At 38.4% G+C, this 57,397-nt stretch overlaps 1 pseudogene; it reads left to right on the plus strand.

Moving 5' to 3' along the window:
- Positions 1-21,422: 21,422 nt before the first annotated feature.
- Positions 21,423-37,227, plus strand: LOC149139523 (glutamate receptor 2.7-like; annotated as a pseudogene).
- The last annotated feature ends 20,170 nt before the right edge of the window (positions 37,228-57,397 follow it).

Here is a 57,397-nt window from a genome sequence, read left to right on the forward strand (position 1 = left end):
TTTTCAAGTTCCTTAATTGTAGCAAAATTTACTATTTTTAGCAGTTTTTCGTGTCCTAAACTTTCGGAGCCGTTTTGAGGCCCTAAACAATGTTTTTTGGGAAAACTAGGACCAACATGGGGCCATCAACCAATGTTGCTCTTCCCAAATTTGTAGTCATCGGATAGATCTTTCTAACGAGTTATGGTGCGTGTCAAATGGAGATTGTATGCCAAAGTTACGACCTCGGGAAGTTGATGTACCAATTTACCCAAAACGGGCCCATAGTGTGGCGCTTCATCTCCTATGGTTAGGTTTTTGGATTTTTAGGGTTTTCAATTGTTTCTCAAAAATAAATAGGCCTTCGAGCCTCATTGTGAGACAGTTCAGAGGCATGAAGCCACCACATCTCTTCTCAGAGATACGCTGCCATCGCCCTAGCTGGTTTATTTCCATTTCTGTTTGTAAGCATATTTCAGTATTTTACAGTAATGAAATGAAGTATTATTTATGTTGCATCTCTGTGTGTATGGTTATATCTGTAATTTGTTGCGTTCCTGTTTAAATCTGGATCAATATGGCTAAATATTCCCTCATGTATTATAGTTTCTTTTTTTTGTTTAATTTCTATCTGCAAGGTCTTGTTGGGAAGAACTTTTTGTTATGCTTTTCTAGCATATGTATATGTTTTTATTTTTTAGCCATTCTTGGATCTGGGCACATCCAGGTGAATGCACGTGTGCATGTATGAAAAATGTGTTTTCAGGTGTGTATATGCAAAATTTGTTTTCTTTCAAATATGAATAGAAATACAATTTTTTTCCTTAGGAAAAAAATAATATAAAAAAAAAAAATTAATATATTATGTTCTCAACTCTTTATCCTATCTATCAATATGTTCATTATGTTGATAGGTTTGTCTATTTTGGAATATGGCTTCCATAATTTTAATTTAATTATTAGGTGGACGGTAGAGATTTAACCTCATCATATCTATCAATATGTTCATTATGTTGATAGGTTTGTCTATTTTGGAATATGGCATCCATAATTTTAAGTTAATTATTAGGTGGATGGTAGAGATTTAACCTCCACTAAATATTCTAGAACATTCTTAGTAATATTCACAAATAAAAGGTTGAAATGTATTTCCAAAGTAGTTGTGCATTTTTTTTTCCTTTTAATTAAATTAAAAATGTCCTATGAACAAGTGTAATATTGGTTTTTTTTAGCATGGTATTAATAAGTTATGGTATTGATTCATGATACTGTAACAAATTTTATTTATAATTATCGAACAACTATGATCAGCACTCTCTTAGCTAAGTTATATGGTAGTATTTTGGAAAAGAAGTTGAGCATATGGCTTGAAAGTGAAGGTAAGCATGCTAAAGGCCAAGCGGGTTTTAGAAGGCATCACTCAACAACAAACCACCTCGTTACGCTTAGGATCATTGTGGAGGAATGTCGTAATGATAAATCCAGTCTCTTTTTTTGCTTTGTGGAATTTAGAAAGGCTTTCGATACGGTTCCTAGAAACAACCTTTGGAATAGATTAGAAGAGCTAAAGGTTCCTTTCGAGTTTAGCGTTGCCACTATTAGGTTATACAAGAATGTAATTGCCAAGCTAAAGAGCAATGAGGGGTGGTCAAAAGATATTAAGTGTAATATCAGAGTTAAACAAGGTTGCCCCCTCTCCCCTACCCTTTTTTGCATTTACATCGACAAGCTCGAAGGTTATCTAGAGGAAGCAGGTTGTGTTGGCACGATCTTAGCTGGGATAGTCGTCATCCCTCTTCTCTATGCTGATGATATTGTTCTCCTCGCAAGGTGTCCATCTGATCTTGATAAGCAACTTAGGCTTCTTAAGGATTTCTACTCTACCATGGGTATGATTGTTAACACTGACAAAACAAAAGTTATGATTATCAAATCCAAGAAGGACACGTATGCTAATTTTATGTATGACAATAATAACTTGGAGGAAGTGTATTCTTATAAGTACCTAGGAATTGATATTCATCACAAGCTCAACTGGAACTGTAGCATTGAGAAAAGGATTAATGTGGGGTGAAAATCTTAGTTTGGTCTTGAAAATAATTGTAAAACAGCAAACCTCGTAATGTGGGATAAAAAAAAGTTCCTCTTTGAAACTTTAGTCACTCTTGTTATCTTATATGGATGTGAGGTTTCGGGTTGCAGCATCTCTAGAGAATCCTAGAGAAATATTGAGAAAATCTAGAAGCGCTTTATAACGTATAACCTGAAAATTAAAAGCAATACACCCTACCCTATTTTCCTTATAGAAGTAGGTCTTTCCCCTATCGAGAGCCTAGCTATGACTAGGCTTTTGTTGTACAAGCAGAAGCTCAATAACATAGGAGATCATAGACTTCCTAAGCTAGCTTTAAATTCTAGCCAAAACCACCGAAGGCTCAAGCAAGTGTGGTATAAAGACACGAGGGCCTGGTTAAACCATTGGGAGATCAATGAGAATGATGCATTGCAAAACATTAATAACATTAAAAATATTGTTACTTCTAAGTTCAAAGAAAAGATGTGGTGTGAGAAAGATTTAGCAGCTAAAAGAAAATTAAGTTATTATAAGAAGGTCATCAATCCCACCCTAGAAGATCAAAATTATCTCTCTGTTTTATCTAGCTCAAAGAATAAAATTAATATAGCGAAGATTAGAACGAACTCTCATGAGCTCCATAGTGAAACAGGTCGCTGGGCAGTTCCTAAAACACCATGGATGAAAAGGATCTGCCATCTCTGTGAGAATAGGAACATTGAGGATGAAAACCACTTCCTCTTAGAGTGCCCCACGTACAACCACATTAGATCTCAGTTTCATAATCTTTGTCGCAATACTGACCTTCCTAGCCTTTTACGATGTCATAATTATAGTGAGCTTGGGAGGCTACTCTCCAAGCTTTTTGAGCATAGGAATAAAATCTTAAATCAAACTAAATAATTTGTTTCTTTAGGTCCGATTGGTTCAGTGGACGTTAACCATCATCATCATCATATAATAAAAAAATTCATGATAAAATAAGGACGAATCTTAATAGTTAAAAATCTTGAAAAAATTCATGATAAAATAAGGACAAATCTTAATAGTTAAAAATCTTGTATATATATATATATATATATATATATACTAATTAATGTATATATAAAACTAATTAATGTATATATAACAATTATACACTACGATTTAATGTAATGACACTCCTCGCCCACACATTGTTTGAATGAATTATCTTTTACTCTCAACAATGTCGAAAACAACTATACACTGTTTAGTGTAGTGACACCCCTAGCCCACACATGGTTTGAGTAAATTGATTTTGGATTTTTTTTTTCTTAAATTAATATATTTTTGGCTTTTGACTTCTATTTAGAGTAAAGTGAACACAATCATTCATCATTTCTAGGGTTATTGTGTTGGAAATATAATAGTGCCCACTCCCTGTGTTCTACTTCCTCGAAATGTTGACAAACCAAACCTTGCCCCCACACGATTCCCTACTTTCGCTTTCTGGCACTATAGTAGAATACAACAACGGAGATTACATGAAAACCAAAATGAAATTGTTGAATTGAGGCTTCTGTGATCCATAGCATTTATTAAGTAGAGTTTCGGCGTAAATCACATGAAGAAAACCTTTGTCGACGCATTTCGAACCAACTAGTGTGATTCATCGTCAGGACAAGTTGAATGAACCGATCTCACTTTTCATCTTAAATAGATAGTAGAACATTCTAGACCAGGTAACGGCTATAATGACAACGGCTAGAATTGACCAGGAAACGGCTAGTTGACTTAGATAAGGGTTAAAAACTTTATTAAATAAGTTAATATTCTCATTAAAATACGAAATGGATCATTTTATAATTATAAATATATATTAGAAAAAGTAAATTTGAATAAGTAAAAAATAAATTAATCTAAAATTGTTAGTTATCACAGTTATTATAAATATTAGTTAGTTATAGAGTAATCTATAAATAGTTAAATTATATTTTTAATTAAAATATAAATTAAAAAGACATATATTTATAAATATATATTGAAATAAATTAATTTTAAATTAGTATATATTAAAATAAATTAATTAAAAATTAAAATATTTTTTAAATTAATTAATCTAGAATGATTAGTTATAAAGTTATAAATATTAGTTAGTTAAATATAATCTATAAATATTTTAATTATATTTTAATTAGAATATAAGTTAAAAGATCTATATTTATAAATATATATTGAAATAAATTAATTTTAAATTAATAAATATTAAATTAAAAATAAAACAATTTTAAATAAATTAATCTAAAATGGTTAGTTATAAACTTATAATATATAAAAATTAGTTAATTATAAAAGAAACATAAAAATAGTTAAATATATTTTGATAAATTATAAATTAAAATAACATATAAATATATATTAACATAAATAAATCAATTTTCACTTAATACTCAAAAAAATTTTAATATTAGAAAATTCGAGAATTAAAAAAATTAATAATTTTAAATAGTTAATAAATTTTTTTAACTTAGTTAATAATTAATAAAATGAAATGGTCAGCCCGAGCCTTTCGGAGCTTGGCTCAATCAGAATTATGAGATTGCCTTCGCTGGCCTCCAGAGTTGAATGATTCTTCTCGGGAAACGAATATTTGAGTTTTAAATAAATTAAATCCCTGACCCCCTGATGACAAAGAAATTCAAGTTTTAAATATATTAAACTCCCCATCTCACGGCGATCATTGACCTTTCTAACCGCACTCAAAACTCATCGATCGATACTCAAAAACTATCAGCGAGAAATCCAAAGTATACGTTGGACAAGCCTAGTTTAATTTATAAATTTGATATAATTTCGTTAAAAAATTAAATTTTAAAAATTTGAGTTTAAGTTATTTAATTTATAAAATTAAAAAAATATTAAATCAATTTACATATTCAAAAATATATTTTAAATAAAAAAAAACATTTTTTTAAATATTATTTTATCAGATTTTAATAAAAAAAACTTATTTTATCTATAAATTAAACTACACGCATATCCAAAACCCAAAAACTACTGCTCACTCTACGTTACTCTTCAATTACTGACGTGCCAAAGTCGTTACTAAACAGTGGACTTTGTCCTAAGTTTCTTTATAATCAAAGCCACGCTTCCATAAGAACCTCACATACCCTTAATGACTACGATTTATACGTGGATAGGCTTTTTAAGGCTAATATCTTGGTTAATCTAAATTTTGATCTTACTTTGAAGTGCCTTTGTAATTTTATTTTCAGAATTCAAAGACACGAGCATATTATCCTCTTCTAATTTACATTAATGATGGAGTTTTCAACAATAAATTATTTTATTTGTAGCTATAAAATCATGATTGTATCTTTGTTTTATTTAATTGGTTTATAAACTTGTTATATCAAATTAATCGAATATATAGTTATTTTTCTCTCTTCGTTGTCTTGGTAAAGCATCGATAGTTTATCATGTTTTATTTTTAATTTTTATTTTTTTGGTGTTGATATATATTCTCCAATTTAATATAGAAGATATCAGGTAGCACAAGGGGATGGATTTTCATTAATCTCAAAGGAATAATTGAAAATAAATTTGTTTTGGGTTTGGGTCAAAAGACAAATAATCAAACAAAGGCCTATGGAATGTATATCAGTTTCACATTAGCTCGATTGTTAGAGATTTCAGCAAAATCACATAGAGAATCATTTGTTGACGCGTTTCGAACCAACTAGTCAAAAAAGAATCATGGATATGAATATCTTTCTGATCATAAAACATATGAACCAACCACAACTCTCCAACTCAAAACAATAAACTAAATCAAATTATCAAGAGAGCCCAGGAATTGTTTTCTTTCTTTGGGAAGCTAAAGTTTTTTCACATCCTAAGACATCAAAATAACGAAGTTGATATGCAAGCTAACAGGCATGTCAAATGAAAGAAGAACGCAGCAAGGTAAATGAAATAGAGAGGCACTTTCTTATCACCTAAATGCTTTGATGAATATCCTAAACTTGAAAGCTAACCTAGACTCCTGTATAAAAGATCGAAATCATCAGTAAAAAAACATGGTTCTTTTGGGGTTTCCTATCCCTTTTTCCCCTCTCCATTTTGGTTTCGTACTCTCCTTCATTGTCCCCTCCCCCTGCCCCCCCTCTCACTCCCCCGCCACATCTCCCTCAACCTCGCCCTCCCCTCTCCCTCCTCCCTCGCCACATCACCCTCACCCTATCCCCCCTCTCCTAGCCTCCATCTCTACTCACCCCCCTTCACCTTTCTTCATGTCCTCCCCGTCCCAAACACATTCGTCCTCTCTTGTACCTCCCCTTCCCCTTGCTTCGTGACTGCTTTCCTCAGCGTAACACCCTCCTTCATTTGCCCCCTGCCTACATCCCTTAGCATATGGAAACACTTGGCGTTGACTTATGCTTAAGTGTGGGAACTCTGTATTTTGCACCTCAAAGACGAACCTGTAACAGGGGCATTGAAGGAGAAAACATGCGAAATCTCTCTGAATGAGAACCGCATTTACTCTCGCGTGCCTAGATTAGACGGTTCACGCGAGGGAAGGTGAAATTGGACAAAGTGGAAGTCATTTTAGCAAGCAAGATCATCATGGTGGTTCATTGGGATCCAAGAGGTAAGCCCATTGTCCCACACTTCTTCATTTGGTTAAGGCTCAGAAAAATCTATAAATGGATGCATAACGGTTTAATCTCCTGCAAAAAGAGAAGGTTTGTCTCTCTTCTTGTTATTTTTGGTGTTAGGACCCCCTAGCAGGGCCTGTGTAGCCAAGGAATTTAGGGGAATTTTCTAGCTGTGGAGACTGAGGGAAGACTGGGGGAGTGTGAGCTTTCAATTAGAAAGTGGGTCAATTCTAATTTAGCATACTAGGGAAAGGCAATTGAAGGGGAGTGGGACCAGTTCGGCTTCTGTGTGGCCATTATTGAGATTCTTATTGTAGTGTGTACAACCTCTGATTCAATTGAGGCAATGAGTCATTCATATGATGAATTTTCGATTTCTGGATCCTTGGGCCGATGCCTTCCTCTCTCGGACAGGATGGCGAGACGTGCAGACAAGAGGCGGGTGATGAGCCCTCCTCAACCAGAATTCACTCCACCTGACTATGAGATTTGTAACAGGATGGCAGAGCGTGTAGATAAGAGACAGGTGATGAGACCTCAGATGGAATTCATACCTCATGACTATGAGATTTGTGACAAGGAACACTTTGAGCTAAGAGAGGGATTGGCGGTTATACAAAGGTGTCTTCAGCAGCAGCAACATGAGTCTTATGAGATGCAGGAGAGGCAGATCGAAAAGAATTTAAAGATCCGCCAGTTAGAAGATGAAATTGATGCTCTGAGAAATCAAATTGAGGACCTTCAAATCAAACTGGAATGAAAGAACTCCCAGTCTGCAGATGAAACAACAGGAATAGACCTCAATCTTCTAGCCGCCATGGAGAACTAGCCTACTTCTTGTGTCTATGTTTTGATGATGAAATATAAATGTATTTTTCTTTTAAATGAGTTATGTCGAGTATATAGCAGTAGTCAAGAAAAAACTATGTGCTTTTTTGTCATTTTGGAAGGGAATTGGGTCTCGATGAATTGTATGCAAACTATGATGCCCAAGGTCGGCAATGTACTCAAATCTCCCAGTTTTTGGCCGCGAACAGGCACAGATTAATATAATCCTTTTACTCTTTAGTGTTAAAAAAATACATAATATAAAAGAGATGTTGTAAGATTATGTTATGTTATGTAAACATTTTGACTTGGTCAAATTACATAACTATAAAAATAAAAATAAAATACAATTAAAAACATAAATAAAATATAAAAATATAATTATTAATTAAAACATGTTAGCTGGGTCAAATTACGTAAAAATAAAAACAAAATAAAAATAATTAATAATTGTAATATCAATTATTCATACTAGCCTAGATATATCTTAACTCTTCATATTATTTATGATCATTTATTTATTTTATTATTTTGCACCAACACACACTCTCTAACTCAAAAGAGATGTTGTAAGGTTATGTTATGTAAACATTTTGACTCATCAAATTACATAACCATACAATTAAAAACATAAATAAAATATAAAAATAATTATTAATTAAAACATTTTAGTTGGGTAAAATTACATAAAAATAAAATAATTAATAATTAACAATGTAAACTTTGAAACGGGAACTATAACCTCAAAACGGGAACTCTGGCCAAAAAACCCCGAAAAAACATCAAAAACAGTGCTAAAAACGAAAAGTGTGTATACTGGAACGATGATTTTATTTTTTAGGGGTCAATTTTGAATATGTTTTAGAAATGGCAGTGACTACGAAATTTACTACAAAATTTTCGTGCAAAATATAGCTTCAAAACAAAAAAGTGATGATACTAGAACGATAATTTTTTTTTTTAGGATCAATTTTCAAACTTTTAAAAAAATGCTAGTAAAACCAAATTTTTATTTGCCAAACAAAGTTGTTTATGAGGAAAAAACACATTAATGTTTTTGGTAGAATATCATTTTTCTTTCCTAAGTATAAATTCAACATGTTCTCAACCATAACATCAACATCAATGGTGCTATGTTTTTTTTTTTTTTTTTTTCAATCCCACCATCTACTTCATGAGTAACATATTTCAATCTCTTCATGTCAAACACCATCCATTGAATTAATGGTCGGATCAATAATCCAAATCTATTGCACGTGACAAGCTCCTACAATCTCTTATATAGAATCTACTTTATATATCAATGTTGTGTCCTGAGCTTTCAATTTGGCTATTCATTTCACATTTACTGGTCTCTAAGTGAATTTACCAATTATTAACAAGTACTCCAACGACATGCAGTGTTCCACACCTGGTAACTCTACTATCTCATCGGATCCACTAACCTCTAGTATTTGAAGCTTTCTAAGCTGAGCCAATCCCTGTATGATCTTGAGTTTCCTACACCCTCTAACTCTGACCTCCCTCAAAGATCTCAAGGTTTCAAGACTTTCGAGATCCTCTACTTTTACACAGGATTGGATGCGGAAAATAACAAGTTTGGACAGACCACAAAGCCCTCGTATTTGCCTTAATTCCTCACAGCCATTAATGTACAGAAGACCAAGGTTTGGGCAAACACCTTCGGCAAAGGCTACCTCGGATATTTTTGTGCCCTTAAGGGACAACCGCCAAAGCCCAAGCATGCATTTGTCCTTGGCGCAGTCCAGTTTATTCCAAGATCTTCGACCTCCTGCTTCTCCGTCAACAGTTCTAAATGGAAGTTCCTCCAACGGACAATTCCGTACTGTTAAACCTCTGAGATTGTTCAACTTCAAAAGTCCTCGCGGTAAGTATACTATCCCACATCCCTCTAACATCAACTCTGTCAGCTGAGTCAACAGTCCAATGGAATCGGGCAGGCATTTCAATTTGGGCGAATGGCGCACTGATAAATCCTTCAGACTCTCGAGGTAACAGACCGAAGGTGGCAGTACTTCCAGCGAATCGTTACCTATATGCAGCAATTCCAAATTGCACAGGTTTCCAATACCGCATGGCAATTCTTTTAAGCATGTGCATTCCATGAATAGTGTTTTCAAAGACGGTTGATGTGCGATTTGGGGGAGGCAATTCTTTCACATTGCTACAGCACTGTAGATTTAAATATTCCAGTGTTGTAATGTTTCCAAGTGTTCCATTTGAGATGGTCAAACTGGAGCACCGTGCCAAAGATAGATGTTTGAGTCGATTTAAATCCCCAAAGGACTTTGGAAGCATCTGCAAACTGGAAGTACCTTCCAAATCAATGTGCTTCAGATTTGTTAATTTTCCGAAGGAATCAGGCAGCGACATCATTCTTGAGAACCCTTTTAACACTAAGTATTTCAAAGAGCGCGGATGACCAAATTCTTGGGGCAAAGCTTCGACTGTGGATAAGAATAAACCTCTATCATTTATGGCAATCCATTCGAGGTGCCCCAGCTGCCCTATAGACTTTGGAAACTCCGAGAGGGGAGCCTCGAGATTTAACTCTCTCAACTGAATAGGCCCCTGCAATGTCGAAGTTTCATCTATAAGACATAATCTATTTATGCAATGATTGTACTCTTGAAACTGAAATTAAACGAAAAAAGAATAAACGCATACATACTTGAGATTGTTGTGGCCATAGAAAGTTCAATCTACTGCCTTGCACTTCTAAAACTCTTAAACTCTCCATCGGGATCCAGTCAGGCAAGGAAAAGCAGGAACATCCATACCAGCGGAGCCATATGAGATGTGGGGACTGAACCCTCTTCAATATGCGTTCTAAACCATCTTCGTGGGTTGCAACAAGTTGCAAATTCCTCATATTACGAAATGGGAAACTACTGATTAGCACCATTTCTGAATTCGTGTATATATTACTGAGTCGAATGTTTTTTCTGTTCATGTCTACGCAAGGCTTCAGCGTATGCTCCATCTTTGTCTGTCCACCAGAGCTCGTAAGGCTCCACTTTGTAGAACACAGGAAGAATGGTAGCCTTCGACTTCAGCATTGTTTGGGGCGATTCTGAGAATCGCCCCACCACCCGGCGATTCTCAGAATCGCCCCAAACAATGCTGAAGTCGAAGGCTACCATTCTTCCTGTGTTCTACAAAGTGGAGCCTTACGAGCTCTGGTGTCATCAGGACTCTCAATTTTGATATTTCTACGTTTAAGTCTTCAATGAGCGTAGCCTGCAAATAATTTACAGACATTCTCTCTGACTTCTCTTTAACATCAAATAAAAAGGAGGATTCATTGTAAGCGGATCTCTTACGGTTGAAGAATGCTTTGGCCAGTGTAGTTTTTCCAGCACCGCCACAACCTACAATCCCCACAACCTTGGCATTCACCAGTTGTTCCTGCTCCTTCAACACTGTCATTTCAAAATCTTGTAATTTGTCCTCCACTCCAGTTGGGTATTTAGCGACATACAACAGTGGTTTTGAAACATTTTTTAACACTCAAGAGCTCCTCGTTACTGATCATTATTCAAAGAGGAAAATAAAGAAACAGCGTGAAATGACTATGTAAGGATTTACTGATCAATCCAACAAATTGAAAACTAACACGGAATTGGAAAAGATTGTGGGAGATGCGCACCCCTCCAGCGTGAAACCGCTTATCTCTGCAGAATGAGAAAGAGCCATTCTCCAACTTCGAATAGTGTTGGAATCGTAGCGCGGCTTTTCTTCACCAGTTTGAGAGTCGAATGTTTTTTCTGTTCATGTCTACGCAAGGCTTCAGCGTATGCTCCATCTTTGTCTGTCCACCGGAGCTCGTAAGGCTCCACTTTGTAGAACACAGGAAGAATGGTAGCCTTCGACTTCAGCATTGTTTGGGGCGATTCTGAGAATCGCCGGGTGGTGGGGCGATTCTCAGAATCGCCCCGCCACCATTTGTGGTGGTGGGGCGATGGCGGGGTGATTCTCAGAATCGCCCCACCACCCGGCGATTCTCAGAATCGCCCCAAACAGTGCTACGAATCGCCCCAAACAGCGCAGAATGTGACTTCACACATGACTTTAAAATGTTTTCTTCCCCATCAATGGAAATTTATTTCAACCATTCGAAAGCGTCACAACAAACTCTTTGAACATCAAAGTCTCACCCTGGAGCATTCTTAATTAGTTGCATAAGAAGAGTGAAATAAGTTGGTATTATGCTTCATTCCAACGACACCATTTAAAAATAGTGATTTTGAGTCTCTTGCGGAGAGGAAATTGTCAAAATACAAATCGAATTCATCATAATTGAGTCATTTGTACGGCGTTTTTGCAAAAATCGAGATTGAAAGAACCTGCGAAATCTCTGAAACCATTCGTAATTTCCATAAAATTGCCATGTTAAATGTCCATCGACTTACGCTTTGGAATGGCTGGGGGTTATTTAATCTCCGATCTATCTCAGGATGTTAGCAGATATAGAGTTCTCCCTTCTACCTGTAAGGTGTCATGTGACGGTATCATGGGTTGTCTCGATGTTAGCAGATATATCAAGTTCTCTCGTGTAGCTTATAGCTGTTATATACTCATATCATGGATTATAATGTAATATTTAACTTTTTAATAGCAATTTTATCGTAATGGTTTCTCATACTATGTTTTGACTTTTTAATAATGGTTTTCGATGGAATATGATTATATACATATTTTATGTTTAAAATAGAATAGTCCGTTCATATTGTATTTAATCATCAATCTAAGAATAAGATCGCTCTATTTCTTCACTGTCTCTGATTAAAAGTATTTTTTCGTATTATTTAGGCTGATCGCGACTCTTACAGATTTTATTTGCATCATTTTGCGACTCCACTTCCCGTGTACCCGACAAATGGCTAACTATTCTATTTTAAACATAAAATATGTATATAATCATATTCCATCGAAAACCATTATTAAAAAGTCAAAACATAGTATGAGAAACCATTACGATAAAATTGCTATTAAAAAGTTAAATATTACATTAGAATCCATGATATGAGTATATAACAGCTATAAGCTGCACGGGAGAACTTGATATTTCTGCTAACATCGAGACAACCCATGATACCATCACATGACACCTTATAGGTAGAAGGGAGAACTCTATATCTGCTAACATCCTGAGATAGATCGGAGATTAAATAACCCCCAGCCATTCCAAAGCGTAAGTCGATGGACATTTAAAAAACCATGGTCAAAGCCAAATTAGGAGGCCAGAGCAAAAACAAAATTTATAAATTATCGTTGCTAACAGTATGGGTCCTTCTGAAAAACCCCATATCGCGGATTTTTAAAAAAATTCTCCGTTTTACTGCAATAACCAACTGAAATATGATTCTTGGGGCCACCTGCGAAAATTAGTTTTCAAAGAGTTTGTTGTGACGCTTTCGAATGGTTGAAATAAATTTCCATTGATGGGGAAGAAAACATTTTAAAGTCATGTGTGAAGTCACATTCTGCGCTGTTTGAGGCGATGCGTAGCAGATGGGGCGATTCTGAGAATCGTCAGGTGGTGGGGCGATTCTCGGTCGGTCCTCTATCAATCATTCTCCTTTCAATGCCCTTCTCCGGGTGACTTGAGCTCTTAAGTGAGTGCCGGGAAACCACAGTTGTTAATTAGTTTCTCCCTCCGTATTGGCGGAAAGAAAGCATAACACTTACTTAATAAGGCAGAGCTATGCTTTACTTACACTCACCGGGTGCCAAGGATATAAGTCAACAGGTATGGCGGGGCCCCTTCGAAGGGTTCAAGTGGCGATACAGCGCATTCAAAGGGCCTTTGTAGCGGTTTATAACTCACCCGTATTCATTCAGTCTACCCAAGCACTGAAGGAACTGTTTAGGTCATTGTATTGGTACGTAGCTCGGTACGTAGCTCTCTCTTGAACCATTGCGGGACGGAAAAGCTGGTACGAGACGGGAAGGAAGGGCACTCAACCAATGGACCAGCGGTAAGGCGGTAAGGGATGGGCGGAGGAGCCACCATTCATAGGTACGTTTGCGGTATGGAAGGAAGGCACGGAACTACAGAAGCCAGCAAGGAGACGCGAAGCGGGAAGGGAAGCTCTAATGGATGCTCATCGCAGCCATACATTCTCATATAGGTGCAGTTGGTTCCATAGAACGAGCGAGCTGCCATAGTTCTCGAGTGGCCCTTTGGCCTTTTAGGATAGGTGGGTGCGACATGAGATGAGCGGATTGGCTGGCCCTTGTTCCAAATCCTTTCCATATTCACCTAATTGAAACTGCAGCTCCTTGACACGAGATAAAGAATCTTCAATTCTCTCAAAAGAGAGAGGATCTAGAAAGAGAAACTCTTTCTCAATCTACATAACTTGACTTTCGTCGATCTTAGGCAACTCTGAAGGAAAAACATCCTTGCCCCCGGAGGGACAAGCGGCTTCGCACCTTATGAAATAATGGTAGGCGGGAAAGGGGGGAGAGGGGGCCTACCCGAGAATCACTATTCAGCAAGCATAAGAAACCTTCCAATACGGACACAACTGGAGACCTGGGATATTATTGATTGATACCCGTCGATTGAGAGAAGGAGAGAGATTTATGACTGATCATTATATATGTCATTTCATACAGGTTTCTTACAAGAAAAGCTTTTATTTTCCGAGTGATACGGATGGTACCTATTCCCATAAATACCTTGACTATTTTGGACCGTTGATATATAAAGTCCAAGAAGCATATCCTGAGTCGCCCGTGAAGTAAATCCTCGCACCTGCGATACTATCCAATCAACTAATTGGAAGAGAATCAATAGATTCTTTTTCAAGAGCGATTCATCCTTCCCGAACGCAGCATACAAGTTTTTTTTTCAATAAACTTGCCTATCGATAAAATGGAGTCCCTTCAGAAATTAAATATTGCAACTAAAACAACTCTAAAGCGATTTACGGAATCTCTATTTGTGATCCATCAGCCCAGTTCCGATAAAAAATACTTTATGGACTCAAATTATACAAAATGTTTCATACTTGATAATTTTAATAATTTTGATACCTGCGACCCGATAAAGGCTCTAACCACTGAGCTATATGTCCCGACCTTCATGGACTTGTTGTCTGGGGTGTTACTTCCTTGTTGGTTGCTTACTGGATAATAATCTAAAGGGTGGTTTAGATACCTTTGTACTTTTTTGTCTGAATCGCCCCACCACCCGGCGATTCTCAGAATCACCCCATCTGCTACGCATCACCCCAAACAGCGCAGAATGTGACTTCACACATGACTTTAAAATGTTTTCTTCCCCATCAATGGAAATTTATTTCAACCATTCGAAAGCGTCACAACAAACTCTTTGAACATCAAAGTCTCACCCTGGAGCATTCTTAATTAGTTGCATAAGAAGAGTGAAATAAGTTGGTATTATGCTTCATTCACCAAGAATTCAACGACACCATTTAAAAATAGTGATTTTGTGGTGGCGGGGCGATTCTCAGAATCGCCCCACTCTGCTACGCATCGCCCCAAACAGCGCAGAATGTGACTTCACACATGACTTTAAAATGTTTTCTTCCCCATCAATGGAAATTTATTTCAACCATTCGAAAGCGTCACAACAAACTCTTTGAACATCAAAGTCTCACCCTGGAGCATTCTTAATTAGTTGCATAAGAAGAGTGAAATAAGTTGGTATTATGCTTCATTCGCCAAGAATTCAACGACACCATTTAAAAATAGTGATTTTGAGTCTCTTGCGGAGAGGAAATTGTCAAAATACAAATCGAATTCATCATAATTGAGTCATTTGTACGGCGTTTTTGCAAAAATCGAGATTGAAAGAACCTGCGAAATCTCTGAAACCATTCATAATTTCCATAAAATTGCCATGTGGAAGTCAATTTGGGTCCTTCTGAAAAACCCCATATCACGGATTTTTAAAAAATTTCTCCGTTTTACTGCAATAACCAACTGTAATATGATGCCTGGGGTCACCTGCGAAAATTAGTTTTCACAGTGAGTGATTTACATTTCAACATTTTCTCTAGGTATCAAATCCAAAAAGTATTCAAGAACCTTTTCGCGTGTATTGAATTCTTCAAAAGACTATTCAGAACATTATGGAGGCCCTTAGTGTTGAGAAGCTCCATAAATTGCTCACAGAGTCATAGCGAGACTCAAACTTCTTTCTTCCGCTACAACATTTAACATTGTGTTATTTGTATCACATACAATTCATGTAGCCAAAAGCAGACACCTTTTTGCATGCTTCTCCTATTCCAAAACGTTGAAAAAGAAAGAAAAAGTCCTCGAGTAACATTTTTGGTTTATTGGAATCCAACAATCTTTGCAATATATTTATAAGTCAATTAAATTCAGCTTCCATCAGAGCCATCATATTACAAAAAGACTTTTACTTCCTTGGTTGGAGTGTTGAAAAATCTGTCTCAAAAAACCACTTCAACGACTAATCAAATTTGGATTTTCCATAAGGAATAATAATATCCCAAAATATATATTTCAACTTCCTTGCTTTAGTGACACCTTAAAATCTATGCTTTCCTTTAAAGATGGTTTTGCATCCTGTTTAATATTTTCTAATAGAATCTGCAGTTGATCAAATGAATTTCACAAAGATAATGTTTCAATGGTTTTTAGGATAGAGAAGTAAAAACTATATTTGAGATCTCTCTTTTACAAATTTGCAATGGAAATTCTTGATTAATGTCCCGAAAAAGTCATACATATGCGTGTACCAATATAAATATGTTAGAAAAGAAAAAACTATTGTAATTAAATAAATAAATTTAACAATATCATATATAAACATTAAATAAACATGGATAGAACAGGCCAACTAAGTACAAAAATCGAGACATGGATAAAACAGACTAACTACGTACAAAAATCGAGATAATGAATCTCGATAATACAATATATGTCATCAAGTGACTAACTACGAACAAAAATCGAGACAATGAATCTTGATAATACAATATATATCATCAAGTTCGTCGCAAATAGATAGTACATTCATTTGTGAATAATCATGTTCCTCTTAAAATAGATATACTATTTAGTTTCTTAAGATAGATATACTATTTACTTTCTATTTGTACCTATATAGTTTCTTTCTTGCATAGAGATACACATAATTATATGAAGACACAAAAAGAGAGATAGATATTTACGTTGTTACAATAGATAAAAAAAATAAGACAAATTACATTAGCCCTGTGATGTGAACTTTTTATGAAAATAAGGCACAACACATTCATATTATCATTGCAAGAAATTGAAGAGGTTGAAAAACAAATCTAAAATAGCATCTATGCTCAACAATATGTCGGTTGAGCCCTATGATGTGAACTGCTTGTTTGTTGTCAATGCCCTGTAAAAGAGATGGATTAAAGATGTTTTAGAACTTCATTTCCAAAAAGGCAAAAATTTTATTGTAATTTTTTACTTCATTAAATAGATCGTATTTTGTCAACATTAAATGGATTGGATTTTGTCAACATTCTTAGCAAAATGTAAGCCATGAAATCAAATGAAAAATGTGCCAATCGATGTACAGTTGTACAATATGAAAAACTGATCTCAATAAGCCATTTATGTGAAAAATGATTTTATTCGTTTTGATTAGGTGTATTGAATCAAATTGGTTTTCAATATGTTTGTTTTGAGTATGTGAGGTTTCTATTGTCTTATTAATTCAAGTGGAAGAGATATTTCTTACATATCATTAGATTATGAAGTGACATTGGACATAATTAAGCTTTGGGCCATACCCTTTTAGAAACAACAACCCAAACTAAATGATTACTTATAAAGAATTAGAAATTTCACAAATATAGTAAACCAATATTAAGTGTGATTTATGGCTTTAAATGAGTTTTGGAAAGTAAACTTTGAAATGCCATAGAATTGAAATTTGAGGTCAATAGAGTGTGTGAGGTCCAATTATTGGATAGAGTTCTTGAGAAAATGCTCCTATAACATTAGAGTTAAACATGAGGCATCTCAGATCAAGTGCCTAATGGTTAAGAACATGTGTTTTCTCCTAAGAGGTCATAGGTTCAAAAACCAGAAGGGGTTAGAGTAGGTATGCCTTCGTAGACAATAATCAAATTGTTGCGTGGAGGTGGGTCTCTTATCCCACAAACAAGGGGGTTTCATACACCAATTTGGTGCCTGGCTTGGCTATGACCTTAAAATTGGATAATAATAATAATTAGGATATAGATTGTTAGAAATTCATAATCTATAAGGGTGAAAGCATGGAGTTGGGTTACACTTTTTGGCAAGAGATGGCACATTTGGGTGGAAAAAATGATTGCTCAATTGAGCCCTTTTTAAGCGCTCAATCGAGCTGTTTGAGCACTTAAACAATGTAACCCAATGTTATTTAGGAGCTCGATTTAGCGATGTCTTTGTGACAGTCAAATGAAGGAGATTGGGTTTTGGATTTATTTTTTGGCTCAGGTAAGTTTTGTTATATGGAATTGAATTTCAATATGTTCTTTTTTTAATTAATATGTCATTGTACTAATTTACTTCATTATTTCTTTTGTTCTTGATAATTAGGTACAACACTAGCATGCTGCCTTCAAAAAGGAAGAAATTGCATTGCAATTGAGAAAGATCCATTACAGTGCAATTTCATTCAGCAAAGAATTAATGCTCTTCAATTTCTTCCAGATGCAATGCAAGAAATTGGGCTGAAAAAAGGGGACTTTAGTGAATCACATGTGGAAAAAAAGGCAAAGGAACCCCAACCACCATTACATGGAATGTTTGGAAAGACATACATTGGGAGATTCGCAGACATCAAAGACCAATTAGAAGAGGAAAATGAGCAAAAGGAAACTGAAAATATTGTGGAAGAAGACAATGATGAAACTCTAGAGGACGAAGAGTTTGGATTACGTGACATTGTTGATTAAATTTAAGTTATGCTTGTAAATCAAGCTTTGCAATGTTTTGACTTTGACATTTTATGAAAAGAATAAACACTCAATTAGGGTTGTTATACGTTCAATATTTGTAATATGTGATTTTCGCATTGATTTTTAAGTTAATCATTATTTTTTGAAAAAAAAAGTGATTATTATTATTTTTTTGACATGGAATTCATAAAAAAAGCTATTATTTAACCATTTTTAGTTAAAATTATCATATAAAAATTGTGATTTTGACATGTCAATTCTAGCAAAAAATTATCAAAACGTGTAGTTTTTAGTTATATTTATGTTAAAAATGGTTATTTTTATGTCCATTGCTAAAAATATTGTTTTCTAGAAACAATTATTTCATGTGGATTGAAAAATTAATTAAGGATGTATAAATATGTAGAATATCGAAAATTCTAAATATCGACCTCCTAATTTAAAAATGCAAAACAATAAAAACCTCACTAACAAAAAAGTTAAAATTAAAATAAAAAACAAGAAAATGTGAAGAAAACGACCACTTCAAAAATGATCAAATTTACAAAATAATTATTTACATTTTATACATTAGAAAATTTAAAGCCAAAAAACAGGTCTTTTAAAAAAAGGGGGTGATGCAAAATACTCACTTTTTAAAATCAGCATGAAAATCACTACCATTCTAAAACGCAATGTACATAAAACTATCCTTCCCATGACATTTTTTCCAAAAACTATGCTCTAAAAAAAACATGTTCGTTCTACATCACCCCTTTTCAAAATCAGGTCACTTTTTTGCTATCTCTACGAAACGGGTAACAGTATCAGTTCCCGTTTCAAAGTTTACATTGTTAATTATCAATTATTAATAATTAAACCAACCTAGATCCATCTTAACTCTGAATCCACCAAAGGCAGAGATAGATCGAATCTTTTGAAGTGCAAACCTCTTTTAAAGTGAAAAGAAATTTGATCCCTCTAGAAGCTTGGTAGATCCAAAGTTATTTGATCCCTCTCAGAGCTTGGTAGATCTAGAGTTATTTGATCCCTCTAATAGCTTGGTAGATCCAAAGTTAAGATGGATCTAGGTTACAACAATTTGTGATTAACTTATACAACACCCAACACCCATCAACATTAAATCTAATTTTTTTTTGTAAGCTTAATAGGACTACATCTTCATCATGTCCAATATATCACCCCGATGGGGACTGGGAATTGAACCGGTGAATTCACATCAAGGAGTGCCTTAACAGAGTAGACCCCGTGGACTTTTTAAATCTAAATTTTGATTTTATTGTTAAAAAATAAAATAAAAAATAGAAATATAATATATTTTTGTCTTTTTTTCTATATCAATAAGTTTTCAATAATAAATTACTTACATCTTTAAATTCATAATAATATTTTCACAAATGTGCTTATAAATGAATTTAAGTATCAGTCTAGAGCCATCTTAACTTCGGATCTACCAAGGGCCAAGAGGGATCAAATATATTTTCACTCTAAAAAGGTTTGCATCTCAAGAGATTTGATCTCTCTAGGCACTTGGAGTTAAGATGGATCTAGGATGACTTAATTTCTTCCTTTAAATAGGCTAGATTCCACATGAATGTCATGGTTTCTCATAAAACTAGAGTTCATGATCTCTATGGGCCCTTGGTGGCTCCGCAGTTAAGATGGATCTAGGTTGGTTTAATTTCTCCCTTTAAATAGGATATACTCCACATGAATACACAGGGTTCTCATAAAACTGGAGCTCAAAAATCACTAGTAACTTGACCAAGACAAGTTAACTATGAAATAAAAATTAATAAAAATAATAATATTAAGGTAGAATTTTTATTTTTATTACTTTAGTCTAAATTTATTTTTATTATTTTCGTTGAAAGTTACTTTTATTTTTACGTAGAGTTATTTTTATTTTATTTTGACTTAATAAAAAATGTTTACAGGGCATTACATTACAACATCTCTACTATACTGGGTTGGATAGAGTTATTAGGTGGATGGTAAGATTTTAACCTCCAAGAAATATTCTATAATATTCTTTATAGTATACACAAATGGAAAAAATATATATATATATATATATATATATTCTCAAAGTAGTTATGTCCTTTTAATCAAATTGATTAATTAAAAACAATGTCATATGAGCAAGTGCCATATAAAATAAGGTATGTTTTTTTGAGAATGTAATATTGATAGCCTATGTTATTGTAACAAAAACTTTATTTAGAGATTAAGAATCTCCTTAATAAAGTAGAAGTAAATATTGATTATAAATTTTTTTAATTCTAATAATGTATTATAAATTTAAGTAAATGTTATTGATGTTTATTAATATTTACTAATCATTTAATTTATATAACAACTTAATAATAGTATTAAATTAATAAAAATAAAATATTTATCGTATTTATCGTATTTTAAATAAAATATTTATCGTATTTTATTTAAATAAAATATCTTCATCTATTTAATTTGATGTTGGCCATGTAGTTGGCCCTGTTATTCCGTTCTTGCAGCCATATGAACATAAACTTTATGCTTCTTAAATTTGCATGATTTCCTCGCTCAATGGATTGATGACCATTGGCTACCAATGAAGAATTGTTTTTCATCCCACATCAAGGTGATTGGATTTGCACCAATGAAAACCATAAATTTCATCCCCGGATCTTTACTTAGATGATATATCTTTACTTGATTACCGCGGGAAAATTCTTTCCGTTGTAAGAATTTCCCAGTCTATTTCAGTTTCTGAGTCAAACGAGTTTGTTTCATTTTCTGATCCAAACGAGTCGCAAAAAACTAGAAATAATTAGTAATTCACCATTTTGTTAATTTTATATTTCAAAATATTCTTAGAATCTACTATCCACCTCACACAAGCCTGGGTCACCAGCAACGTATATATTATATAGAACATCCATTTGCAAGACGAGAAAAGCAGACAGCGAAGCTGTGCAAATTTAGATGGAGGGCCAAACTCTGGGAAAGTTTATGATTTTTTGCGTTTTAATCTGCCATATTGGGACCTTTCATTGTAATACAAACCAGAACGACAGTGTGGTAAATATAGGCGTTGTCTTGAACAACAATTCATGGGTTGGAAAAGTGGCCAAAACCGCCATTGAAATATCAGTGGAAGACGTTAACAGATACACCCGGTTGCTCAACGGCTCTCGCTTGGTTCTTCACTTTCGTGACTCGGGAGGTGATGTGATTTGGGCGCCTCAGCCGGTAAGTTAAATCTTTTCTGTTTTTATTCCTTGCCATAGATGAAAACCCATTACAAATTCACAGAAGAAATCAATCTGCGGTATCTTTATTTTATTCTTTATTCAATATCAGTTTCTCCATCTTGCTTACGAGTTTGATGCTTAGTTTTTATGGGTAAATTCAGCGCTTGATCTCTTGGAAAGAGAAGTGGTAGCAATAATTGGACCACAGAAATCTGATGCTGCAGAATTCGTATCAAATCTCGGAGATGCAGCCCAAGTACCAGTTGTTTCCTTCTCTGCTACGGATCCCTTGTTCTCCAACCACAGATATTTGTATTTTGTTCGCATGGCACATAGCGATGCCATACAGATGCAGGCGATTGCAGCACTGGTTCAGGCTTATGGTTGGAGAAGAGTTACTGCTATTTACGAGGATCATGAATACGGTTCGGGTGCAATCGCTTCATTGAGTGAAGCGCTCAGAGATGTTGGGTCGAAATTAGAATATAGATAAGCAATATCGTCAACTGCAGACAGGGACACCATAAGAACGGAACTGTAAGTTCCTTGGGCATGAACACGTTTGGAGCGCCGAGCGAGTCACCGTGCACGACGGGCGTGCGGGTGAATAACGGGCACGCGGGCGGGCGCGCGGGCGCACAAAGTGGGCGAGGTCTGCACGACGGGCGGGCAAGGGCTGCATGAAGTGGGTGAGGTCTGCACGACGGGCGGGCGAGGTGACACGGGAATGCGACGAAAGGGAAAACAGAAATGCGACGAAAGGTGGTAACTATGAAATGGTGAACGAAGGTTTATACCAATGCTTGGGAATGGCTTGCGATGGGCAAGGCCGACGTATATGAAGGGCATTGGGGGTGTGTATGCCATGGTTTTGGGGGTCGGCTAGAGTGCCACCACCCATAATGGCCCCACACTAAAATGCATATAAGTAAACATGCGTTGATGTCATTTTGGCATCGAATTCTCTCAACACATCTTCGCATAAGCTTAAGGGGAGAAAGGCAAGTGCGCAGTTTTGAGTAGGAGTGCGCATAGCTCATGCGCAATACTTGAAGGCACAGACTTGGTATTGTCTTAAGCCAGTAAAGGTGTGGGCAAGGTGTGCCCGGGGTTCGGTGAAGGTGCAGATTTTGTGTAGGACTTGGCAAGGGTGTTAGGTGGCTCGGGTGAGCACCGCCCTTCGTGCAAGAGGTGCACAAGATTGTAAAAAGCAGGGTTGCCTCTCATTGTAAATTTGACTAAGTATGAGACTTGGTTCGGCCAAGACATACTTGTACATGTAAATTGATACTCTTAATATATTGTCGGGCAGACTCACATTACGAGGAGTTGCCCCTCCCCTTTATACTGTTGCAATTGTTGTTGTCCTTGTTATAATTGCTATGGATAATGAATGAGTATGGGCTTCATTAGTATACAGGATAATTGTATGTTTACTCGGTTGCGAAACACAAGCTAAGTAATGTTAAAGTGAAAGTAGGCGTAGTCCATGAATGTTAGTATTGGTGAAAAGAAAGAATTCGGTGGTGCTGCACCTTGCTACAAGTGGTTGGAAGACTACCGCAAGTGTAGGGGCGTGACAGGTGGTATCAGAGCTTCGGTTTGAAGTCGGTGAGCAGGGTTGCTCGTGACATTGGAAAGGGTACTTGTAGGTGAAGGAAGCCGTTGCACACAAGTGGAACAAGGGTTGGTTCAGGTTGCAGGTGACTCGGTGAAGTTGTTGGATGGTCGAAACTAGATTGCAGAAGAAGAAGAAGCTGTTGGAGATGGCAGCCGAATCTCAGGCTGGGTCTAGTCATGGACAAGATGCTACTATAGCACTTATGGAGAAGATGCTGTTGAGGATGGAGGTTATGGAAAATTCCTGGGAAAAGAAGATGGACTTGCTCACTAAGGAGCAAGAGGCCAACTCGAAGATGAAGGAAGATTTTGATGAACTCCGGACACAGCATGAGTACACTGATCTTATGTGTACACAACTTGAAATAAGGGTCAAGGAGGTTGAAGAAGCAAGGGATCAGGGTCTTGCAGAGATCGTGAACTTGAAGAAATCTCTTGACGAAGCCAACAAATTTCTTGATGAAGCCAGGGATGAGATCGCGGTGTTGAAGAAGGCCGTGAGGCATAACTCAGGTGGAGGAGTGCCTCATGTGAAGGTCAAGGAACCAGAATCTTATGATGGCACAAGGAATGCAAAGACTCTTGGCAACTTTCTATGGGACATGGAGCAATACTTGGAACGGTTGGGTCTATCTGATGAGGAGACAAAGGTCAAGGTAGCTGCTCAGTTCTTAAACAAGGATGCTAAGATGTGGTGGCGAAGGAGGATGGACCAGATTGCCAATGGCAGTGCTGCTGACATCACTTCGTGGGATGACATGAAGAAGGCTTTGCAGACCCATTTCAGTCCTCAGGATGAAACATGGGAAGCAAGGACGAAGATTAAGTACATAAAGCAGACCGGGAGCCTACAAGCATACCAGCGAGAGTTTGCAAGTGCGGTTCTGGAACTTCCTGACATGGCAGAGAGGGACAAGGTGTTCAACTTCATTATTGGGTTGAAGCCTTGGGCACGTAATGAAGTGAAGAGGCAGAAGATTAGGACACTTGAAGAAGCTTTTGTTGTTGTTGATAGGTTGGTGGAGCATTATGATGAGACTTCTGATGAGAAAAAGAAGTCCGATAAGCCGAAAGAAAAGAAGAAGGATGATGCTTCGAAATCGGATGATGGTTCGAAGACGAAGAAAGCCTTGAAGTGTTGGATTTGTGCAGGACCACACATGGTGAAGAATTGTCCTTCTAAACCGAAGGTGTCTTCTATTGCATAGTCTGATGCGAAGAATGAAGATACTTCTGTGTGGATGATGCAGATACTTGGTGCTTCTGCTACTACGGACGTGGCCTCTAGGAGGGATCCTGAGAGAAACAAGTTGGAGTATGTTCGAATGAAGGTTGGAGGTGCTGATGTGCTCACTATGGTGGATAGTGGGGCTTCTCACAACTTCATGGGTGAGGATACTGCGAGAAGAATTGGGATGAAATTTGTACCGGCAAAGGCACAAATGAAGACAGTGAATTCTCCTCCTATTGAGATTCATGGTATAGCTGAGAGGGTGGACACTACACTTGGTGAATGGACCGGGAAGGTGGACTTCACTATAGTGCGGATTGATGACTATGAATCTGTATTGGGGATGGAATTCATGAAACAATTTGATGCTATGATTGTTCCACATTTGAAGAAGCTCTACATTTATGATGGAAGGGAAGATGTACCCATTGGCGTGCCAACCATTGGTGTGACAAGGCCTGATTGTAAATTAGAAGTGATGCAAATGGAGGACAAGGAGAAGGTGAAAAAGCGGTTGTCTATTGTTGAGACAAAGCTTGCCGAGCAGTCATTGGTCATTAGATCACTTTCAGATAGCATCTTGGATTTGACAAGAAGGCTAGAGTTGGTGGAGGATGATGATGATGATGATGAGGTATATGTGAGGCCGGATGTCCAAAAGGAAGACCGGGTTGCTTATCTACAAAGGATGGAGATTGAGGATCCTGATAGGTGGATCGAATTGATTAGTGAGGGAGAGCCTTCAGGCTCTACTCCCTCTACATCTTCTTATATGGATGAGAAGATGGGGCTCATTGCTAGCTGCTCATGGTAGTGAGTCCTTAAACATGTTTGAGCAGGTATGACTGATGGTGCAGGGATGGCTTGGCATCAAGCATCATGACATGTTGCAGATGAGATGAATGGAGTTTCCATGGACCTGAGCATGGATTATGGAGATAGATTCTTGATGAGTCAAGAATGTGGCAGGATGTTTTGAGGAACAACCGATGATGGCATGAGGATGTTCACTCTCATGGTTTGAGCGTGACAGTTGGATTATCTACCCAACTAGTTCAAGCATGGGGATGCGTAGTGTACAAAGATATGTTGACATTTTGTTGGAGTATCATGACAGAGGTTCACATGGGGACACATGATGGGGTCGACACGAGATGTTGCAGTGGAGATTGTGGCAGAGGGGTCGATGATCATGGATCGAGATGCTATCTGATGGAGGACATACCGTTGAGGTGTATACCTTGGTATGGTTATCTTGGTAGCAGTTGGTCACTAAGATGAGACATGATGGAGATGGAGTTCTACATATGTTGCAGGGATGTTTGCCTTATGTGGAGGAGTTGACATCATGGATAGTGATGATCTTGGTAGATGGCTACCGGGATGATATGTTGTCGAGGACGACAACGATTTCAGGTGGAGGAGGATGTAAGGTCCTTGGGCGTGAACGCGTTTGGAGCGCAGGACGAGTCACCGTGCACGACGGGCGCGCGGGTGGGCGCGCGAGCGTGCAGGCGCACGAAGTGGGCGAGGTCTGTACAACGGGTGGGCGAGGTCGACATGACGGGCGGGCGAGGGCTGCACGAAGTGGGCGAGGTCTACACGACGGGCGGGCGAGGCAACACGGGAATGCGACGAAAGGGAAAACAGAAATGCGACGAAAGGTGGTAACTATGAAATGGTGAACGGAGGTTTATACCAACGCTTGGGAATGGCTTGCGATGGTCAAGGCCGACGTATATGAAGGGCGTTGGGGGTGTGTATGCCATGGTTTTGGGGGTCGACTGGAGTGCCACCACCCATAATGGCCCCAAAATAAAACGCATATAAGTAAACATGCGTTGATGTCATTTTGGCATTGAATTCTCTCAACACATCTTCGCATAAGCTTAAGGGGAAAAAGGCAAGTGCGCAGTTTTGAGTAGGAGTGCGCATAGCTCATGCGCAATACTTGAAGGCACAGACTTGGTATTGTCTTAAGCTGGTAAAGGTGTGGGCAAGGTGTGCCCGAGGTTCGGTGAAGGTGTAGATTTTGTGTAGGACTTGGCAAGGGTGTTAGGTGGCTCGGGTGAGCACCGCCCTTCGTGCAAGAGGTGCACAAGATTGTAAAAGGCAGGGTTGCCTCTCATTGTAAATTTGACTAAGTATGAGACTTGGTTCGGCCAAGACATACTTGTACATGTAAATTGATACTCTTAATATATTGCCGGGCAGACTCACATTACGAGGAGTTGCCCCTCCCCTTTATACTGTTGCAATTGTTGTTGTTCTTGTTATAATTGCTATGGATAATGAATGAGTATGGGCTTCATTAGTATAAAGGATAATTGTATGTTTACTTGGTTGCGAAACACAAGCTAAGTAATGTTAAAGTGAAAGTAGGCATAGTCCATGAATGTTAGTATTGGTGAAAAGAAAGAATTCAGTGGTGCCGCACCTTGCTACAAGCGGTTGGAAGACTACCGCAAGTGTAGGGGCGTGATACAAACTATACAAATTAATGTGGATGAAATCCAGAGTTTTTGTTGCCCATGTGGGCCCTTCTCTCGGTTCGCGAATTTTCATGGCGGCCCATGAAATAGGAATGATGGATGTTGGTTATGTTTGGATAATTACAGAGGAATATACCAGTCTTTGGGATGTAATGTTGAATGATTCTATAACTAACTCTATGCAAGGTCTCCTAGGAGTCAAAACTTATATTCAGAATTCCAGCAATCTTGAAGATTTCATAGAAGGTGTAAAAGCAAATTTAGAGTTGAAAACCCAGGTGAAGAAAAGGTTGAGCTCAATATCTACGGTTTTTTCGCATACAAGGCCGTGTGGATGATAGCTCGAGCAATTGGGAATTTGGGAACTGCTGGTTTTAATTCCTGGAACCCCATAAATCCTCCACCATTCGCTGTTGGAAATACAACAGGTTCGACAGAACTTGGGGTGTTTCAGGAAGGACCACAGTTATTGAGCGAGCTCCTCAAGACAAATTTTAGAGGTTTAAGTGGGGTCGTACCGTCGTTCAGATGCACGATGGGGAAATTGTGGGTTCTACTTATGAGATTGTGAATATGGTGGGTAACGGCTATCAGGTCGTTGGGTATTGGAATAATAATACTATTGCCAATCTTGGACCAGTGATTTGGCCTGGAGAATCCACATCAGTGCCTCAAGGTTGGGTACAGCCAACTAGTGGTAAGAGGATGAGAATTGGGGTTCCCATAAAAGATGGGTTCACTGAATTCGTCAGAGTAAAATCGATGGAAGTTGCAACGAAAGCCATGGCACTGGTTTCTATATAGATGTTTTTGATGCTGTTTTGAGTCGACTTGACTATGCACTGCCATATGATCTCATTCCTTATGCTGAAGAGGGCCAAAACCGAACATAGTCCTATAATGATCTTGTCCTTCAAGTCTACCTTAAGGTCTGTTCTTTGATTTTTAGTTGTTTTTAGTTGAACTGCAATTTCAAAATTGATTCTTGGTTGAATTGTAATTTCAATTCTTGTTAAGTCGAGCTTAAATGTCATTCTATAACCATCTTGTCCATCAAGTCTACTGTTTCTTGATTGAATTGTAGTTTCAATTCTTGTTTTTCTAATGTGGTTCACTGTATCAATCTGGTTTTTCCGATCTTGTCTATCAAATCTACCTCAAATATCACAACATAGATTCTAATCCATATAGATTTATAAATTTAAACGTCACATCACCTCATTTAAAGTTTAAACCTTATTACATAGATAAACATGTCACAACACATTTAAATCCAAATGGAAAAAAAAAAAACATACCCACCACACTACCTTGACAGATTTAAGATTCAATTCTTTGCTATTTCACTCTTATCGTTGCTGATTTCGAATTTTCATGACAGGAATTTGATGCAGTAGTGGGCGACACCGCAATCTTAGCAAATAGGAGTAGGTTTGTTGATCTCACACAACCGTATACAGATTCGGGTTTTGGGATGGTTGTACAAACCAAAACAAAGGCAGTGAGTCACACTTGGGCATTTATGTTGCCTTTCAGTCGAGACCTGTGGTGCACAATAGGCGTATTCTTTGTATGCACAGGAATTGTGATATGGCTGCTTGAGCATAGAATAAATCCCGAGTTTAGAGGAAAGCCCAAAGAGCAAGTGGTGACTCTGCTCTGGTATTTTACTCTGTATTCTTACATATGTAAACTGTTTTATTTCTATGTTGTAGTTAGGGGGTGTGGCATTCACGGTTTGTTTGTCATAATAATGCTTGAACCTTTTGGAGATTGAACTAGTTTTTTAAAAAGTGGTGACTCTGTTCTGGTATTTTACTCTGTATTCTTATATATGTAAACTGTTTTATTTCTATGGTGTAGTTGGGGGTGTCGCATTCACAGTTTGTTTGTCATAATAATTCTTGAACTTTTTGGAGATTGAACTAGTTTTTTAAAAAGTTTACCGGTGGACATTTTGAACATATGATTATTTCTTTTAGAAAGGTTTGAATTATGGAATATGTTGGAAATCATCTCAATTACTACATTTAATGTTGATAAACACTTCATTTCTGGAGTACAAACAAATTTCTCGGGTACAAACAAATCCAGTGGTAGATTTTCTGTTTAACCTGAAGCAACCTGAAAGTAAATGAAAATTTTTTACCATACTCTGTTTATCTTCCATAGATATGCAGTCACATTTGTAAATCAAAACCATAAAAAATATGAATGCCCAATAAAAATGGTTGAACTTTCCAATGTGCGTTTGCACTGCTCTCAAATAATATATATTATTATTATATAGATTTACAGCTTGAGTGGGCCTAATGGTGAAGAGCATGTGTTTCTTCCTAAGAATTCACAGCTTCAAAACCAGAGCAGGTAGAGTATGTAAGTCTAGCTAAACTTAGCAGTCAAATAGAATATGTTTGAGTATGTATGTCTTGCTAGACTTAGCAGTCAAATAGAGTATGTATGTCTTCATAAACTTAGCAGTCAAATAGCTACACGGAGGTATGTATGTCTGGCTATACACCAATTTGGTGTCTGGCTTGGCAGTGACTTTAAAATTAGATAATAATAATAATAATATTTTCCATCTTAGTAATATATAAAAATATCAAAAGTTGTGTAAATAATATTTTACTAATTGAGAAAAACATAGTATTCACTGTGTGAAACAGAGAGTCACAGTAGAATTTTGTAGATCTTGTTTGTACTCCTCTGTAGATTTTGTTTTACTGTGGCTAAAAAGAATAGCAGCCTCTGTTTTTCTCGTAAATGTATTTTCGCTTCTGAAAATCAAAATCCAAACATATTTTGATGCGCGCTTTGTTATGAGTTTCAGTTTCTGATTGACATTTGCACCATACTCTGTTTTTGTCGGTATTTTGTTCCTCTTTTAACTTCTTCATTCGTCCCATTGTTCCAGGGTTTCGTTGTCGATGTTGTATTTCACACACTATAAGTTATTCTCCTTCGAACTAAAATGCCTTGTCACCATTTAGAATGATCCATTTGAATGTTTTCGACCTTACTGGTATACTGTACTGCAGGGAGAAGCTACTGAGCCATTTGTCCCGAATTGTGATTATAATCTGGCTATTTGTAGTTCTAATTTTGAAATCCAGCTATATGGCCAGTTTGACATCTATGCTCACAGTTTCACAAATGGAACCTACTTTTCAAGATGTGGCGTCTCTCAGTGCCAGTGGAGTAGCAGTAGGGTATCAGGAAGGGTCTTTCGTAGGTGACCTCCTGCAGGATCCGACGTTTGGCATCGCCAAAGAAAATCTCCGACCATATTCGACACTAGAGGAAGCAGGAGATGCTCTTGCAAAGGGCCCAAAGAATGGGGTGGCTGCAATTTTCGACGAGATTCCTTACGTTCGCTTTTTTCTAGCTTCTCACTGCGAGTATACAACGGTTGGACCGATCCACAGAACTGAAGGCTTTGCCTTTGTAAGTTCCTTCAAACCATTTTTCTAAACTACAGTGCATTTCGCTTCTTCCATGCCCAATATCTGACCAGATCCTCTGCACAGGTATTTCCCAAGGGTTCTCGCCTTGTCTCTAACATTTCCAGGGCTGTTCTATCTTTCGCAGAGGATAAAGAAATACGGGAAATTGAAGACAAGTGGTTTAGTAGCACTGTCTGCACGGATTCTGGAAGAAATGCAAATTCTGATTCGTTGGGCATTCAGATTTTCTGGGGTCTTTACGCAATCACAGGAGGGGCATCATTCATAGCTCTAATTATCTGCATTTTCTGTTGGAAATTTTCTAGTAAATTCAAAAACAAAATAATGAACAGAGAACAATGCTTTGTTTATGCACAGGGAAGCCAAAAAAAAATTGTTTGCTAGAGAACAGAGTTTCACCACACACATAAAAGATTTCTATTCATTAATAAAATTGTTGATACAAAAGGATCTTCCTCTCTCAGAGGGATTACAACCATAGACTGCTTCAAATGCAGTTCCAAAACAAACATAAAAAATTTACTCTGTCTTCTCCTGAAAATTTACTCTGTTTCAACTGCAAATTTTTTAACACACTATTGTGTAAAGAATTTCTTATATACATTGTTGCATGCTCCTTTTTACTTCGCACTGTTGTGCGTATTTTTCACTTCCATTACATACTCAGAAAACCATAAAAAAATGACATAACATATTGTTTTTACTTATGCCCTAAGACAAAACTCTCGTGAAATAAAAACTATAAAATTAAAATCTTTACCAAAACTTACCAACCCACAGTAAATTACATTTACTGTTTTACTGACATTTACTGTTTTACTGACAAAATTGGCGGTCAAAATGAAACTTTTACTTCACGTAAATTGCTGCAAGTCTGTACATCATGCGATTTGCAATTTGCGATTTGATCGCATCGCGCAATCGCATTCGGCAGAAGAATAAAACTGGAGCACAAACACATGGGTGTGATCTGTGATATGCGATCGGATCGCATCGCAACATCGCAATCGCAAAAATCAAGTGAACAGACAGAGATAGGTGCATGCATGTGATCTGCGATTAGATCGCATTGCAAGAAAAGAATGCATTTTTCTGAAATGATAACGCGGCAGTTTGAAATTAGATTTCAACACTCCCCTTTAATTTCAACTGTTGGGTTATCAGTTATACCCAAACACTTCCTCAAAAATTCGAAGCTTTTCTGTTCCAATGGCTTGGTCAAAATGTCTGCAACCTGCTCCTGAGTCCTGCAATGTTTTAAAACAATTTCTCCATTGCCTACCAATTCCTTGATGTAATGAAACCTTGTGTTAATGTGTTTCGTTCTCTTATGAAACACAAAATTCTTGGACAAGGCAATCGCTGAGCTATTGTCACAAAAGATCATTGTTCCTTTTGCTTGCTCTTGGCATAAGCTTCTTAGCATTCTTCTCATCCAAACTGCTTGACATGCTGCTGCTGTAGCTGCCACATATTCAGCCTCTGCTGTAGACAACGCTACAATAGGCTGCCTTTTAGAAGCCCATGAAATGGCTCCTGAACCCATGTGAAAAACATAACCGGATGTGCTTTTCTGATCATCTACACTTCCAGCGCAATCACTATCAGTGTATCCAACTAAATCTGAACATTCTGAAACAGTACACAAAATACCAAATCTCTTAGTACCTTTAACATACCTCAAAATCCTTTTTGCTACTTGCCAATGTGCTTCTTTTGGCCTCTCCATAAATCTGGAAATTAAACTAACAGCATGCATAATATCCGGCCTAGTTGCAATCAAATACATGAGGCTGCCAACTATGCTCTTGTACAAACTAGGATCAAAATCCTTGCTGCTGTCTTCTTTGCTGAGTTTTAATCCCATCACTGTGGAAGTGATTGCTACCTTGTTGTCCTGCATATTAAATCTTTCCAATACTTCATTTACATATTTTGCTTGTGAGATAAAAATTCCATTTTCATTTTGATCTACTTCTATTCCTAAGAAGTATCTCAGCAAACCCATGTCAGTCATTTCAAATTCTTCTTTCATGACTGTTTTGAAATTTTCAATAAGGCAATCATCATTACCTGTGGAAATAACATCATCAACGTATAACACAACAATTAAAATTTTACCATCCTTTTCTTTGATGTAGAGGGTGGGTTCTCCCTCACACCTTTTAAAACCATTTTCCAGTAGATAGGAATCTATCCTACTGTACCATGCTCTTGGTGCTTGCTTCAGCCCATAAAAAGCTTTCTTCAATCTGCACACTTTGTGCTCTTGGCCTTTCTTTTCATAGCCTGGAGGTTGTTCAATGTAAACCTCTTCCATTAACACTCCATTTAGGAATGTTGACTTCACGTCCATCTGGTAAACTTTCCACTTGTTTTGTGCTGCTATGGACAGCACTGCTCTCACTGTTTCCATTCTTGCAACTGGTGCGAAAGTTTCCTCATAGTCTCTCCCATACTGCTGCTTATATCCTTTGACAACAAGTCTTGCCTTGTGTCTTTCTATTTTGCCTTCAGCATTACTTTTGGTCTTGTAGACCCATTTAACTCCAATGACTTCTTTTCCTTTTGGTAGTTCAACCAAATCCCATGTCTTGTTACTTTCAATGGCATTGACCTCCTCATCTATAGCTTCTATCCATTTCCTATCCTTAATTGCATCTTCGAAATGAATAGGGTCATCAACATGACAATATAAAGCAAACAAGGAATTCATACCTTCATCATAAATGTCACTTAAATTTCTGAATTTCTTGCCTCTTTCATTTGGTGTACAAGTGCTTGAATACGCACTTGAATTTCCTCCTTGTGGTGTGCTTGGAGAAGCACTTTCATTTCTCCTCAAGGGTGTCTCTTGCAGTCCTTGTGTTAGCACTGCTGTTTGGGGATGTATTTCAGCCATCTCCTCATCATTTTCATCATGAGACAAACAGTTTTTAACATTCACTGTTTTCTCTATGCTTCTATCCCAAGCTTCCTCCTTAATGAATTGAACATCTCTGCTCACAAAAAACTTCTTGGTAGATGGGATATACACTCTGTAAGATTTGAATTCCTTACTATAACCAATGAAAATACATTTCTCCCCTTTGTTGTCCAACTTCTTCCTTAGCTGATCTAGAATGTGTGCATAAGCCACACAACCAAAAACTTTCATGTGGTTGACTCCTTGCTTTCTCCCACTCCATGCTTCTTCCGGCACTCTGTTCATGACTGTTTTTGTAGGACACCTATTCAAAATGTATACTGCACAGTGTACAGCTTCAGCCCAATAATGATTTGGCAAATGCTTTTCCTTTAGCATGCTCCTCGCCATATCCATGATTGTCCTGTTCTTCCTTTCAGCAACTCCATTTTGCTGCGAGGTGTACCTAGCTGTAAACTGCTTATGAATTCCATTTTCTCTACAAAACTGTAGAAATTCTTTGGAGATATACTCACCTCCTTTGTCAGTTCTTAGAACTTTGATATGCAGCCCGCTTTGGTTTTCTACAAGTGCTTTGAAATTCCGAAATTTTTCAAACACTTCACTTTTGTTCTTCAAGAAATAAACCCAAGTCTTTCTGGTGAAATCATCAATGAATGTTAGAAAACATTGGTTGCCTGCTAATGATGGAGTTTGCATCGGTCCACATAAATCTGAGTGGACAATTTCTAAGGGTGCTTTTGCCCTTATGCTTTCCCAGATGGAAAACTTTCTCTGTGTTGTTTCCCTAAGATGCAACCTTCACAAAGGCTGTCCGGTTTCTCTATCAATGGTAATCCTCTTACCATTCCTTTTCTACTCAACAAGTTAAGACCTCCAAAGTTGAGATGTCCAAATCTCAAGTGCCACAACCAATTTTCATCCTTTCGTTCGCTTTGGAAAGCCTCTTGGGTAACTGCTGCAATTACTTCTTTGTTTTTCAAATCTGCCTTTATTTTGAGAGGGAACACCCTGTTCCTCGTCATCTTCACTTCAGCAATGCATCGTTTGCTAGGTGCTCTATCCATGATGGTGCATACATCATTCACAAAGAAAACATTGTACCCCTTTTGAACAAGCTGTCCAATACTTAAGAGGTTACATTTCATTCCAGGAACATAATAGACATCTACTATGGTTTTCTTTTCACCTTTCTTTGTAAATATTTTTACTTCTCCTTTTCCAATAACAGAAACTATACTATCAGTCCCAAGTGTGACTTGTGACTTCACACTTTGATCTAAAGCAAAAAATAGGGCTATATTTCCTGTCATATGGTTGCTACAACCAGAGTCTAGAAACCATATATCATCACTGTTTGTTTCAGCCATATTACAAGCTAATAGCACATTATCTTGGCTGATATTTTCTCTGGTGATATTTGCACTTGATCTATTACTCATATCATGCTGCTTCTTCCTACATTCATTTTCATAATGCCCATGTTTTTTACAATAATAACATTGGACATTGGATTTTTCATACCTTTGTTCTTGAGCATGATGTTGTCCACTTTGTTGGTTGCTGCCTTGGCCTTGGTTCTGATTTGGATTACTGCCTCTTCCTTGAGCATTTGTTGGACTGTTCCTTCCACCTCTGTTTTGGCTTCTGCCTCTTCCTTTCTTGCTTCCTCTGCCTTGACCTCTTCCTCTTCCAAAGGACATCTGGGTCTTGAAGGCTTGCTCTAGAGATGAGTTTTCATTTCTACTCAACCTCTGCTCATGTGTTATCAGTGATGCATGAAGTTCATCAACTGAAAAGTTTGTGAGATCCTTTGTCTCTTCTATGGTGGTAACAATCACATCGAACTTTGAGGGTAAGATCCTCAATAGTTTCTCGACTATCCTTTTTCTTCAAGAACTTCTCCATGAGTCCTTATCTGTGTGACCAGACCAATTACTTTTGTGAAAAATGAGTCAATATTATCTGACTCCTTCATACAGAGATTTTCAAAATCTTTCCTCAGCAATTGTAGTTTTGTTGTCTTCACTTTCTCCATGACTTGATAGGTTGTTTTAAGAGTTTGCCATGCTTCTTTGGATGTCTTGGATGCTGCTATCCTTGGAAACGCATTCTCATGCACTGCTTGATACAAAAATATGAGGCCTTTTGAGTCCTTCTTCTTATTGCTCTTCAACAGATCTTTCTCTGCCTGAGTTAATCTATTAAACTCATCTTCATCTCCTGGTTCTTCAAACCCATATTCAACAAGTTCCCATAAATCTTGTGAGGCAAACAGGGCTCTCATGGTTATTGCCCAATAGTCATAGTTTTTCCCATTAAACTGTGGGAGCTGAGTATTAAAAATACTCATGCTAGTGCTGGTGCTGGAGCCAGCCATTCCTTGCACTCTCAGCTGTGCTTCAAATATTTGACTGTGTATTTAAAAATAACTGAGAAATACCATGGATTCTTTCTTGACTAAGTCTTTACTCTGCTGGAGAAGCTACTTCAACAAGAAATCTTTCCTTCAGCTTCTTTGACACCTTCAAAGAGCCTGGACAAGCTCTGATACCACTGTTGGAAATTTTGTGGTAAATTCCAAAACAAAATAATGAACAAAGAACAATGCTCTGTTTATGCACAGGGAAGGCAAAAAAAAATTGTTTGCTGGAGAACAGAGTTTCACCAAAGACATAAAAGATTTCTATTCATTAATAAAACTGCTGATACAAAAGGATCTTCCTCTCTCAGAGGGATTACAACCATAGACTGCTTCAAACGCAATTCCAAAACAAAAAAAAAAAATTACTCTGTCTTCTCCTGAAAATTTAGTTTGTTTCAATTGCAAATTTTTTAACACACTGCTATGTAAAGAATTTCTTATATACGTTACTGCATGCTCTTTTTTACTTCGCACTGCTGTGAGTATTTTTCACTTCCATTACATACTCAAAACAACATAAAAAAAAATGATATAACATATTGTTTTTACTTATGCCCTAAGACAAAACTCCCCTGAAATAAAAAACTATAAAATTAAAATCTTTACCAAAACTTACCAACCCACAGTAAATTACATTTACTGTTTTACTGACATTCACTGTAATTGGCGGTCAAAATGAAACTTTTACTTCACGTAAATTGTTGCAAGCCTGTATATCATGTGATTTGCGATTTGATCGCATCGCGCAATTGCATTCTGTGGAAGAATAAAACTGGAGCACAAACATATGGGTGCGATCTGCGATATGCGATCGCATCGCAACATCGCAATCGCAGAAATCAAATGAACAAATAGAGATAGGTGTATGCATGCGATTTGCGATCTGCAATTAAATCGCATTGCAAGAAAAGAATGCAGTTTTCTGAAATGATAACGGGGCAGTTTGAAATTAGATTTCAACATTTTCCGGCTTCTCTACGGTTTCAAGAGAGATGCTAATGTTAAGTGCCCTGGTGAAATGGGTGATCAATCAGTTGGGAAGTCTTTAAAGTCCTTGACCACAGAAATGAAACCGTTCTTGAACTACGTGGACCAAAAGGAGGGTTCAAGAACGAGCAATAGTCCATGCTCTACCCACTGTTTCACAACTAGCCCTTCAGCTCATGGAACCAGTCCTTTTAGAACCAGTGCCCTGCCCACAGGAAGCTTTTCCTTCCGGAATCATGCACATGTGCCAGACGCAAATGAAAACACAAATGCTCGCTCTTCAACCGTTTCAACGCCTGAGATAACGAAAGAAATCCCACCAAGCAGAACGCAACCCGTTTCCGTGACTGAGTCAAATGTAGACGTTCCACAAAACGCATTACAATGAGCAGACTTTCCCAAAATTCTTGAACTTAAACCAAAATTCATTAGGTTGAATGCTTAGAATTCAGCTATTGGTTTCATAATCTTTCGCTTCAAAATCTTTCTTTCTAAGTGGTTGGTTGTTTTTTTATTCGGGTTTTGGTATCACCTTGACATATTTGTTATTTAGAAATCATTTTTATTCGAAAGATAACCAATTTATTAATATGAAAAATGGAAATCAGTTTTACATGAAAAATAATTGGTTCAGAGTTCTAAAAAATAGTTTGGTTGATCGACTCCCTGTTACTAATTTTTTTTAGCCTAGCCAAAAAACGGACTTTGTAACCAGCATTTCGGATCCTTAAACCATCACACTTTCTAGATGAAATAACGAAATACGTTACAACTGCATTTTTCATAGTCTATATATGAAGTAATAACTGGTATAGGCGCCAAACCCCTCCAGCAGAAATGACTAATGTAATCATCATAAGAATTAATGGCAGAGTTTCTCAATCGATCCATACTGCAGACATTCATAAGAGTGAATGCCAACCAAATTACGCCTTCCTTGAAGGGCAAGCTCTGAGTGACTAGAAACTCGTTGGAGAATTTGAATGTCCACATTATGCTGAAGTGATATTCACCTGGTTTGCTTCTGCATCGTAATGGCTCCAACGTATCTTTAACTTATCCTGAAGAAATATGTGATTGGTAAGGTATTGGTATATTTTCAAGCCTTGTAGATTTATATGCGAGAGAAAGCATATCAGGATAATGTGGCTGATAAGGTATTGGTATATTTTCAAGGTTTGTAGATTTATATGTGAGAGTAAACATATCAATTTTTGCATTTTAATGACTATAACGTATGTTTAACTGTTTTTTCTAACTCTTTTCCAGAAATATGTGGCTCCTTAGGTATTGGTGTATTTTTAAAGGTTGGTAAATTTATTTGTGAGAATACATTTATCAAGTTTGTTCAGGATAAAATGAATTATTAAATAAATATTTTGATTAAAATCAATTTAAATTAGATTGAAAAATAATGCAAGGTTATTAATATTAATTCTCATTATATTAATTTACATTTATTTAGAGATTATAGTATGTTTGAATGTAATTATTTTAATTAATTGTATAATTTAAATTTATTTATCTAGAAATTGTAATGTTCTAAATATAATAAAATTTGGAGAAAATAGTTTTAGAAATTTAAGATATCCTTAATATAAACAATTTGCACAAACTAAACAACAAAATTTATAGCAAAAATGAGAAATGGAATCCGCAACTGAATAATAGACAATATAAACATGCTAAAGATCTCAACGTTATTTTATTAATATGTAAATAAGCTAGTACAAGAGCAAGAATATGGTTGAGATGATGGCCCCAAATAGATCTACAATAATGGAGCAACTAGCCTCCAAAACAAACTGTAAATCAATAAACTGCAACCTAAGAATTTTGAATAGATTCACCAAGGGAAAGGATGCTTGCCTACTCTCAATGAATCACTCGAGGATTTTTGTCCAGGATCTACTGTTGAAGTAGAGAATTCGATTCTCAAGAAAATAGAGGCCTCATTGATAAAAAGGCTTATGAGGATCAGCAGGCCTGGACAGTACCCCGGTGGAGTCACTTCAGGAACACAAGCATTCCTCCAAATCCAGCGAGCTTGGATAGTACCCCGACAAAGTTACTTGCTTCACCTCTCTGCGCGAGAAGCCTTTCTCTTCTTTCGCTTTCATTTTAATTTTTTCATTGTTCATTTTTCAAAAAACTGTGCATTGACACTTATTTATTTCATGAGGCGGAAGAGGGATCCCGACTTGTTGAGAGCAGAAGAGGTTGTCCCTTTAGAGAAGGATGTTTATATATACCTTTGACAGACTTGTTAAAATTTTCCCTCTCACCTTACTCTACTTGACTGAGTTGACAAGGGTTAACTGAATATAGAAACTGATTAGAGTAGGTGGTACCAGTTAAAAGTGCAAGCGTTGTGATTACACCAAGACTCACTCCGAAAGGAACATATTTTCCATCAAGGTATCATCAACTAAAAGAAACGCAAGATCTTCATAAGGAGAGGGAATGGACAGATAACCAAATGTTGATAGTTGTACAAGTCCTCTTGTATTTCACCATGCTTTTCTGAAGAATCCAAACATGGTTTCATGGGGAAACTAATCTTAAGGGTGCAAAAAACAAACAAACGGGCAAAGGAAAGAAGTAAAATGAAAGCGAAATCAAGTAAGCAAAAAAAAATAAGAAAGAAAGCACTACTACTACTCCGAAGCTAAGAAAAGCATGGGCCTACTCACATGAAGTTATATTTCCAATGCAGCCATCGGCTCATTGGTTGACCCATGTAAGTGATGGCATGGTTAAAAAAAAATATATCCAAGTATACCAACAAGCAAGAAAGCTAAAGCAATGCAAACCAAAACGTTTGAAGTTTGAATGTGTCTACAAAAAAGAAACGATTAAAATCACATGAAAGGCACCCTACAGGTGTATCATGGGGTTGTGTCACATTGTGCTTGTATGACAAGGATGTATACTCTTTCAAACGTGACAATTGAGCAAACATGAAAAAGGAAGAAAATTTTTGTTTCACAACAGTGCTCACTATATATGACTCCTCCAATGCATGAGTGATAGGATCATGTGATTCTGGTGGAGGATGTGAAAATTGTAAACTAGATTTATTTTCAATGTAAAAAAGAGAGTGATGAGGAGCCTGGGGTGATTCAACAGATTTCTGATCGGAAGTGGAACTGACCTCAAGGCTACAAGAACCTGACATAGCCATCAACTCAACCTGAAGTGCCTTGATGGGTTGATGGGTTTCCACTTCATTAGAAGATGGATCGTCAAAGTTAGTGGCTTAGAAATATTGATAGTAGGTGAATCAGAATCGTGATCAGATGAATGAGTGAAAAGATCATGACAGACATGATCAAAAAATTCAATATGGACATCGGCATACTCATGGTCTGACGAATCATAGAGAGGGGTTGATGAGAAACAAAAAATTTCACCCTCTGAATTTTCAGAAATGAAAGATGAGAGCTCAGGTAGATTCAAGAAGAAAGATTTGTCCTCTCCACAATCAGATGACAAACTGATATCCTACATGTCATGTGAATGATTGGAAGTAGAAACATCCGGGGATAAATTTTCACAAGAAAAATCAGAAATGGAAAGATCACATAAGATTTCAGGATAAATTGAACGAGGTGTGGATAGAAGGAGGTCATCCTTCACCATAACTTCTTCTTCAGATTCCCACACATACTCATCAAAAATGATAGCGTCGGTTGGCTACTCAACACCAACTCCATTCATAACTTGATCCTTGTGAACACCACATGTCGAATCCGAAACGAATGAACACAAGACACCAAAATCCAGACGATCAAAGGAACCAGTGGAAGGAGGTCGAAGTGATGAGACCATGTGACAACCTTCAGGCTTCCAGTCCAATTCTGCACAAAAATCCAAAGTAGGTGGGGTGGGAGGAGGTGACAGTTCAACAGGTAGGTTCGCAACTTCTCCCAACTCATCCTGCAAGAGCTAGAGTTTTTAATGATAAGAGGATGGAGGGTCACTTGTGACAGCAACCTTGTCCATCTCATATTTAGAAGCTCTAACACTGAGGTAAGCTGGTAGTGGATCGAAAGATTCTAACTCGTGTGGATTTTTCGAGATGTGAAGAAGATACTGAAATATTTCAGTCAGAAATTTCCAGTGAACTCCATCTTCCAAAAATTCAAAATAGTAATGACAGAAACATTCATAAAAGTGTGCAACAGATTCATCAGGTGCTTTTTGAAAATTCAGATTTTTGCGATTAAGTGATTTATTTCATAACGAAATAAATCAGGACCTAACTCTCTAATAATGTGATTGAGAGACTAAATAAAGGTTGTGGGAAATGTGAGAAACCATTGCTTAACACACCCTTTGAACATGTAAGCAAACAACCCATGGGAAATTTCGTCCGAGGGGACTTCATTCCTATGACAGAAACCCAAAAAGGAAACTCCGTGAATTAACAAGGTTGTTCCAATTTCACCATCATATTTAAGTTGTGACAAGTCATTTATGACATCCTCCGACACTTCGAAATCATGAGCATGACAAAAACATTTCGGGGCTGAGATTTTGATGTAAGTCATGAATGGTGTGCAGATATTCAAAATAGACTTTGAGGGCTTAACTTTTCATCTAGACCTCCTTCTAGTGCGAGAAATGTTGACGGTGTTGGACCTGCCAACATTCAAGGGGATCTCCCTAGTAAGAATTCCCAGCTAGACCTCAGACCATTTGGAGTAGGAGTCCCAACAATGGGTGGTAATGTCGTGCCTTAACCACGGTAGCGCATAGAGGTAAGTATTATGACTTTGGTTGGAAGCAAGTGTGTGACCTTGCAGCGAGTCAAGTGAGATGCATGGGGGTTCTAACACACGGAGGGGAAAATGAAGTGTGGCCCTTAGAACCCTGTAATAGTATGCAGCCTAAACGGAACACACGATAAGAATGACATCACAAGCTACAATATGGAATAGTCCACAAAACAAATTGACGGGTTAATCCAACAACATGCATTCAACAAGATTCATACAATTGCATACAAATTAGATCATAATCAAATGTGTAATTTAAACAACATACATTGCTAAAGCAACTAGAATAGTCCAACTATAATAACAACATATGCATGAAAGCATGTTGGCTCAGTTATTATTATTGTAAGGGAAATTTCCATCCATACATACACCATTGACAACCACTAGCCCAAATAGTGGAACATTACATTTAAGAACACATGCCCATCCAAAGAAATATACTCTCTCTACATTGTGGAGAAACCAAGGCTTGTCACAATACTCCCAAGCCTTCTCTAAGCCTAAGTCTAGCCAAAAGCTTGGCTCTTAAAATCCTCTTCTATGAGTTATGAGGTTCTATTTATAACAAAGGGTGGGGTGACCCTTGACATTCCCCTTTGACTCTTTGACTACAATCATGACTCTTCAACTTCTTTACAAATAACTCATTACATTACATATTAATTGTTCACATTCCACTAATGACACTTGGAATTTCTCTTACAACATATTTACAAATAATATAGATTTTCCACATGTACCCATGTGAGACAAAATAGGCTAGAAGCAGCCTAACAAGACAAAACATGATGACTCAGAAGTTTGGGGAAAGACCAACTCAACAACATCCACTTGATGACTCTCGGTGACACACTGATACCAAGCTTGGTACTGTGTTATGGTGTCCCCATACTGCTTTATAGTGTCCTTCTGATAGCGGACCCTTGCCTCCATATCCTGTGGGTGTATGGTCGTGGAACCCTGTTACACTAAAATTTGTCACCATGACTATTTGCAGTCAGTATGGCTCCATAAAATAGTCATATTGTCCTCCTTGGCAAGTCTTATACCTCTGCTCCTCATGTCAAACTCAAAAAAGAGAGAAAGCCTTTAAAAGTCAATATAACTCTGGTTACGTAGTTTCTCCTACCCTTACCTACGTGTACGCACCTCAAGTACATAATACCTGCGTACTTGTACGCTCTGTCTGTAAAGGGGTGGGTGCGTACTCCTGTAAAGGTCAAAAGGCGCAAGTTTTACTTCAAAAAACTTACTTGTGGTCGATTCTAGAGCATTCTAGAAGATGGTTTGACGTGGATTGAGTGCCTCCAGATGGTTCATGCATCCCAATGAAAGAGGAACTTATCCCATGAAGAGGGGAGCTATCCCTTTGAAAGAGGGGCTTATCCCATTGATGGTGGACCTGATTAACTTCCTCCAAAGCACTATAAATACAGGCATTGGGCCAGAGGGAGGGGAGGTTGAAAGCTGAACATTCCTAAGGGTAGATGTTGCTGAAATTAGGACTCCCTTATAGAGCTTGAGAGGAGAGATTCCAATCCTTTCTTAGCTTCATTTGGAAGTGGGTGAGCTGATCAAAGTAAAGGAGAACTCTTGCTGGACCCTGGGAGGGACCTGCACAACACCAAGGCACTGGTTGTAATGGTTTCTTTTGTTTCCAATTAATACAATTAAGTTCATTTTTCTCAACAAGTTGTTATATATAATTTGTTTCATAAACTCCTTGGTCTTTATGATGAATATGTTTTATTATATGAGTTATTTAGGTGCTATGTAATCGTTTGCTTGTTAGTGAATGCAGGCTTCAAGGAGAAGGAGCTCATCTGGATCGAAGAGGCTTGGCTGCTACAAACAAGCGTTGGACTAAAGGTAAGCCTTAAACACCTGGTTGCTTTTATTTTAATGCATATTTAGGGAAAGATAGTGCTTGATTGTTTTGTTTGTCACTAGAAAAGCCTTGTTTTCTAGGGAGGTCGGTTTTGTCCGCAAAATTGACTCTTTCCGCATGACAAAATGGCGACTCCACTGGGGAATCCATGGATTTGATTGATTTCTCTTTTGATTGATACTTTGATTTGAGAAAATCTGATTTCTTTCTAGTTTTTGACTGATTGACTGTGAATTTGGGTGGAATAGCTTAGGGTTGAGTTAGTTTTTATTTTTCTTGATTTTGAGAGCAGTACGCACCCTCTGCGTTAAGCACAGTGCATACCTGTACGCACTTCTGCTTTGTACACAGAGCGTGGCCACACCTGTGCAAACAGGCTGCCTGCGTACCCTGTCAAAAGTTTAGAAAATTTCAATTTTTTCCTTTTTTCTATTAGATTTTGTTTATAGCTTGTTTATTACTGCCCAGATCCACTGGTTACCTGTCAGAAGTTTTTATCTAAGCTTGTTTCATTAGCATCAAGGGTTTTAGTGAAGTTCATAGAAATTCTAGCCCTAGGTTTGATTTTTGTATTGGTCTTGTAGTGACTCTGGCTTTAGAAGTTGTAAAAACCTTGGATATCCCTGGTCTTTTCAGTCTTCTTAGGAGTCGGACCTTTCGTAAAATCCACCTTTGTTTGAGAAACCTACCTTTGTGTTGTCTCTTTGCGGAATTTCGAGAAGGCTTGTTTGTTAAGCTGTGAATTCCATTCTTAAGAAAAAGAACAAGAGCTTTTTGTTTTTGTTTTTGACTGATTTATGATTCTGCATGAATTAGTCCTTGGTTGAATTATAACTGAGTAAAACATCCTGGAATTATATTTTGTAGGCTTTTACCTCATTAGATTTGCTTTTAGGTAAATTTCTCTTAGATTTGCTTTTAGGTAAATTTCTCTTAGATTTTCATAGATCTTAAAATTGATTTGATTTTCATAGATCTTAAAATTGATTTTTGTTAAGTAGTTTTACATGCTTTGTTAAAATAGGAAAAAATACAAAATCTCTTTTGAAGAAAGTTTGTTTTAGTAGCATTTGAAGTCTTTGAAAAGAGAAAGGAAGTTTTCGTGAAATAATTAGTGGTCATGTGTTGTGTGCTTTGGAAAAGATAAAGAGATTGTTTCTTTGATTTTCATTGCCAAGAAAGTTGTCTTTATAAATTTTGCATTCTCCAACTCTCTTAGCTAGGGAATTCATTGAAAAGGAAAGATTGTTTTGTTTCATCCTAGGTGCATCTTTTTAGTGGATTTGAGTCGAGTCTACACATCATCAGTTTCATCTCCGCTACCTTTTGTCCTAAAGAAAAGCCATAAAAATTAACGCTTAAAGTAAAATTAACTTAGTAACTTTTTATTTACTAGGGCTCTGATACACCAACATAGATCAGGCTAGTGTCTTGGAGTAGGAGAGTAGTTAACTCTCCAAGACAGTAAAAACAAACAAGTAGCTTATCTTGCGGTAGGATAAATCTAATAGTTACATTTATGCTCTGGGAAAGCTCCTCTTAAAGGAGAAGCACGAGATCGTGTCCGAACCAGTGAGGGAATCAATCCTCCTTCATTGGGAACGACGCCAGATATGCACGTACTACAAACGGTAAACCTCGGATTAACCATTGTCGAGGAGCCTGGGGTCACTTGTCGGTAAACCTTGGATTATTGTCAAGGAGCCGGCAAGGGGATTGAGCTTGTTACTCTGCCCTTGCGTGCTATCGGATCGTAGACTGTTCCCCCAGGTATATTTGTTGCTGTTGGTGACCTTAGTGACTATTATCTTTAGGATTCTTCCTAAGGTGACGGTGGAGGGAAGATCCCACTGTACCTGGAGCAGACGTCGGCTAGACTCACTTGGATTTTCTGGGGGGTTCACTTCACTCGAGACGGTTAAAGTGGAGGAACTTGGTCCAGTCTATTCATTAAGCAGGTTGCCGGGGTAACTGTTCCACCCGCCACTTCTGTACTGAATTCGGCGATGTTGGATTTCATCACCAACTAGTGTTTTCGGTCCGGAAGGTTACTGTTTGTGTGTGGTTTGACGCCCTAGATTCTTTAGGCGTGTGATTCGAATTTGTTTGGTTCTTTAGAGACTTTAGGCAGTTTGCTTTGAGATTTTACTTTGTTTGCGTGTGCAGTAGTTAAAAGTTTTTAGCTATGGCTGAATTACCAAGACAGTCCCGTAGACTTCGGGGCCAGTCTCCTGAGGTTGTAACCATGGCTGATTTGTTGAGGAAGTCCCGTAGACTTCGGGGCCAACCTCCTGAAGAAGTCCCGAGCCATTACGAAGGTTTGAAAGTCCTCGTAACTCCTAGTGGCAGTAAAGTAGGGTCACCTGAAGAAGGAGAGTCTTCGTTGGTTGTTCATCCTGATTACCAAACTCTAGAAACAGGTTATAATCCTGAAGCTGTTTCGGTTTCCGAACTTACTGGTAGTTTTTCATCTACTAGTGATATAGGTGAAGAACCTGAGATATCTGAACCTGTTACTCCAACATCGGGGTTAGTCTCTCTAGCTTCTAGTACTCCTAATTCACCTAGGGTAGAAAGAGTCATCACCGAAAATCTTCCTTCTGGTTTGATAGCTATTGAAGATCTTGCTCCGGAAGAAGAAATAGGCATCCCTATCCCTGAAAATCAACCTACTATTGATCTAAGGGAGCGTGAATCCATTTTTTACAGTCCACCTAGAAGTACTGCTTGGTATCTTTCTTTAGCTAATTATTTGGACAACTCAGTGTCAAGTTTTTCACCACCTCGTGCTTCTTATCCACCTAGGGGTATTTATACTCTCGTAAATATGTCAGGTCAGTCGTCCATGTTTACTCAATCGCCTGAATCTTTTCTGTACGGCGGTCCTTCTGTTCCCGCTGGGTATCAGTCTCTTTCTGGTACTTTTTCGGGAGCATCTCCTCAACCCATTGAACAAAGGATATTCACTGGAAGCAATGGTGCAAAGCCGTTGAGTGTAGAAGACATTCTTATGATGTCAGGTTCTATTCCCGCTTCTCAACCTCAAGGTGGCCAGTTACCGCCTGGGGGGCAGCCTCAATTAACGCCTGGGGGGCAACCTCAAGGTACACAATTTGCATCTGGGGGGCAACCTCAAGGACAGTACGTGCCTATGGTACATTACATTCCTCAAGGTCAACCCCAGACTCAATATGTACCCCAAGGTCAACCCCAGTACCAATTTATACCTCAAGGTCAACCCCAGTATCAGTACATGCCTCAAGGGTATCTACCCCAAGGTCAGTACTCGAGTCAAGGTTTCCAACCACCCCAAGGTCAATCTTATGTTCAAGGTACGGGAAATGTACCTTTCACTTATCAATCCTACCCTCAACCCGGTTATGGATCTCAATATCCTCAACCTGTTATGGGTCAATACCCCGGAATGAACATAGTGTGGGACCCATCGCAAGTTCAACAGGTGTTGCAGCCAAATGTACAGTTGTCATCTCAAACTAGACAACCCTTAGTTTCTGGTTCACCCCAGCAACCAGTCCAGTCTAATATTCAAACTTCTGTACCTTCGGTAGTTTCTCAGTCTGGGCCTATTTCGCCTCGTACTACATCTCAAACGACTGCTGCAACTGCCGCAACATCTGTTTCATCTACCCCACTTACTTCTGGAGTATCGACAGCTCCGGTTTCTACTGTTCCTGTATCTACTCCTCAGACATCTTTACCATTGTCTGGATCCACGATTCAAACTACGGTTCAGATGCCTGTAGGACAACCTGGTTTAAGTACGGTTGTCACAAGTCAACCACAATTCACTTACCAACCGTACCAGGGACAGTACCAATTCGGTCCTGCTGTCCAGCAGCCAGTTTACCAGTATCAACCGTATCCTGGGTACACTTATCAACAACCACAACAACCCCAGTACGGTCCGGTTAATCCTGGTTTTCCAGGAGGATACAATATCCCGAATGCGATTCCTATTCCTAGTTATCCTGGATATCCTCCTCCTGGGGCTGATATAGTGACCCAGAGTTTTAGGGATCCTAATCGGCAGCTACCGTTTATCGCAACTTTGGATTTACCAGACTTGTCGCGCCTAACAAACGATCCAATAAATTATCTTCCGTTTTGGCCGCCAATGCCGAATAAGTTGCCCAGTGACATTCCCAAGTTCGAAGGTAAGTCTAGAGAGGACCCGTCGAATCATGTGATGACTTACCACCTCTGGTGTGCCTCTAATTCCATCTCGGATGATTCGATCCGCTTACGTCTTTTCCAGCGCACTCTCATTGGTCTTGCGGCCAAGTGGTACATTGAGTTACCACGGGCCTCTTTTTATAATTTTAGTCAGTTAGCTACCTCGTTTTTAACTCATTTTCAGTTGCCGGTCAGATATGATAATGGCACGGAGTTACTAACTTCATTAAAACAATTGACGTCCACTTATATTTCCGATCATATTCATGAATGGAGACGTCGAAGGCGGTTAGTGAAAGTTTTTATCCCGGACCAGATCTTAGCTGAATGGTTTGTTAAATCATTGTTACCGAAGATTACTGAAGACGTAGCTAAGGCCGGAGTAGTTACTGAGGAGCAAGTGATTGCTCAAGCGCAGTACCTTGACTTAGTTTACACTTAGTCAGGTACGTTACATGAAAAAATCCCAGATCTTCCAAAGTCAAATCAAATCGCTGCAGCTCCTTCGGGATCTCATGCCGCTGATGGCATGATTGGTACGGTGAACACTAAAAGTAAGAAGAAATCTTCCAAGAATTCTTCTCCTATCATAACCTTGCCTGATTCCCCGACAGGAGATTCTTCCGCTGAGGTTTCCGCCGATATTCACGCTGTAGAGTCATCTACAGCTAAATCAAAATCCGGTGGGAAGAAGAAAGGGAAGAAGAAGAATAAAGCAGACAAAACTCCAAAGGAGAAAACTGAAAAGGCGGAATCCAATGATGAAAAGCGCAAGCCTCGTTATCCATGTCTCATTTGTGAAGAGGAACATTTTACAAGAGACTGCCCTCATCGAGCAGAGGTTGCGAAAATCGTCAAAGGTTCCCAAATTCCTGCTGTCTTGAAGGATCCATTTCCAAAAGATAGCAAAATGATAGGTTCTTCCTCGAGTGCCAATGAAGAACCCATTTTGATGATGTCCCATGTAAGGATTGCGACTCGATCGCAAGATTATGGTAGTAAAAGTCCTGTTGATGGCAAAGAAGCAGAATCTTCTCATTCTAATCCATCAACCTCAGCTCCCGGTTCCGATCCACTACAGATCGAGAAACCTAATCCAGACTTAGTAATCAAGCCGCCCGCCAAGGGTGTACTTCGAAGGTCTGCTTTCAATCCACATGCGAGAGCGGCCCAGAATTATAACATTGTTGAGGACTTAGCTGTTTCACCCTCAGCAATGTCGGCTTTGGAAGTGCTGCAATCATGTCCAGCACAATGCAAATTACTTTTGTCGGCTATAGGAGCTGTTGATGTTCAGGACCCGAACCTAATAATCTTTGATCTAGAAAATAGTACACCGCGTTTGCCTCATCAAATGGCTTTCCAGATCCCAGTGATAGTCAAAAACAGGCCTATTCATCGGACTGTAATTGATGAGGGAGCTTCAACGTGTATTATGTCGATACAGTGTTGGAGATCGCTTGGTTCTCCTTCACTAAATCAATCCCCGACAATTCTTAAGGCCTTTGATGGCCGTGGGTTTCATCCTTTTGGCATTCTACAGGATTTGCCTATAGGGGTTGAAGGAAAAACCGTTAGTCTAGATGTGGAGGTGGTTGATGCCCCTCTAGACTACAACCTTCTCTTGGGTCGAAGTTGGACTTACGCTATGACAGTGGTCGTTTCATCGGTCTTCCGCGTAATAAAGTTCCCACATAATGGAAAGATCGTAACAATAGACCAGTTGGCTTACTTTTCATCCGACCCAACCTCTTCAGAGAGTATTCAGCATGTCGGTAAAACGACTATCCCATATAAGGATGTTGGTGTAGGATTAGTTAAAGATGCCGGTTTACTGGGAACTTTTCCTTTTCCTCCGCTCAACGCATCATCTTCATTTGCAACCATTCATATGATTACATCAGACACTATTTATTATGACGATCCTTGGATCGTTCCTTCTGAATCTGAAATAGACTCATTTGGTAATTTCATGCCTCTGAGTCCATATGAAATTGCCTATGAAGCCGTGCAGTCTTTTACCGACCCGTGTTCAACCAAAATCGACCAAATGAATGTGGTCCGTGAGGAATCACTTTTCACATCAACCTCGGAGATAATAGCGTTTCCCGAAGTTGTGTCATCTGACGAGCAACTTCGTGAAGTCCTGTGTATAGATGATTTACCATGGGACGATCTCCATCATAGATCTTCGTTTTTACCTGAGGATGATAGTTTTGAAAATGATTTCTCATCAATTTTTACAGCTGAATATGTCAAGGAAGCTCAGAATCCCATGAAACATCCTGATTCAGAGCTGAATTTGGGAAATATCTCTCGAACTATTCCCATTGACATTTTAGTTAAGCCTGGAATTGTTGAGAACATTCATATAGGTGCCTCGTGTACAGATGATGAAATTCAGACATACAAGGCCCTATTTCAAGAATTCTGTGACGTGTTTGCCTGGTCCTATGAGGAAATGCCAGGAATTGATCCCGCGATTGTTGTTCATGAGATCAAGACTTACCCGGATGCTAAACCCGTCCGGCAATGTTTGCGTCAGATTCACCCACGAAAAGCTGCTGCAATTAAAGCAGAAGTTGAAAAACTGTTGAAAGCAGGTTTCATTTATCCGATCCCGTTAACGGATTGGGTATCGAATATTGTTCCGGTTAACAAAAAACAGGGAACAATAAGAATATGCATCGATTATAGGGACATTAATCGAGCTTGTCCAAAGGACAACTACCCAACACCCTATATCGATCAAATCATTGATGATTGTGCCGGCAGTGAAATATTTTCCTTTATGGACGGTTTTTCCGGTTACAATCAAATCAATATTCTACCTGCCGATCAACCAAAAACGGCTTTCATTTGTCCATGGGGGACATTTTCTTATTGCAAATTGCCTTTTGGGCTAAAGAATGCCGGAGCAACTTTTCAAAGGGCGATGTCTTATGCGTTTCATGACATCAAACACATTGTGCAACCGTATCTCGATGATTTGCCCGCTCATTCATTACATCGAGCTGACCACCTTGTCCATTTACGAGCAATCTTCATGAGGTGTAGGCATTATCGTATTCGGTTGAACCCACACAAATGTGTCTTCTGTATAGAAGTGGGACAATTTCTAGGATTTGTAGTTTCAAAAGCCGGCATTCGCGTCGATCCCTCGAAGGTAGAAGCTATCATCAAATTGCCTCCTCCTTCGAGTCTTCGCCAATTCCAAAGTTTGCAGGGGAAGGCAAACTTTTTACGACGATTCATTCCTAACTACGCCAAGGTTACAAAGGGTTTTACATGGTTGTTGAAACAGAACGCTCAATTCTCTTGGGATGAGATAGCTCAGAAATCTTTTGATGCACTCAAACACGCGTTGACCCATGCACCGTTGTTGCATCCTCCCAACTACAACCAGGATTACTTTTTGTACCTCGCCGCCTCCCATTCCACCATTGGAATGGTCTTAGTTTAGGAAGATGAATTCGGAACGGAACATGTGATATATTACCTTAGTCGGACGCTAAATCCAACTGAGCTAAAATACTCACATGTGGAGAAATTGGCATTGGCAGCCGTTCAAGCTGTCCAACGTTTTCGTCACTACATTTTACTCCGTAAAACTACAGTCATTTCAGATTGCAACCCTATGATCTACATTTTGACCAAACAATTGCTAGGGGCAAGTACTCTAAATGGATTGTTATCCTGCAGGAGTTCGACTTGGAGTTTGAGAAATCCAAGTCTTAGAAATCTTTAGTTTTTGCAGAGTTAATGTGTGACTTCCCGCGTGCTGACACAGAAACTGTGGCAGAGGAGCCCATTGCGGACGAATCTTTGTTTCTAATCAGCACTTTAGATCCATGGTATGGGGATATCATCGTCTATCTCCAGACCCAATCCTTTCGGCCCGAAGCTTCAAAGTCGAAACGTCGGAAAATTCGATTCCAGTCCCAACAATACAAAATTATTGGAGATACTCTTTATCGCCGTGGGGCGGACTCTATCTTTCGACGTTGTTTAACTCATGAAGAGGCTGAAAGGGTTCTAAATTACTGTCACTCTGGAGCGTGTGGCGGTCATATGTCTGGGTATGCCACAGCCCAAAAGATATTGCGCGCTGGCTACTTCTGGTCGTCCTTGTTTAAAGATTGTATTACTGCGGTCCGAAAATGCCACAACTGTCAAGTGTTTGATCGAAAGATGCGCGCTCCACCTGCTCCTCTCCACCCTATAATTGCCGTTGGTCCTTTTGCCAAATGGGGTATCAATTTTATTACATGTAACCCTCACTCGGCCGGGGGGCATGCGTATATCATCCTTGCGGTAGATTATTTTACTAAGTGGGCCGAGGCGATGCCTACATTCGAGGCAGACGGCAAGACAGCTGCAATTTTCGTGTTCAATCATATAATTGCTAGGTTTGGTGTCCCACAAGCAATAATCACTGACCATGGGCGCCATTTTCGAAACGTTATGATGACAGAACTTACAGGCCAGCTTGGTTTGCGTCACGATAGTTCAACTCCTTATTATCCACAAGCAAATGGTCTGGTTGAGTCCATCAACAAAGTTTTAGTTATCATGATCCGACGAATCATTGGTATTCATCGGTCAAATTGGCACAACATGTTATTTTCAGCGCTTTGGGCGTACCGAACCTCAGTGAAAACATCAACAGGGTTCACTCCTTTCCAACTAGTTTATGGTTTGGAAGCTGTGCTACCCATTGAATGCGAAATCCCGTCACTACAAATGGCCATCGAGTTACTTCCAGCTACTTCCGAAGAGGAGAAGCGTTTATTATACTTAGCTCAATTAGATGAGAATCGACGTGATGCTTCATTGGCGATCGAGACTCACGCAAAACATATGAAAGCTCAGTATGATCGAAATGTGACCCCTCGAAATTTTTCGGAAGGAGACCTAGTGTTATTATATGATCAAGCTAATGATAAATTAGGTGCTGGAAAATTCGTTCCTATGTGGCATGGGCCCTATATTGTCAAGCGAAAGCTAGCAAAAGGGGCTTATGAGTTGGTAGACTTTGACGGGGACTCTTTGGGTAAACCCAGAAATGGACTTTACCTAAAGAGGTATTATGCTTAAAAGATGGGTATGGAGATTTTTAGTTAGGTTAGTTTTTCTTTCTAGCTGGTGTGTTTGTTAGTTTAGACAGTGTGCTTAGCTTAGAGAGTGTGTTTTCGTCGTTATTCTAGCTTATCTTGGTTTTACTCTTGATGATGCAGATGTCGATGCCTCTCCAAACATACATTGGTTTCGTTGATGGTGCTTGTCGTAGTACACGGAATATCTCTTCCGCAGCTTTGGTTATCTATTCACCCTCTGACGAGTTAGTTTCTATGCATGGGGTAAGCCTCGGTCAAACAACAAACAACATTGCCGAATACAGTGCAGTGATTGAGTTATTGTCTGAATCTATTTCATTTGGGATTCGGAGTTTGATAGTGAGGTTAGATTCTGAACTCGTTGTATTACAGCTTAATAGAGTGTATGCCATTAGAAATCTAGTGTTATTAAGGTTATTTTTGAGAGTGCGTCTCTTGGAACGTGAGTTTGATTACATTGAATATCAACATATTCCAAGGTCTTTAAATACATTAGCAGATGCAATTGCTTCTCGAATGTTAAATAGACATTTGCAATAATCATACATGTAAATTTAAAACCATTCCATAACATGATTTAAAAGATAAGCCGGTAATAATGATATATATATAGGAGTGTGTCAAAAAAAAATACATCGTCTTCGATCATAGGTTGAAAAACACCTTATGATCGGCAAAAATGATAAGTACAAAAAACCAAAATGTCACATGTGTCTACAAAACGACCATCCAATCACTGGTGATGATCTCTATATGACACCACTGCACGGGCCACCCTACACAAGAACCTCCTAAAAGGTCCTGGGACCCCGACTACATAGCGCTGAAGCCTAATAGGAATATCATCTATGGTAGTCTCCGGTATATCTGCTGTAAGACGCTCTAGGTCACTTTCCAACTCAGCCAAAGTCTCTGTGGCCTCGTCCTGTGGGGCCGGTGCCGCTGCAACTGGTAGTCTCCTCTCGAAAGGCCGGAGATTGGCTGGACGACATGGGCCTACATCTGCATTTTGAAAATTATTACTATCAGTTTTGAGACGATATAAAAACAAACAAAAAAATAGATAGTTTAAAAACTTGTGGAAAATGAAGTTACCTGTATCATCCCATTGTTCTCCCGGTGGAAGAACCATGTCCGGATCTCCACGAAAATCAACTCCGGCATAAGGAAAATCCTGTATAGAAAAGACCTGGTCTTCTAACCAGTGAAAGTACTCCGGAGTAAATCGGACAACCTCCGTTCCCTCATCAGGATGACGGGCCATAACCGCAACCCATCGCATCAATTTGGGCTCTCGAGGAAGCCCAACACCAACAGTAAGCTGCTGTGGGATCAGCATCGGAACCCTCTCTAAGCCAAAACTCACAACTAAAGGCCCATAACCAAAAGTCTTTAGCTGTCCGTTTTTGGCTCTAGTCAGTTGGCCTTTTATATTGGCCAACACAGCATCACACCAGTTGAAAATGGTACCTCGATAGCAATCAATAGCCATCCGCATCTGGGATCCAGTAGCAATGTGTAAAGCGGCAGCCCCGCAAAGTCTGGTAACTGTAAAGGCAATCACCTTAAGTTCAGGTCGGGATATAGTTTTGATCTCTATCCCCTTCTCCTGAGTCTGAGTGTTACACCACTCTAGTCGGAGACTAGCGATGGACTGGCCACCCGGCCTAGTCCCGAAAAGAGTCAAGTGTTCGCCTCTCTTGGGCAAACCAGTGAGAAAGTAAATATCTGTGGGCTCCATCTCGAGCTGGTGCCCTCCAATATAAAAACACTGGTCCTGAACGTTCCATCTTTCTACCAGCCACTCTAGAAAGCTCACTTGGGCCCTCATGCCAGGTATAGCCCAGTATTTATAAAGACCGCATGCCTTCAAAGCATCAATTGACAATTGATGATTAATGGCGGCCAAATCAACATCTTCGTGCTCTCTCTCGCGCCAATCAAGCATGGTGAACAATCTACATGCCAGAAAACATCCATTAGATTCCATGAAATCAAAAAAATTTGGTCCAATTTGGAGAATTTGGGGTTTGAAAACTCGTTGCGCGGGGTACGCACCCCGCCTTTAGGAACAGAGCGTGGGTACGCAGGTTCCCTGAAGGCAAGGTGCGTACTCCCGACATTTTTCTAACTGAGAAAATGTCGGGGTACGCGGGTCCCTAGTGTGATGCCTGCGTACCCCGAGAGGCGGTCTTTGAAACCCCAAAACCTCCAAAAAATGAAATTAGGGGCCTAAAAAGAATTCTAAACGGATGAAATTGAAGAGGAGGATGTTGTAGAACACCTGAAAGAGACGGCGTTCGATTTCGACGGTCGGATTCTCCGCAATGTCCACGGGAAGTTTCTTGCCAAAAGCCCTTTTTCTCTCCTCAACAGTAAAATGGTAAAAATGAATTGGTAAAAGCCCTTTTTATAGGTTTTTTGGGTAAATAAATGGTAAATTTGTTTATTTTTCACCATGAAAAGGTATTTTTCAAAGTATTTTTATCTATCTTCAACAGGTATGAGTAATGTGTTGGTTTTTGTGCAGGATAAAGGATTTTCAGGGAAAATTGTCATTTTTTACAAACAAAAACATCAGAGTCATCTTTAAGCCCTTTTCTGACTCCTAAAACATGAAAAGATTGCCGAGCGTTTCTTTTACACTCGTTAAAACGGAATTAAAAGACGGTCCTCTTACAGCCCTTTTCTGACCGTAAAAACATGAAAAGATTGCCGGATTTTTGTCATTTCAAATTCGATATTGGAAATAAAACGACGTGTCCTTGGTCGCTTTTTACTTTTCAGATCAGAGACACTAATCATGAAAGTACTCCTTGGTCGTAAAGATCAAGCGGTTCTCTCAAGTATTATTTTATACTTTTTCGGGCTTGGGAGACACAAATTTACGAAAAAGGTCAACCCTGGAGTCTTCTTAAGTTTTTCAGACTCTCTAAAATTGAAAAACGCCGAGTTTCTCCTATACTGGACTCGTTAAAATTTCACAGTAAAGGACCTGTTCGATTACAAACAGGAACGAACCACTCCTTCTTAGGGTTCGAATCTAAACTAAGTTGGACTCATCCGAAGGATGAGCTTATAATCAAGCAAATGTTATCCTCCTCAAGCTTGTAAAAAATAAAGAGGTACTTGCCAGAAATGGTGGGGGAAAAGAGAGAAAAATGAGCCTATTTGTTATCCTTTGTCTCAGAAAAACCTTATCACCACTCTTGAACACGACATTTTTCATTCACCTGGGTTGGGAAATCCTTTGCCTAACAGTTGATCAAACCACATTGAAAATCTTCAGCCGGTTTCTGAGTATTAACTTTGGGTCAATTGTCACCAAGCCATCTGTTGTGTCGTTATGTGTTCAAGAGGTCACTGCAAATAAACCATTCATCTGCAAAATACCTGTCATCCATCTTGACCATCCCTGAGTCAGTCCTTACAGCTACATTTCTTCAACTCGATCTATGATTTCGTGTTGTGGGTTTGCCTGCAACGGATCGCTTTCTATCGACATCAGCACATTATCTAGAAAGATGATCTAGGAATCGTCGGTACCTTGAAATCTGCATGCCTCAATGGCAGGTTTCTCGCCTTTGACGACAGTTTACATCATTGACTGTCGATCAAAGGATTCCATGACATGTTCGACACCAACACATCTACTCACATCTCATGGATTGTACTGGGTACTTTGAGAACCATTGACATCACTGGTGGTCTCTCTCACACTTGTTAACAGTTTACATCATTGACTGGTAATCAAGTGGTTTCTACCATGTTCGACATCAACTCATTTATTCGCATGGATAGAATCGTACTATTTCGGGAAGCAGAAATGAAGACCCTGGATCTAGTTTCCGCCATCCAGGCTACAAGGAGTTTTGTATTCATTATATAGTAGACTAATTATAAACAGATGGTTGCGTCCATACTGTGTCTACATGTGTCTATGACTATGATGTATTGCGAAATCATTCCTATATCAGAGCAGTAGTTAGTTTGCTAGTTAAAGTTTTTGATCTGAGTATGGGAATGCCTACCTCAGCGATGATATGATCTCATATATGTATTTTGTGTTGAATATTTGCAGGTTCCGACTGGGCTCTCCACAAGATAATCCTTGAAATGATAAAGTGCTTCACCCTTCCTAGATGATATGAAACCCTAATCTACTACAGGCTTCGCACTTTAGGGGGCAATCTGTTACACTAAAATTTGTCACCATGACTATTTGCAGTCAGTATGGCTCCATAAATAGTCATACTGTCCTCCTTGGCAAGTCTTATACCTCTGCTCCTCATGTCAAACTCCAAAAAAGAGAGAAAGCCTTTAAAAGTCAATATAACTCTGGTTACGCAGTTTCTCCTACCCTTACCTGCGTGTACGCACCTCAAGTACATAATACCTGCGTACTTGTACGCTCTGTCTGTAAAGGGGTGGGTGCGTACTCCTGTAAAGGTCAAAAGGCGCAAGTTTTACTTCAAAAAACTTACTTGTGGTCGATTCTAGAGCATTCTAGAAGATGGTTTGACGTGGATTGAGCGCCTCCAGATGGTTCATGCATCCCAATGAAAGAGGAACTTA

This window comes from Pinus tabuliformis, chromosome X (assembly GCF_031772625.1).
Source record: "Pinus tabuliformis cultivar Carrire ecotype Pingquan chromosome X, CPIR1, whole genome shotgun sequence".
Lineage (NCBI taxonomy): Eukaryota > Viridiplantae > Streptophyta > Pinopsida > Pinales > Pinaceae > Pinus > Pinus tabuliformis.